This window comes from Ananas comosus, unplaced genomic scaffold, assembly GCF_001540865.1.
Source record: "Ananas comosus cultivar F153 unplaced genomic scaffold, ASM154086v1, whole genome shotgun sequence".
NCBI classification, from domain to species: domain Eukaryota; kingdom Viridiplantae; phylum Streptophyta; class Magnoliopsida; order Poales; family Bromeliaceae; genus Ananas; species Ananas comosus.
Window position 1 is genome coordinate 1 of NW_017893576.1, and position 55,178 is coordinate 55,178.

The following is a 55,178-nucleotide window of genomic DNA, read 5'->3' on the forward strand; positions in this document are numbered from 1 at the left end:
ATAGTCCCGTATCGGATAGGAAAGAGAATATAATTGGATATATATATATAGAATTATACTATTATACTATTGATAGTACCAAGCGATTGATACTATCGCGTTTTCAATGTGGTTAGGATTTAGGGTTTGGATTTAGGGTTGACTGGGTGGTTAGTTGAATAGTATAATATGTGGGTGATCCTTTAGGGTTGAGTGGGTGATTTTTTTTAGGGTTGAGTGGGTGGTTAGTTGAATAGTATAATATATGGGTGGTTCTTTAGGTTTAGGGTTGAATGGGTGGTTAGTTGAATAATATAATATAACGGTCGATAGTACCTCGGTACGATCGATAGTATAGTAGCCGGACTCTCTCTCTCTATACGTGTGTGTGTATATATATATATATATAAAAGAGATCCTAGTAATAATAATTGTGATTAAGCATTTTGAGTCGACGGTGGTGCGTGCCCAACGAGTTAGTAATTATTGAAAATTTTTGATTTTGTTACCTAACTTTTTAATTTATTTGATTTGAGTCAGTTACTGAAGCTTTAGCTTCAAATTTGAATGCGTCTGTAAGTTTATCTTTACAGATTTAATTAGCATATTTTATGCAATTCAAGTAACTGTTAAATTGATTGGAATAAGCAGTTGGCTTAATTTTGTATTGAAAGAGCCACCAAATGGCTATAAATTAAATAATTGGAAAAATTGAATACTACAATTAAAATTTTGAAATGTTGTGCGCGGTCGAATCAAATGATCTATAGTTTAGGTAAGTTATGTGCATTTTTACCTTTTTTTTGATACGCTAAAATACAGAAAAATCCTATAAATATCCGCTTTTGCATTTTTCCTCCTATCTTTTAAAAAGTCTTTATTTTATCCTCTTGAAATTTAAATTATAGCATTTAACTTCGCACCGTTACTATTTTGTTATCGTTTTGTGCATACGTTGTATGGAATAGCCGGGTAACTACTGATATAGCCATTTATTCTTGAATCTCTTTTATAAAGTTATCTAATCTAAGAAAAAAAATAAAATAATGATTTTTATCTATTTTCATCATTTCTAAGAATATAATAAATATTTCAGGAGGTTACTGTTACCACACAATTTATGCACCAAATTGTGACGAAATAATAACGATGCTGTAATAAGTGCTACAATTTTAAATTTAAAGGAGGGAAAATAGAATTTTGAAAAGACGGTTGGATGAAGTACAAAAGTATATATTTGTAAAAAAGTTTTCTGTATTTTAGCCTATATTATTATACTTGTTAATGGTCATGCCTGAGTTGCCTTTTTGTCGTATCCCTGTTTTGAGTGACAACGTGGTATCTGAGTCGGTCCTCTGCTTTGGCGTCGATCTTATTTTTCTAAATGAAAATTTTTTGTTGTTGAATGCGTCGGCAGATGAACTTTTCTACTCTTGTTGCCAAATAAATATCTTACATGTGCAGTAAACACTCCACCATCTTCTATTGTATAGAATTAGTGTTTAAGAAAATAAAAAAAATCGATAATGATATACCAAATTAGGCCTTAAAATAATATTGTCTAGCTTAAACTTTTAGAGACAAATGACTATTTCATATAATATTTGATTTTGGATCCACTAGGTTTCGAGGTAATTAATTTCCTCCTATTCGCTATAAATCCATGTCTGAATCTTATAAAAAATTCTCTAGTACGCAAGTACGGGAAGTGTTTAATGTAATATTAAATCATTCTTCACTTCGTGGATGGAACTAGAACTTTCTTTGAAGGGCTAAATAGTTGTAGTTTATTAAGTTTACCATCTGATCTTTGAATTATGTAGTTTTATAATATAAAAACTAGAATCTAGGGATATAGAGGAACAGTTATTTATATAGTTCGAGATGTAGTAAAATTTTCATTTTTGTAGAAAAAGAAATGTAGCTTGATTTGCATAGCGCTTGTAGAAAAATGCCAAAATTCAGGAGATTACAAGAGCGAAAACGTTTACCAAATTTGTGCTTGAGAAATTTTCAGATATATGTACATGAAATTGGTAAGAATCCTTTTATATTTTGACTCGGAATCAATTAATGAACTTAGTAATAGTATTCTCTGTGGAGACTATAGGACTTTGTTGTTTCATAGTCCAAACCTGAAAAGAGTAAAGCTTAGGGGGTGTTTGGTTTTAACGTAAAACTGTGAAAAATAGTTTGGTTTGTCGAGTTTTACGTTTTGTCGAGTTTGGTTTGTGGGGGGAAAAAAATGGCTTTTTTGTTTGGTTGAAGGGAAAAAAATTCCCATTTGTTTGGTTGGGCAACAAAAAAATGAATGAAAAAGTTTTACGTAGCTTGACTTTTCGTTTTCCGTTAACAATCGGCGGAAAACGAAAACACTCCATTTTCCTCAAATCTATAAAAATAGTTTTCTAAAACAAAAAATTTACGGCTAAACAAACACACAGAAAACTATTTTTCAAGTCGGAAAGTAATCTTCATTACATTTTATGGCCAACCAAACGCACCCTTAATTTGCAAGCAAAAAAGCTCCTAAATAGTTGCGCACAACATGAAGTTTCCGAACATTTGATGTTCTTGTTCTTCACTGCGCGGAGGTTGAATGGTTCTATATTCTGCTTTATCGCAGGGAAACGACGTCGGCACTCAGTATCGGTCGGGGATCTACTACTACACTGAGGAGCAAGCCAAGCTCGCTCGCGAGTCGATGGAAGCGAAGCAGCAGGAGTTCAAAGAGAAGATCATGACGGAGATTCTCCCAGCCAAGGAGTTCTACCGAGCCGAAGAATACCACCAGCAGTACCTCGAGAAGGGCGGCGGAAGAGGAGACAAGCAATCTGCAGAGAAAGGATGCAATGACCCCATCAGATGCTATGGTTGATTCACTATTTTTGCATCAGTAGTGGTTTTAAGTTATGTTGTTTCTCTTATGCATTATATATTATGCATAATATATATGTGGTTGATTTGATACTCCTAAATCTCAGCAAAATAAGCATGTTATTGTTGGTAAAATTGCTAAATATTATACAAAATGGTTGTTTGTGATGTTTGTGGGTATTTTTGTTTCAACATTGCTTCGCATTACTTTTGTTGCAAAAAGATTCATTTGTGTTTGAATTAGTGTGTACACAAGTAGCTTTTTTTTTTCTTTTTTTTTTTTAATCATTCCTGTGGTTTCGCAATTTTTCACTTTAGTGTTCTTTGGTTTAAAGTATATCAATTTAGTATTCTATAGTTTTATTTTTTTCTTTTCGTCAACCCATCCGTTAACTTTTCGCTAAATCATATATAAAAAATTTTAGATATTCTACTTATAGTTTATCGAATATTTATTTTAATAACTTTTAGTTTTAACTTTGTCGTTGATTTAACGAAAAATAATTAGTGGAGGGAATAATAAAAAAAATAAAATAAAATTACAGTGTACGAAAGTGATACGCTTTAAATTACGGGAGGCTAAAGTGAGAAAGTGTGAAACCATAGGGGTGGTATTTGAAGTTTTTTTTTTTATTTTTTTTTGGGAAAACTTCAGAAAACCCCCCTGTGGTTTCGTGGTTTCTCAGTTTGCCCCTCTGTGGTTTAAAGTGTATCAAATTGCCCCCCCTGTGGTTTTATTTTTATCTTTTCGGTAGCTTTTTCATTAATATTTTATTAAATTATATGCAAAAAATTTCAGATACCCATCTAGATTTATCAAATATTCACTTTAGTATCCTTTAATTTTAACTTTATCACTGATTTACGAAAAAAAAATAATGAAATTGATAAGAAAAAGAGAAAAAAGAAACCACAGGAGGGTAAATTGATACATTTTAAACCACAGGGGAGGCAAAATGAGAAACCACGAAACCACAGGGGGGGTTTTTGAAGTTTTCCCTTTTTTTTTTTAATAAGGAATTCTATTTTGGATTATGTCGATTTTGAGGATATATGAATAGTAGTGATTAAAGCCTAAGCATAGGATGGTTCACCACTCACGTGGTGGACCAAATCCAAGCAAACAAATTTCGACATCAAAACATAAGACAAAATTTTAAAATTTTATGGAGCATCGATCTCTCCGTCGGAAGAGGACAAAGCCCACTTGTTTGTCTCTCTATTTTATATACTTTTTCTATAAAAAAAATTAATATTATATTATAATTACATTTTTATTTTACTGTAAAAACTTTCAAAAAATTTCACTTTGTCATCTTTTTTAACTGTAGGTATTTTTACTGAAATAAAAAATAAAAGTTCGAAGCGTTTAAGAATTGTAAATTACAGATTGAAAAAGTAAAAAATATGATAAATATTTGAAAAAACTTCAAATACCATCTTTGTGGTTTCACACTTTCTCACTTTAGTACCCTGTGGTTTAAAGTATATTAATTTAGTGCCCCGTGGTTTCATTTTTATCTTTTTATTATCGATTTCACTAATTATTTTTGTTAAATTAGTGACAAAGTTAAAATTAAAGGGTACTAAAGTGATTATCCGATAAAGTTAGGCAGGGTATCTGGAGTTTTTTTGTATATAATTTAATGAAATATTAACGAAAAAGCTGACGAAAAGATAAAAATAAAACCACAGGACACTAACTTGATACACTTTAAACCACAGAGTACTAAAGCGAGAAAGTGCGAAACCACAGGGGTAGTATTTTACTGTGAAACGGGGGTGCACCAATGGTGCACCAGGTGCATGTAAAATAATTTATTAATTTACAAATTTCACGGTCCAAAATAAGGCCAGGCCCGAGCATCGCGCTGCACCGCATCACAACGAAGCTCCCTCGCACGTGCGAATCTCCACCACTACCCCTCTAAAAAATTATCGCGTGCACCGTGTGTATAAATGCATCTCATACACCACCTCTTGTAAAAGGAAAGCTATAATATATGCCTCAAAAATCAAAATCTAATTCATTAGATATGCAATATAATTTATTTATGACATTAAAAAGGTTTATATTTAAAGGCTAAAATATAGAAAAATATTCTATAAATACTCGTTTTTCACTTTTCTTTTCTGACTTTTAAAAGTTTATATACTTTTTTTCTTAAAGTTTGAAGAATATTTTTAAGGGTTACGTTTGTTAATAAAGCATGCGAAAGAATCAAATTATCCATACTTATAATTTTTTTAAATATTTTTTTAATAATGACGGATCTCTGACGGAGGGAGAGGGAGAGTTACATGCATCAACTTGAAATCTTTAAAGGGTTATGATTTTTAAAAATTTATATTTTTTTCTTAAATTTTTTAGAATATTTTTAAGAGTTACGCAGTTGATGGAAAAAAATAAAATAACCAAATTATCCTTATAAATTTTTAAATATTTTTTTAACAATGGCTGAGCTCTCTAAATGCATCAACTTGAAATCTCTAGAGGGGTAAAGGGTAGGATTTTCAAAGTCAGACAGATTTTCTATTTTTTAGTCTATACATTTAAATTTTATAATTATTTTTGGAGTTGGGCTGGAATACTATTGATAATATCACTATAACAAAATTAGGTTATAGGGACACATGTTTGGGACACTTTTGAGTAAGTGTCCCATTTATGCTAAAACTTAAAAACACATTTACTAATGCCTAAATATAAAGCCCAATCCAACCAAAAATAAAAGATTATTCTATTCAACCCACCACACCCAGTCCATTTGGCTCGATTACAAACAGAAAAGAAAAAAAAAAGAAAAAATCAATTACCATCTTTTCTTCTCTCTTCACTCAATCCACTGAAATTCTAGACGAAGAGCCTTTACTGTCGTCCTCCTCCGCCACCGTAGCCAACGAGATAGAGTTTCGGCGGTTGCTAAATGCTTAAATAAGTGTTGGTAAATTAGCAGCACTCTTTTAGGTTATAGCGACACTCTTTAACTGTCACTATATACCTAGCGATCCCACATATAGCAACACTTTTTAAAAGTATCGGTAATTTTAGCTAGTAGCACTTTTTTGACATGTACCTACATTTAAAAGTGTCGCTATAAACCGTTTTTGTTGTAGTGTATTTGGCTCCTTTTGTTATTAAGTTTTTAGCCATTGGGTGAGGGATTGTAGGATTAGGATGATATTAGTCCCTTAGGGTTGAGTGATTCCTACTGAGTTATAATATTTAATCCATTGGTTAGAAATGGTCAAATAAATTAATCCAAAGGCTAAAAATTTGATAGCAAAAGAGGGCAAACACTTTTATGTTGAAACTTAATATTTAGAACTTAATACATCTTTGGGTAAGGGAGTCCAAAATGGTGGAATTTTTTTCCTTTGGTTAAAGTGGATTGTAATTTTACTCTATTTTTTGGAGTATAGTATAACTATATTTCAAAAATTACGTCATTTTTTTTCTCTCCAAACGCTTCATAGGATTATTTTTCTACTGGTGTAACATAGTTTAACTATGCTACGTTTTTAGGGGTATCAAAACGGGGTCTTAATGATATTCTAATCCAACTTATTATTTCTGTATAAGCTATTTAGATGTTGCATATCATAATCATAGTCGAGGAGGTGTACTTGGTGCATGCAACAATTCATTTCTCCTCTCTCTCTCTCTCTCTCTCTCTATAGATCTCCCCCTCACACATGCATGGTATAGAGAGAAAGATATATAGAGAGAGAGAGAATGGGTGAATGGGGCCAAGCTTAGAGAGAGAAAGAGGAGAGAGAGAGGGGCATAGAGGAGTCCGTCGTTCTCCTATGCGATCTCTCTCTTTCTCCTCCTTAGTACATAATTTCTCTCTCTCTCTCTCTCTCTCTCTCTCTCTCTCTATACATATTCTATATATATACACACATTGCATGTGTAAATGGTTTCAAGCTTCTTCTCGTTGTTCACGTGCATGGCGCCGGCGATGGAGGAGCGCCGCGACGCCATCGAGGAAGCGCCCGTGCCGAGAGCAGAATCCGATCGGGGGGTCAGCGTAGCCGTCGACGGAGGCGGCGGCAGCGATCGCGGGGCGACGTCAGAGCAGAGCTACGGCCGGGTGGCTGTGATCGGCAGCGGCAACTGGGGCAGCGTCGCGGCGAAGCTCATCGCCTCCAACGCCGCCAAGCACCCCATGTTCCATGGTAAAAATTTAAGAGCAAACTTCAAATACCACCTTAGTTTCGCACTTTCTAAAATACCCTGTAGTTTAAATAGTTTAAAGTCTATTATTTTTCTTGTTACGTCAGTTCCTATATTAATATTTCATTAAATTATATACAAAAAGCTTCAGATACCCGATCTAAATTTATCGAATATTCATTTTAGTAATCTTTTGTTTTAATCTCGTCACTCGTCACTGATTTAATAAAAAAAAAATAGTGAAAGAAAAAATAAAAAAAAAATAAAATAAAATTACGGGGCACTAAATTGATACACTTTAAACCATATGGTACCAAAATGAGAAAATGCGAAACAACAGGGATGGTATTTGACGTTTTTTCTATAATTTAATACGGTATCAGAATAAAAAGTTTTGTGTTCGAATTTCGTACCGTATAATTCAGTGAAAGAGAATTTCAGAGAATTTCAGAATCCACCGTCATCGTCAATTGTCATAGGGAGAATTGTTGAATATATAAAATTAAGAAATTGTAGTTCTCTTAAATAGCTCAAGACCTTTTTTGGTATTGTATTTGAATATAAATTTTTTTAAAAAAATCACTTTCTCTCTCTCTCTCTCTCTCTCTCTCTGATAGCTTGAGCAATTAGGAAGTAACAGTATCTAAAAAGTAACTTTCAAATGTTTTTTTGACATTATTGGTCTAATAGTGTTTTAAAATTTGTAATTTTAATGGTCGATATAAAATGTTTTTTTCGTTTAACGGTATAAAGATATTCAAATCAATTGAATTTTAATTATAAAATTCTTTAAACTATTTAGAATAAGATCTATAATCTTGATCTTGACTACAAACAAGACTCGTATTATCACTTTTTTAAAAATCTTTATTTGTAGCTGTTTATTTTGTGTCCACTTGATGAACAAGAGAACAATATTGAAAAAATATGAAATTTAATTTCTACATGTTTCAAGTGGTATAGATCATGTTCAACGATACCGATCGTCGGTTTGGAGGCTCCATCATCGAAAATAAATGGATGGCAATAGAGTTCATTTGTTACTGATAGCATTCCGGCTCAACTCTGTCTCTGTCTCTCTCTCTCTCTCTATACGTATATATTCAAGCTATATCGAGCCGAATGTGAGCGAGATGATCCCAGCTCGGATTCGGCTCGTTAAGATTTCGAGCTGAAAAATAGTTATTAAACAAGCAACACGTTCTCGAGCTCATTTCGAGCCGAACACAAGCTGGCTCGCTAACAGCGAGCTGGATTGCCAGCCCTAAACAACAGTCGGAGAAAACTTACTAAAATTCGGTTAGACGATTATTAATGAACATGACTACATTATTTGCATTGAAAATTTTAAAATCTGATTCGTAGAGTTATTTTGTGAGAAACTTTTAGATGAAGTGAGGATGTGGGTGTATGAAGAAACATTGCCGAATGGCGAGAAGCTCTCTCACACCATCAACCAAACCAATGTAAAATTATCTTTCATTTCCTTGTTCAATTTCTTTGTTACAATGCTTGCACCTTAGGAATTGAATACTTACTGCATGATTAATTATTTTGCGTGACGAACAGGAGAATTGCAAGTATTTACCGGGAATTAAGCTCGGCGTAAATGTAGTAGCAGATCCTGACCTAGAAAATGCAGGTAATTTCACAAAATCATATATATTAATAGTCTCAAATGTCGTCGAATTGTGATGCCATGTTTCTGAATTTGGTTTTCTTTTACTGGCAGTTAAAGAAGCGAATATGTTGGTGTTCGTGACGCCGCATCAGTTTGTGGAGGGCATATGCAAGAGGCTTGTGGGGAAAATAAGGCCGGGGGCCGAGGCCATTTCGCTCATCAAGGGAATGGAGGTCAAAATGGAAGGACCATGCATGATTTCCAAATTGATCTCCGACATGCTCGGCATCAACTGTTGTGTCCTCATGGGGGCTAATATCGCTAACGAGGCAAGAATAGATTGAATCTTCTCTTTCGCTTTCATAATGAAAAAGAGAAGAGAAAATAATAAGCGGAGATATCTGAGTGCAGATTGCTGTCGAGAAGTTCAGCGAAGCGACAGTCGGGTATAGGCAGGATAAGGAAGTGGCGCAAAGATGGGCTAGACTGTTCGGCACATCATATTTCCTAGTATCTGTCGTAAGTGCTGTTCCATTGCTTTCGATAACTTACGTGTGCTGCGCTAATTTATATACAGATCTTTTCAAAGTTACTTATGTCGACTTGATCGAAATCATTCATTGTGTAATAAGAGTTATACAACGTTAACACCGATTCCAAAAGCCCGAGCCCCTAAAAAAAGGGTGACCAATTTCTTTAAAGCGCACAGACATAACGCCCATAGATCTCAACTGTGACTTGATCTAACTTGCTCTCTGCAACGTAAGCAAAATGCTAGCCTACCCGCCAATAATAATAACTCCGTCTTCTACTACGAGTCGAGCATGAATACTTGCGAAAGCATTTGGACCCTAATACATCCTATCGAGAAACGGTCTTAATTAAGGCATATATCTATATGGAAAAAATTTCTTCATAGAATCAACAATTTATTAGTCGATACAAAGAGAGAGTAAAATTATAAGTACACAATATTCCAGGTTAGGGTAATTTTCCCGTAAATGTTTTACTAACCATATATCAAGATCAAGGTGTATTACCATGCCAGGGCCATATTGTAAGTGAACGGATAACCGTAAGGGTGTAAATGATACATTTTTGTGGTCATAATCGCCGACAGGTACAGGACGTCGAGGGAGTAGAGCTGTGCGGAACGCTAAAGAATGTGGTGGCTATTGCGGCAGGTATCGAACACACACCTTCGAACAGACACCCAACTCTTTTAGTGTTTGTTTTGTTCCCTCCCGTCGGAGAGTTAAGATCCAAAATGGTGATTTTGCAGGTCTTGTTGATGGCTTGGACATGGGAAACAATACCAAGGTTTGTAATTCTTTCGTACGAACTATTACCTAAAAGACCGATCGAGTAGGAAATGAGCCCAAAAATATATATTACCACTCTGACTCACGTGCATTGTGAAATTTAAACCTGCTACATGTCAAAAATGGGGATTGAACCCATAACCTCACAGAATGAAGTACCATATTACACAACAGATCGATCAAGTAGGAAATGGGCTTAGGAATATATATTAACATGAACAAATGGAACAAAATTGCGGCAGGTTTATCTTTTTATATTCCCTTTGGATGTTGTAATATTTTAGGCCGCGATAATGAGGATTGGTTTGAGGGAGATGCGCGCTTTCTCCAAATTGCTCTTCTCGTCGGTTAGGGACAGCACATTCTTCGAAAGCTGCGGCGTCGCTGATCTGATCACTACGTGCCGTATGTACTTCGACTCGATTCGATTCTTTCGCCTCGACTCATACTCGATCCATATACATGCATTCAATGTTTTTTACTTTTTTGTGGCACAGTAGGGGGGAGAAACCGAAGAGTTGCCGAGGCATTCGCAAGAAGCGGCGGCAAAAGGTTCTTCTCTATATGCCTTCCGTATTTATCTTATTTGAATTGAACTCTTTTAAAGCACTTTCACGTTTTTATGATCTCGTCGACAGATCATTCGATGAGCTCGAGGCGGAACTACTGCAAGGCCAGAAACTGCAGGTATGTGAATACGAATTTGTAAAACTTCTGCGACGCTGAAAATACACTGCTCATGAATTGAACTCCTGAAGGGCGTGTCGACGGCAAAAGAAGTGTACGAAGTTTTGAGCAACCGAGGATGGCAGGGGCTGTTTCCGCTCTTCACGACAGTGCACGAGATCTGCGTCGGCGAACTGCCTCCGACGGCGATCGTCGAGTACAGCGAGCACTCGCCGAATGTATCCATCATGGAGGGTTTCACTCAACATTACTACTGAACATCATACTATAACATTTTGTTACCAATTATATTGGAATGTTCACAAAATCATGTAACTTGAGAAAACTTATATTTGTAACTGGGCTAGGTTGAAGTATGTTGAATCTTTTATATAGAAAATTATTATGAATCTTCAAGGCATTATAAAAGGAATTATTGATCATAATATAAAGCATATATATAGTTTGCTGTTCCTTTTTGTAGAGAAGTGTGTTTTAAGTTGTTAAATTGAGACCATTTGGTTGTGTACGTAATTAGAAATACAGCGTAATTAATTAAGATGCATGCAGTTAAAAATACAGTGATTATAATGATGCATATTTTATTTGGTTAAATGCAGTCGAAAGCGTTACAGCTATAAATAACTTGTTTGATAATTGTACACGGTTGAGAAGTGTTTTTTATAAAATTTTATCACTTTATATATGAAATGGAGAGACTTTCTCCAATATAGAGAAAAAAATTTATTTTCTGATTAAAACTAATTAGGAATTCAAATATCTTAGTTGGAATTCACGCCAATTTGAGCATTGTTTTAATTGCTGCAGTTAGGCTTCCGCATGAAGTTTCGACAGTAGCAACTGGATTCAAATTCATCAATCAAACACCGGATTTAAATCTACATGTAATTACAACTGCAGTACAGTTGCAACTACATGCAACCAAATAGCTTAAGTTAGCGATTAAATTTATAAAATTTTTAACATAATAAGACTAATAAATTAAAAAATCAAATGATCGAAAGTTACGACGGTATCGATAAAAAATAGTAAAATATTTGGTGGGCCTATTCTGAAGTGGCCTAACCGTATTCAAATCTGACCTGACTTGACCTGATCCGACTGATTTTTGTCACATAATCTCCGTTTGGTCTAGCAAAGAAGGGGTTCGACCTCATCCTCTTATCGAAGAGGTTCGATCTCATCATCTGTTCTAAAAGTACGTGTTCGGATGCAACTTTATGATTCCGCTACGTAATTACTATATCGATCAATTCGCTAGCTCAAATCTTAAAGCGACACAAACGACGGTGATCCTCGTCTTACTCTCATGCCAAGGACACGAGAACTTATCGGGCTAAAGCCCCTTGACCCGAACCCGACCCGAGCAGCTCCACTTGTTAACCCAAATTGGTGGCATTAAACCGGTCGAGTCCGAATCGGGTCGGGTCGGGTCGGATCGAGCCAATGTGTTTGACATTGAGACACAATCGAGTTCACTGGACCATGCACAACCATAATAGGAGTTGAATGTTCCTTTAGTTTGATTGGTACCGTTCATTTTCGAGTGTGTGATCTACCGACATTTTTAATAATAATAATAATAATAAAGAATATATATTAGGCGACAAATATGCTACATTTTACTTATGATCCTCAAAATATAATACACATGATATTTTGGTCCGCAAATTTTAACTTGGTTGTAATTTTTTATTCGAACTTTCTTAATTCTTACAATCAAGTGTTGCAGTACGTATTAATGTGATTAATGATGCGACGACAATTAAGATGTCATATTATTTTTACATTAGCGATACTTTAATATTAAGTTTGCTAAATTGAATTGTGAAATTTAATTACAATACTTTACAAAAATTTAAATTAAAAATTATAATATATTAAAGTTTGAGAATTAAAATGTGGAGCTTTTTATATTTTAAATACCAAAAAAGTGTTTTAATCATGTGTTGCAGTGTTAATATGATTAATGACGTGACGACAATTAAAATGTCATATTACTGTTTCACATGGGCGATATCTCAACATTAAGTCTGTTTACTGAATTGTGAAATTTAATTACAATAGTTTATAAAGATTTAAACCAAAATTTATAGTATATTAAAATTTAAAAATTAAAGTGTGAAGCTTTTTATATTTTAAGTGCCAAAAGTGTGTTTTAAGGTTTAACCCACACTTATCATTTTGACTAAATTACATAGCGTGTTTGGTTCGAAGTCGGAGTCGGAATCGGAATCGGAATCAAAATAAGCTGGAATCGAAATCGGAATGACTCATTACCTAATTCCGTTTGGTTCATCACCTGAATCGGAATCGGAATAAATCATTCCCATTGTTGGTGTTTGGTTCAAGTGGATATAAAAAAAATAATCAAATTAATATACTAACATTATCTTTATAATATATTAATTTAAATTCAAATTAAAAAATTAAATATTAAAAATTTACATCAAAATTTTTAAATAATGTCAAAATTTTAAAACTATTTTTTAAAAATAAATTAATCTTTGAAGTTGAGTGGATAATTCAAAATATGAAACTAAATTTTTATTTATTCAAATTCAAACTTAAAATTACAATTTAAATTTTAATTTGAATCCATAAATTTAATTTAAGTTTAAAATAAAATTTGAATAAACTTTATATAAATTAAAATTTAATTTAAATTCAAATTCATAAATTAGATTCGAAATACTTGATTAAATTTTAATTTTTAATTTAAGTTCAAATTAAAATTTAAAATTATATATTTAATTTTTAAATTTTAACTCATATTTTAATTAAAAAAGTTGAAAAAATAAATTTAATCTGAATAAATATCAATTCCGTCCGGATTCAACTTCCAATCCGGCATCCTAGGCCGGATTGAAAAAAAGGGTGATTGGGGAATTCCCATTCCACTCGGGAATTGGAATCGGAATGGGACTCTCGCGTACCAAACACCCACAAACGGATTCACCCATTCCGATTCCGATTTCATAATAAAAAAGAAGCGAACCAAACACACCCAAAATGTTCACAGGGGAGTGCGGTGTGAACTATGATGATAAAATGATCATTTTACTTCTCATCATTTTCGTCTTCTCCCTCATCTTGCTCATCCGCCGCCTCGATCGGCTGCGGTTCGGGCCTCGATCACCCGCAGTTCCTCTCCATTTTCTTCTCCATCTGCTCCCCTTCTCCTCTGCACCCTCGTCGCCCCTCCATTTCAGCGACAGTAGGAAGAAAATCGAGTTGGGCGTGGATGGAAAAGTGGGCAAGGCTAGGTAACGAGGGTGAAGGCGAGGCGACGGAAGAGGACGATGGGGTGTTTGTATGCGTGGACGGAGATGTGGGCGAGGACGAGGCAGTGGAGGAGGGCGAGGCGGCAAGGCGGAGGAGGGCGAAGCACAGTACATAGGGCGGAGGGTATTTTTGGCATAAAAAATATTTTATAACGGAATCCTAACGGATCACTAACAATAGGAGGTGAAGTGAATATTTTTTATTTTACAAGAAGGTAAAATATAGATTTTTAAATGACAGAAAAAAAAAAGTAAAAATTGACAGAAAGGGTATATGTAATTTAGCCTATAACGTTATTTTAACTTTTGTAATTCCAAGCATATGTACTTTGCTACAGGGCCAAGATAAGAATATTTAATTGCAGCTTTTGAGGACAAATTCCCATCATTCTTTTACCCTTTTTCTTTTTGGATAAATTAAATTTGCGGATGGAATGCATAAAAAGTCCCTTCACTAATGTATATTAGGAATGGATAAAGTATTAAAATATAAACTTTAGTTTAATTAACTAATTTAAGGAAAATGATTGATTTAGATGCTAATTAACTAAACATATTGAAATATATGTTTCTCTGTACGTAAGAAACATTGCATAACTTTTTCTCGCCACTAAAGTTGGGGGATTCAAATTATAACTTTTACTTTTTAATTTCAAAATTATATTTTGACAACTTATTGTTACGTCGAATAATTCGGACTTTTTAAATTATTGAGTCACTATTATGAAATATATATAGAGAGAGAGAGTTAGACTGTTATACTATCGATAACACGAAGGCCTCCATATTATTAGGTTGTTTTCAATAATACGGCTTTCAAATCAAAGATCGGTCCGTTAGACTTGATCTATACTGTTGAAATTATTTAAAAACTAAATTTCATAGTTTTTCAACATTATTTAGCTAGTGATTAAGATGTTTCAAAATTAACACTTTTAATTGTTGATGTTATACGTTTGTAAATTTAACAGTGTAAAACAAAACAAATCTGATAAAATTTTTATAAAAAATTATTTTCACTATTTAGAGTAAAATTAGTAAATCCGTTCTTAAATTTAAATTTTTTATCATCATTTTTATGAGATTTGTATTTTCAGCCGTTTATTTTTAGATTGCTCGTTTGATAGGTAAATGATATCGAAAAACTATTAAATTTAGTTTTCAAATGCTTTCAATAATGTAGATCAAATCTAACGAAACTGATCGTCGATTTGGAAGCTGTATCATTGAAAATAATTTGATAGCACGGAGGTCTATGTGATATCGATAATATACCAGCCGGACTCTTATAATTAATTAAACACCTGGTGATCATCATACATAGGGCCTACTAAAGTGATCATCATAATCACTAATTAGATATTTAGAATCACGAGGCCTCTCTTTAAACTTTAATAATTGTTGCTTTTTGGTGCCATGGAATAGATGTCTCCAAAATCCCAGTAGTTGTCCTGTGAAGTAAGGTATAGCTTAGCTTTTTCATTGTATTTGTTATCCAAAAGATATATTTATGAATATCTTGTTCGGCATATCCATTTTGTTTACCGGAGTGAAATGCAAGGTACTCGATACCCGAGAAAGTATATGTGGCCTCCTAAATTATATTTTAAGATATTTAAGATATTCTGTTGGCTTAAAAGGGTCAACATTCTGTCATATGGCGGTATGCCAGATTGGACCGAGTCATGTTTGAAAATCCAACTGAGTCATGTTTGAAATGGCGTGGGATCGGATTGGATCGAATCATATTCGAAGTGGTAAGAGGCTGGTTGGACGGAGTTACAATCGAGACCCGTAAATACTGTGTTTGTACGCTTTAAGAGGCCGTTTCGTTAGATGTGATATCAAATGCAGTGTAGTTAAAAATATACGCAGTTAAAAATGCAAGAATTACAACTACATACATCCTGTTTGGTTGGATGTAGTAAAAAGTACTGCAACTATAAATAATTTGTTTGATTGCATACAGTTAAGAAATAATTTTTAAAATTTTATCATTTTATATATATGATAGTGAGATTATCTCCAATATAAAAATATATATATTTTTATTTAAAATATAATTAGGGACGTAAACTTATCTGTTGTTTAAAGTTACTCCTTTCAACTACTGCAGTTGGAACCACAGTCAATTTGAGCGTAGTTCCAACTGTTGTAGTTGGGCCTCTTCCTATAGTTTTTCCTACAGCAGTTGAAGTTAAAAATATCATATACCAAATGTTGAATATGTATTTGCATATAGCTGCACCTGCAGTGCAATTGCAACTACATGCAACCAAACGATTGCATCTTTCTAACGGCTTGAGTTTTAGGGATTAATTATTAATAGCTGGCGCCCAATGATCCGACAAAATCATCACCCCGATCCGAATGCGTTATGCTCAGAAGTAATAACTGTCGGTGTACTGTAATGAACAAACTAAAAGCAAAGCGATTCAAAGATAATCTTAAATGGTGTACTTTTTCACTCTATATAAAGCCCATGTAAGAAGCCCCAGATGACAAAGTGCAGAAACCAAGCAGTTCTCTTCTTTCAACTCTAGTTGCATTGCAGTGCTGCAGGTTTAAGCAGTGAGCATGGCATCTTTCGCCGCGGGGATGGCGGCGGCCGCGCAGAAGGCGCAGCCGATAAGGGGCGAGCGGCACCTCTTCTCGGCGTCGGACGACAGCGCGATCATCAAGCAGATCCTGGCGACGCACACCCCCGACGGCCGCGAAGTCGACGCCAGGCCGCTCCTGCAAGTGGTCGAGGACGTTCTGCAGCGCGCCACTCCGACCGTCGTCGTGGTAAGATCAACTGTAAACCAAGATGTCTTAGGTTCGTTTGGACCGGTCGGATCGTAAACTAGTCCTAGCCTAGGCCAAGTCACATTTTTGAATTCGATTTGGTCGAAAACCGCAAAATGTCGGTTAATCATTATTCAACCACTCAACCCAGTTTTGACCTAACGTACAATGATTCATTAAATCTGATCAACCTATATATAATATATATATATTATATAATAATTAATAATAAAGTAAAAAATACAATTTATCTGAACTATGGATCAATTGAGTCTACTATCACCTTTCAAAAATTTAATTCTTAACTATCAAATTCAATTTATTTGATAAATTGACAACCATTCTGACTTTAAAAATTTAAGCTAAAATTTACTTTAATGAATTTACAGTTGCGAGAACTGTGTTGAATCTAAAATATATAAACGCCGCTCTCTGTTAGCTTAAGTTTTTAAGAGTGCAATAGTTATTTCGTATTCTTTAACAAATTGCATGAAATATATTAACATAAATTAAATCTGTAAACATAAATGCCGCATTCAAACTTCAAAGCGAAAGTGCTATTTATCGTCTGGAATCAAATAAATGAAAAGATTGGTTTAAATTGTCGGATTGTCGATTCAAAACGGTTCATACTTCACATAAGTTATGTGTGTAAAATATGTATTAGAATATTGTATTAATTTCCATATATAACTGACCGTCCCTAACTCGGTTGGTAACCGAGATCCCAAGTTCGAATCCTAATTGATTCACATTTCCAGCTAAGTTTATTTCTAAATAAAATAAACGAAGCAGATAGCATATGCTAAGTACCTATCTATCAAAAAAAAAAAAAAAAAATCCCAAATATATGGATTTAACATAAATTTTATCTATATTTTGGATTTATGATTACTAGATGCCACACACTCTTCTTGATCAAGTAGTAGAAGAGAAGGCCCACCAAGTAGAGACCGTTGGAATGCTCGAGGCCTTAGCATACACCATCCATAAAATCTCCTGCGAGGTAATTTTTTTTAAAAAAAAAATTAATGCTTTATATATTCATGTACAAATGTTATAACTTTTAGATATATCCATGTATATAGCACTTTTTTACTAATTCCTTTTTACTACTATAATTACTTCTCTATTCATGAATTGAGCAAAAAATATAAGTGGACGTAGTATTACTCATATTAATATTCCTTCGCCATTCATTTATCTTCATTTCCAACAAAAATAAGACCAGCAAATTCATTGTTTTTAGCGCTTTGAGATTTGCGTGTTTCATGTAAGACATGATAATGGAGTCACATATGTTATTATCTAAAAAATGATTTTGAAAAAATTAAAAAGTAATTGATAGAGAAATAACGATCGCTCATATATAATAATAACTATATATAAGGAGAGAGAGAAGAGAGAGAGAGAGAGAGAGGCTACTATGCTATCGGAAGCACGGAGCCTTCCGTGCTTCCAACTCGTTTTCGATGTTGCGACTTTCGAATCGTTGATCGGCTCCGTTAAACTTGATCTAGAGTATTTGAAGTACCTAGAAAATAAATTTTATAATTTTTCGATATCATTTGCCTAGTGATCAAAGGGGCTCAAAATCAATAATTTTAATGGCCGTGGTGAGCCGTTTGCAAGTTTAACGGTGTAGAAATATCCAAATCATGTAAAATTTTGATAGAAAATTCTTTATACTATATAAAACAAGATCAATATCTTTAATCTAAAATTTTAATGTCATAATATCACGTTTTGTATGATTTTTATTTTCAGTCGTTGATTTTGAGCCCCTTCGTTCACTAGGCAAATAATATCGAAAAATCGCATAATTTATTTTCTAGGTACTTCGAATACTCTAGATCAAGTTTAACGGAGTCGATTGACGATTCGGAAGTCGCAACATCGAAAACAACCTGAAAGTACGGAAGGCTCCGTACTTCCAGAAGCATAATAGGCTCTCTCTCTCTCTCTCTCTCTCTCTCACTCTCTCTCCTCTCTTCTCTCTCTCTATATAGATAAATCAATATATACTAATAAGGCTTCACTATGCTATAATACACCAAGTCATGGCTACCATTTTTTGGCCATTGAATTAAGAAGATAGTTGGTTAGGACTAATTGGCCCCCTACTTTTTAGCTGGATAGTTGGCTTGAATATATGATCTAATGGGTGTAAATGATCACAAAGGATATAAATTAATCTAACGCGGAAAATTTGATAAGCACCAATGTTTCGTGCATATAATATATATAGCCGACTCTATATATATTATTATAATATATATATACTATAACTAATACTATATGTAAATGCATGATTTAAGGAGGAAAAGTATCCTAAGTAAAGTAGCCTTAACGTTATAGAAAAACATCTCATTTTGCGTGGAATGAGTAATTACCATTACGTGCAAGTGTTCGGGTGGCAGCGACGCGCACGCAATAACTCTGACTCTCTTCAACTCGCTCTCGAGCTACTCCTGGGACGCCAAAGTCGTCCTCGCACTCGCGGCGTTCGCGGTGAGCCACGGTGAGTTCTGGCTCACCGCGCAGCTCCACACGGTCAGTCCACTCGCGAAGTCCATCGCGCTGCTGAAGCAGCTCCCCGACATTCTCGAGCATACCGACATTCTCAAGCCGCGATTCGACGCCGTCAACAACCTCATCAGGGCCATGCTGGATGTCACCAAGTGCATCATACAGTTCACAGAGCTTCCTTCTGAATACATCTCCGTCGACTCCCCCGACATGTCGACGGCGATGGCCCACATCCCGACTGCGGTGTACTGGACCGTCAGAAGCATCGTCGCTTGTGCTGCACAGATCATTGGGCTCATAGGCCTTGGTCATGAGTAAGCTTAAACTATTAGAGAACGATGTTTTATATTTTACGTCAGGCTTTTTTATCGACGGATTTTTCTTTTTTCGATTTTTAGGTACATAACCTCTACCACTGAGGCATGGGAACTATCAAGCCTAGCCCACAAAGTTAGCAATATTCATGGCCATCTCACCAAGCAACTCAACCTTTGTCATCGATACATTGGTTTGGAATATTTTATCTTATACTTATCTATACAATTAGAAAGAACGCTCGATCATTACTCACTATTATATAAAATAACTATTTTTCTCAAAAAACTTAAGCTGACAGAGAATAATATTCTTAATATTTATGTTCAACATTTCCTTTTGTGTTTGCGCTTGAGACTATGAAACAAGCAGCCTAGAGCTAACACTCAAACTTAGAATCTTCTGCTCTAATATTATTTCAAATGATGTAAAATAACAACTATCAGAGAACAGTATTTTTAGTATGTTTACATTCAAAATCTATACACGAAAATACATATGCATGCAGATGAGAAGAAGCAAGTTGAATCGTACCAAAATCTAGTGCGACTGTTCGACACGGTGCACATCGACAACATGAAGATCCTTCGGGCATTGGTCTCCTCGAAGGAAGACCATACACTTTTCGACGGCACGACCAAGCGAAGAGTTAGCATCGACGTGTTGCGACGAAAGATCGTGATGCTATACATTTCCGACCTCAACATCAGCAATGAGGAGCTACTCATGTTGGTCCAGATTTACAATGACATCCACCACGGGAGACTGGAGCGGCACTACGAGATTATTTGGTTGCCGATAACTGACAAGCACGACCCATGGGACGAATCCAAGGACGCGACGTTCCACCGCCTGGTGTCGATCATGCCATGGTACTCGGCGCACCATCCTTCATCGGTCGACCCTGTGGTGGCGAAATACGTAAGGGAGATGTGGCACTTCGAGAAGAAGCCCTTGTTGGTAGTGTTGGATCCGCAAGGGAGGGTAGTCTGCCCTAATGCACTCCACATGATATGGATATGGGGAAGCCTGGCTTACCCCTTCACTAGCAATAGGGAGGAGGCTCTTTGGAAGGAGGAGACTTGGCGGCTTGAGTTCCTCATCGACGAGATCGATCCCATTCTGCTGAGCTCGGTATTCAAAATCTTTAACGGTTGAAATTAAGCCAGTAATAGTGACCATATTTAGTGAATCTTCTATTTACCATCTAATGTTAGCGTTTGTTCACGTCTTGAACAGATTAAAGAAGGGAAATACGTGTGCCTATACGGAAGCGAGGACATCGAGTGGATACGGAAGTTCACGAAGCTGATGAGGCATGCGTGCGAAGAAGTTGGGGTTCAGGTGGAGATGGTGTATGTCGGGAAGAGCAATCCCAAGGAAAGGGTGCGGAAGGTGGTGGCAGCCATTGCGGCAGAGAAGCTCAGCAGTTATTGGGAGGACCTTGTCATGATCTGGTTCTTCTGGGTTCGGCTGGAGAGTATGTGGCACTCTAAGATACAACGCGGGAAGAGTGTTGACGATGACCCTATTATGCAGGAGGTGATATGGAATACTCGTTTTTCTCTAAAAGCTAGAAACTACTAAAAACTCTGTAAAAATTATAAATACTAAAAACACTATCCATACGAACTCATCTATTGAAAAAAAAAAAGCCTATAATTTGGAGAAAATCCATCAATTCATGTTAGGAGTATCCACATGCCAATTTGGCTTTTCTCTTACTTTTCTTTTTCCTACTACAACTTAGCATAGAGCTTCTGCTGTAGCGAAAAGTCGATACAGCAATAGTGCTTCTCCTAGTAGAAATACGGAAATATTTATTAAATAGAATTGCACATTGAATAGGTAATGACGATGTTGAGCTTTGACGGGAGCGATGAAGGGTGGGCGGTGATCAGTCGGGGGTCGTTCGAGATGGTGAAGTCGGGAGGGAAGAAGCTCATCGACTGCTTGGTGCAGTTCGATGAGTGGAAGGCCAGCGTTGAGGGGGAGGACGGCTTCGTCCGAGCGCTCACGACGGCGCTGGTGCCACACCAAACTCGCGAGCACTGCACACGCCTCATCCTGCCGGTGGATGCCCGCCGCATACAGGAGCAGCTGGTGGTCTGCGCCGAGTGCAAGCGCCCCATGGAGAAGTACGTGCTCTACCGCTGCTGCAACGACTAGTTACGGCTTAACCAGCATTAATAATCTAGGCTCAGGTGAATGACACACTAACAAATTACTTTAGGAAAGCTCTATGATGACTGTGCATGATGGCATGTAAATGTGATACACACCATTAGCATAGAGCCTTCACGAAATAATTTGTCAGTATGTCGTTCACCTCACCCAAAATAATTTCTAGACCTCGTCTGATTATATCTTTTTTTTATTTTTTTTCAAGTAGAAATTTTATGTGAAAGGATTGGAGTGCATTGTGAATTGTTTGTCGTCTTTTTATGCGAGTGCTTGTGTGGCAATAAAATACAAAAACTTGGAAATAATTTTCTTTTTTTTTCTCTCTTTTTTTTCTAGCGTATCTATTTAGTTCCGTGTAATTGCAACTGCATTATAAATCTGAGTTACATGTGGGTCAACTCCATTATATTACTATTTAGCTTATATATATATATATTTATATATCAATAACACCAAGCTATTGCTGCTATTAGTTTTTAACTCTTGGATTGAGAAACATGCGGTTAGGATGATGTGGGCTCCCTAGGATTGAGTGGGTGATTGGTTGAATAATATAATATAACAGATAAAAATAATCAAAGAGTTAAATCTGACGGTGGAAAACTCGATAGCACCAAGTCTTTGGTGCTATCGATAGTATCCCAGCCGGACTGTATATATATATAGTTTTAATATTTTTTTTCCTAAATTTTCAAAATATTTTTTGATATCGACAATTTTCGCAGGGTTTTTACGTAATTAGAGTTGGACAAGAGGGTTAATCCAATTTTTTAAATTGATTCCCATGTGCATTAGTCAATGACCTAACTCCGTACTTCATTTGGAGCAAAACTATTTAATTAATCCCCATTTTTCACGCACGCGAAGCATTTTAGTCAACTATTTATTTGTATTTGCATGCCACAATGGAATTACTTGAAGCGTACAAGTTAAAATAACCAATAAAAAAAAAGCTCAAACATTAATTCCTTTATAATCCACTTAATTATAAAATACAATGCGTAGAGATAAGTACTAGGTAAAAACATATAGAACTTAACTGAACTATAGATCGTTTTGAGTCAACTATTCAATTTTTTTAAATTTTAATTTTATTTATTAAATATTTCTGGTCGTTTGATTTGAATTGAAAGTACTAGGTAACAATGGACAGAATTTAATTAAGCTATGGATCATATGGATCATTTTGAGTCGACTATTCAATTTCTTAAAATTTTGATTTCATTTACTAAATCTTTCAATTTGTCTAATTTGAATTGAAAGTACTAGGTAAAAACGTACAGAATTCAACTATGGATCATTTCGAGTCTACTATCCAATTTTTTAAAGTTTCGATTTTACTACTAAATCTTTCAATTCATTTGATTTGTTAATTTCAAATTTTAAAATCATTAATTACTTTAATAAATTTATGGCAGCGCGAATTATATAAAAATATACTTAGTTAAATATGTAAAAATAAAGGATAAACTTCAAATAACCCCCATGTGGTTTCACACTTACTCACTTTCTCACTTTAGTACTCTGTGGTTTAAAGTGTATCAAGTTAGCCATTGTGATTTCGCACTTTCTCACTTTAGTACCCCGTGGTTTAAAGTGTATCAAGTTAGTACCCTATGGTGTTGCATTTTTCTCTTTTTATTATTCATTTCACTAATTTTTTTCGTTAAATCAGTGACAAAGTTAAAATTAAAGGATACTAAAGTTAATATTCAATAATTCTAGGTAGGATATCTGAAGTTTTTTTTGTATATAATTTAACGAAATATTAACGAAGGAAAAAAATCAGTGACAACGTTAAATTAAAAGTTATTAAAGTAAATATTCGATAAATCTAGGTAAGGTATCTGAAGTTTTTTATATATAATTTAATGAAATATTAACAAAGAAGCCGACAAAAAGGAAAAAATGAAATCACGGGGTACTAAATTGATGCACTTTAAACCACATGATACTAAAGTGAGAAAGTGCGAAATCTTAGGGTACTAAATTGAGACACTTTAAACCATAGGGTACGAAAGTGAAAAAGTGTGAAACTACAGGTGTGGTATTTGAAGTTTTTCCAAAAATAAATGACGTAATCAAATAATTAAAAATTTTGATGGTACAATTATTAAAATCTTGAAAAATTAGGCAGCCGAATCAAAATAATTCATAGCTCAGATAAGCATTGCACATTGTGGCCTAATTTCTACTGTTCAAATTGTACTCCAATATTCTCTGCGTCTTTACTCGAGAGGTACAGTGTAATCTTTCAATTGGTTTGATTTGAATTGGAAGTACTAGATAAAAACGTACAAAATTCAACTATGGATCATTTCAAGTTCACTATCCAATTTTTTAAAGTTTTGATTTTACTACTAAATCTTTTAATTCATTTGATTTGTGCTCGTCAACAGTATGCTAACTTTAAAATTTATAGCAACACGAATTATATAAAAATATACTAGCTAAATATGTAAAACTAATAAATGACGTAATCAAATAAATGAAAATTTTGATAGTATAATTAAAATTTTGAAAGATTAGGCAGTCGAATCAAAATAATTCATAACCCATATCAGTATTGTACATTGTGGCCTAATTTCTACTCGAGAGATGCCGTGTAATCTTTTAATTGGTTTGATTTGAATTGGAAGTGCTAGGTAAAAACGTACAAAATTCGACTATGGATCATTTCAAGTTTACCATCCAATTTTTTAAAGTTTTTATTTTACTACTAAATCTTTCAATTCATTTGATTCTTGTCAGTCGACGGTATGCCGACTTTAAAATTTATAGCAACACGAATTATATAAAAATATACTAGTTAAATATGTAAAACTAATAAATAACGTAATTAAATAATTAAAAATTTTGATCGTATTAATTAAAATTTTGAAAGATTAGGTAGCTGAATCAAAATAATTCATAGTTCATATAAGTGTTGCACAATGTGGCCTAATTTTTATTGATAAGTGTTGCACAATGTGGCCTAAGTTTTATTGTTCAAATTGTACTCCAATATTCTCTGCGTCTTTACTCAAGAGGTGCCGTGGACTACACGGCACCTTAACCGTTAAATATGTACATAAACTTTCCCAAATTTTTTTCATCTAAGCTTTCGATCACTATTATTACTAATATTATCTTTCCCCAGCTATTCTCTCTAAACAATGGAGCTATTTAATTCCCCTGTAATTCCATTGCTGCTGATCATCATCTCCTCCCATCTTATCCTGCTTCAACACAGTACTGTCACAGCTCTTGATCATTCCTTGCAACCCAAAGAGGAGCACAAACAACTCAAAGGTTTTTAGATCAATTAATTTCTCTCTCTCTATTTTATCTTGGTTTTTGTTTTCTTTTCTCTCTCTCTCTATATTTCTTGTTGTTAATTTGCTATGTTATTAGTATTGAGTTACTGATTGATTTGTTGCGCTTTCTTAGCTAATTTTTTTTTCTTTTTTAAAGCGGAATTAGAAGCTCTAATTCAAAATTTTTGTTTCTTATCATTACAGAAGCACCAAATTGTTTGACAAAAGTTATGCAACAAGAGAATTTCAAACTAAAACTTTTGTATTTGAATAGCAGTGAGAATTTTGCGCACGAACTTGATTAGATTATCAAAGAGTGAAATCGACGCAATATAAATTTGTTTAACTAGAAAATCACAAAACTTGACACGACAGGGCACGACACGACAAAGAAATAAGTCAAATCGGCACAAGTAACACGATTATCAAACACGAATACGTTTTGCGGCTCTGAATTGATTTTTTTGGATATTCATAAATTTATTTCAGCTTTTTGTCATAATAGAAACTTTGGATTTTTTTTTGTGGCTAAAATCCTCTAGTAATGATTGTTGCAGCTTTCTGTTACAGCAGAAACTCTGTACTTTTCTGCGCGTGAAATGCTTTACTAAAAACTGAGGTAGTGAGATTTGGTTGTGCAGGTGAAGATTTCAGTCCTTACCCTTTTCACCGCCATCGCCGCCCCCGACCGCGGGGCAAGATATATCACCCGCTGACCGACCAGTGCGTGCTCCGATCGAATCTCGCCAACCAGCTGAAACTCGGCCCGTGCTCGCAGTCCGACTCGTGGTACTACACGCCGCAGAAATTCCTGACGGTGCAGGGGACGTACTACTGCCTGCAGGCCGTCGGCACGGGCCAGCCCGTGCAGCTGAGCATCATATGCGACCCGTCGGACTCGCAGTGGTCGGTGTTGCGGACGCCGTTCCGGAGAACACACCTCTCGACGGTCATCAGCGACGGGACCGTGGTTTGCTTGGATGTCGATTCGAAGAATGTGATCGTCTCTAATCCGTGCAGAGTAGCTGGGAATCCTCAGGCTGGTACTCAGTGGTTTATGTTGATCAAACAGTACAACGTAGTCGCTTCTACTGTGGGAAGTTAAGCGGGAAAACAATATAGCGGAATAAAAATTTGGTGGGGGACAGTATCCAACATGAGACTGATTCATCAGTTGTGCATTACATAGATGGTACGAATCTCAAAGTTGCATGAACGGCTGATGGAGCGGGCTCATCATGTTGGGGACCGTCCCGATCAAATTTTCTTACAGTTCGGTGTATCGCCAATAATAACGTAATACGAGTTTATATATGTTTGAAAGTAGTAAAAGTGTTTGTGTATCAGGAGCGTTAATCATGTACGTCATACTTGTATGTGTATACGCACGCTTCGCGGTGGAGAGATATCAAATATTACAAAATAATAATATTATTTTTATACTTTAGAAATGGATAACATATAACTAATTTTGCATTGTTTTATAGATAAAAATTATATTTTATTTGTTATATATTCCTGTAAACACTTATTAATTTGCATGTTTCAATGCCTAGAAGTTGCATGTAAAAAAAAAAAAAAAAAAACAAACAAATTCAAGTAGCAATTTTTTTTTTTTTTTTTGTTCTCACTTATTTCTCTATTCGGGTCAAGTCGGAGCTGGAGCAGATTTTTGACTAATTGAAACAGATCAAAAAAAGAAAAAAGTCTCTCTTAATTCGAACTCTATTTCTTTGCAGATCGGGACGATTTTTTTTTTTTTCTTATTTTTGGCTATCACTAACCGTCTCGAATCCCCATTCGAGACATCTCCACCCATCCGAATCCGTTTGCATCATTATTTTAATTACCTTTTTGTAAAATAATAATAATAATAATAATAAATTAGAAGCTTAAGATTGTTGGGTTATTTTTGAAAATAAGAAAAATAGCATTTTGAGAGTTATATTGAAATAGTGAGAATAAGCGTAATAATAGTTTCAAAATAATAATATTTTATCTAATTATGAATTAATTAACCATAAATACTCTAGATAACCATAAATGTTAATTAATAATTAATAATGAGTACTGTAAATTAATAGTTTAGCTAATCACAAGTAGTTTAATAAATTAATAAATCAATTACTTAACTAGTTAAGAAAATAATTAGATTAGTTAAAATATTAATTATATAATCAATATAAATATTAGTTATTGCATAAACACGCTAAATAATTAATTTTTGAGTTAGCTTATTAATTATAAACAATAAAATTAATTCCTCAAATAGTTAATTAAATACTTGTTAGAGTAATAAATCAAGCGGTTAATTATTTACCTAGTTAATTAGTAAATAAAGTGATAAATAATAAATTAATTAATAATATTTTATTATTTAAATTAGGAGAGGTATAAGGAGAGGAATTTATTGTTTTACCAAAAGTGTGGAATAATAATTCACGTTACTTTAGGATAACCCGTTAAGACGAGAACTTTTTTTTCTTCTTCTTCTTTTTGTTCGCGAACAAGAAGTTAGGCTTAGTTTGATATTGAGTCCCATATGACGCTATTAGATAAAATGAAGTTGGGGTAAAAGTATATACAGATATGCTTCTACATTCTCCAGTGGGATCGCAAAAAATATATCGTGATATGTGTAACGCAATATTACGTACGGAAACAAATAGGGTATTTTTCCATCGTACTTTCTCACCGCACATAATTCAATTCTTTCGCAATTCCAAACGAAGCCTAAGACTTATTTTATGAGACACTGTAAACTTAGTAATAAAAGTATTAGAGAGCTTTTCTATTTATAGAAATATTCTAGCTCACGCCCCAAAAATGAAACAACAAATCGGGCTCGGGTCTGGCTCGTAAAAGTCCGGCCCGGCTCAACCGGCTCCGGCCCGGGCCGGAACCGGGCCTCTGTATTTTGAAATCGGGCTCGATCCGCCCCGATCCAAACCTAGCCCAGGGCCGACGGCTCGTAGAACAAGTCTACACTACAACAAAAACGGTCTATAGCGACACTTTTAAATATCGGTATAAGTCAAAAAAAGTGCTGCTGACTAAATTACCGACACTTTTAAAAAGTATTGCTATATGTGGGGTCGCTAGGTATATAGTGACAGTTAAAGAGTGTTGCTATGATCTAAAAGAGTGCTGCTAATTTACCAACACTTATTTAAATATCTAGCAACCACCGGAACTCTACCTCGTTGGCTGCGGTGGCGGAGGAGACGAGAGGAAGGGATCTTCGTCTAGAATTTCAATCGATTGAGTGAGAGGAGAAGGAGAAATGGTAATCGATTTTTCTTTCCTTTTTTTTTTATTTTTCTTTTCTGTTTGTAATCGGGCCGAATGGGCTGGGTGAGGTGGGTTGAGTAGAGTACCATTTTATTTTTGGTTGGATTAGACTTTATATTTAGGCATTAGTAGGTTTTTTTTTAAGTTTTGGCATAAATATGACACTTACATAAAAGTGTCCCAAATATGTGTCCCTATAATCTAATTCTGTTGTAGTGCTATTTTCGCCCTAACTTTATTTTATCCAACAATGTTCGACGGTCCTCGATATCAAATTGTACTTTGACTTATATTACATAGCTTGTAGTGACAAATTTCTAAGTGTTCTTCAATTTGAACGGACTGCTTCGATGTTGGTTATCACTAGACACCTTTGAATTTAAGTTGCTTGATATTTTTGACTTTTGACCATTCATTTTTCTTGTGATGATTCACTAAATTCTTTATCTTTAGAATCAATGAAGATCACTAAAATAATAAATGAATGTGATGGTGCAATAACTCTTTGTCTTCATTCTCAAAGAGAGAGAGAGAGAGAGAGAGAGAGAGAGAATCATTGATGTACACTCGGGGTTTATTTGATTCATCTATTTTAGACTATGGAATCAGAATGAAATTCACTGATTCTGATAGTTGCTTATTTTATATAAATTGAATTTCGATTCTCATTCAATTCTGGAATGAAAATAACCCAATTCTTTTATGGCCCTCGGCTTTAAACTTGGATTGACTTATTGCAGAGAAAATTACTTGAAATTTTTTCTCGCAAACACCTCCAATAATCAAAACTCCTTACTTGAAATTATTTGACCTTTTAGATTAAGCATGAAGATTGGTTTAAGTTCTAAATATCAACCATCTAGTACTCTTCATTTATTTTTTTTATTTAAAACTATTCACATATGTGAATTTTTGATATTTTCTTCTTTCCACATATAAATCAACTAACTCCTCCTTTAATACAATTCTCCATTCTCTAACTCTTGTATGGCATCACTCTTGTCATATTTCTAGTACATATATTTTAAACTTTTCATTATATGTATCTAACTAATGTTTTCTTATTTAAACTTCGAAACTATTTTAATTACAGTATAAATCATTGAGTATTTCATATGTTACTGTATACCTCACGCTCACTTGATTTATGCGCTTACTCTTAATTAAGACTTATTGCATGTTCATGGCTTCTTTTATTTGTCATGCTTATAAAAACCGCAAAATCGATCAGTTGCGCTGTAATGCTTAGAAAACTAGTTTATTATTTTAATTTCATATATAGCTAGGTTTGAACTTTGAACCTAATAGAATATATATATATATATATCAACTTTTTACTCCTCTAATTATTAATGATTCATGTAACAAAAGAAAAATTATCATTTTTTTCCTTCATATATAGAAAAAGTAAACTTTAGGGGACTATTAAATGCTCTTTAGTTGAGGTGATTTACACATATTGTTGCCTATATTTATGTATGTATATTGTTACATATTAATATATTATATTACATAAATATGAAAAATAATAGAAAATCAAGAATTCAAATAAAGGTGAAATTAAATTCCTTTGAAATCTCCTCTCATCTATATAATAATAATAATAATAATAATAATAATAATAATAATAATAATAATAATAATAATAAATATATATATAATCACTTGGATCTAGCTAAAGTACTAATGTGTTATTCTATGGTTGGTTTAGAAAAGTAAAGTCAAAGTTTGTTAATTCCCAAAACGTGAAGCCATTATCATCATTGGAAAAAGTCTAACCCCAAATAACGGAGTCACAGTCAACAAAAACAAAAATAATAAATAAAATAATATATAATGAAGAAAAATCAAAGTCACGAGCAATGCTATCGATACATCTCTAATTTATAGGTATCGGATATACCCAATATAATCTCTCCAAAATTAAAACTATTTTACTTGTCTTTCCAGCTTCCTAAATGTCACGGATACTGACACGGAACACTGGACACGACACGACTCAAGACGCCATGACTCGGCAACTTTCAAAAATTAGGACACGAACACGTCATATGAACACTGCTAATAAAATATAATATTATTAAAATATATAATAATATATTTTTATTATATATAAAATATTAATTTTGGTAACATATTGTTAGTAAATTTTTATTAATAGCTCGTATATTTAGGAAAAAAATTCTCCGCCATTTATTTATATTGTCAAAAAATAAGTATATGTATTCATCGAAAAAACAAAAATATATATTTATCATCTTATATTATATATGCATAGAAAAAATAAAATAAAAATAGATATATATATTTTTAGTTGTATGCGTTATAAATCGGCATCAAACGCACGCCCAAAAAATGTCTAGTACATCATACATGTGTTTGATACGGGCACGTTCGTGCTCGACAAGGATATATATATAAGGCTTATAGAAGTGTCCGTAATATACAATCAGCTTCTTAATTTCTTTCAGAATTTAGTATTAGTTAAATATAATTTTCGCGTCTTAAAATTTTTTTTTCTGTACTAAATATGCCAGTACTTAAGCACAGCAGCAGCTTATAGAGGCAGAATCCGATTAGAATACTTAGACATTTATTTTTTATATTATCTTCATTAAGTGTTGAGTGTCGCATTTGACTTGCATAATGTAAATATCCACGTAAAAGTGTTTTTGCATACTATTCTACAGTTGTGTTGCTCTATAAATAGAGCTTCAGAAACACACTATATTCACATAAAGTGTGATAGCTAGTGATCTTTTGTACCTCTCTGATCCTGCTTGTATCTGAACTTGTGTATCGAAATGGCGAAGTTGCAGCGCGGAGAAGGAGAGGGCGGCGACCTCGAGAAGCTGCGCAAGGGGATAGCTGAGAGCTACGACGAGTCGACGGGGGCGTGGGAGGAGCTATTCGGCGAGTACATCCACCGGGGCTTCTACGACACACCATCGGCGGCCCCCGGTGCCGCCCCGCTCACGGCCCTGGATCACCGCCGCGCGCAGCTCCGCATGATCGACGAGGCCCTCGCCTTCGCCGGCGTTTCTGGTTTGTACATACGCTTAGATATTAAATCAATCTTTTGGATAGTATGATGTTCGAGTGAGTTATGAGCTCTCTCTGTCTTAAGATATTTTGTGTTTGGCTCATATGATATTCAACTGATTCTGAATCTTTTCCTAATAGATTAAGTTTTTGGACTAAATATTTTACTAGCTAATTTTCCACACCTTACATGCATTTTATGGCAAATATTTAATTCGTGATATGATTTATCTAATATTCAACTACTTTCTCGTTCAATTTATCTAATATTCAACTATTTTTTTTTTAAATAGATAAAGAAAAAGTACGGAACCTATCTGAACTATAAACTATCTTAAATCGGTGACCCAAACTATCAAAAATTTGATTTTATCGCCCAATCATTTAATTTGTTTGATTTGAGTTAGTTAACGTATTGTATTTTGACTTTGAAATTTAAGATAATTACTTATTTTAATGAATATATATAGTGCGGCGATTGCATAACTAAATACACTTGTAAAGAGATAAACAACACATTCAAATTTTTGAAGTTGAAGTGTCGCTGACTGTCTCGAATCAAAAGAATTGAAAGGTTGGGCAGTAAAATCAAAATAAGCGATAGTTCATATAAGTTATGTATATTTTTATTGAAAAAAAGAAAATTTCGAGACTGTCACTCCCCGGGGCCAGGTTGAAAAAAATAAATAAATAAAAAATTAAAAAAAATGCTTTTAAAATAGGCCCCAGGGATATGATTGGGTATATAAGAGATTTAGACATTAATAATAATAACTCGGCTTAAGTATTTTGGGCGGATGGTTTGAGCCCAACGAGTTATTGTTGCTAGTGGGCTGGATCGTTGCAGAGACACACCGAACACTTACAGATGATGCGCGTAAATGCAGAAGATCCTGAGAAGAAGCCAAAGAAAATACTGGATGTTGGATGTGGAATTGGGGGTGACACACTATGCCTGGCCAAAAAATATGGTGCTCAGTGCATTGGAATTAACTTGAGCCCTGTACAAGTCAAAAGAGCTCAGGAGCTTGCTCAAGCTGAGGGCCTTGCAGATAAGGTAACTAATTTTGGGGTGTTTTTGTTTATTTACCTCTGATTACTGTCCAAAATTTTTAAATTTGTTCTGAAATTATCTCCTTTCCAAATCTCAATTCCTATTAGTAATCCGAAAAAACTTTAAATACTACTCCTGTGGCTTCACACTTTCTCACTTTAATACCCTATAGTTTAAAGTATATCAATTTAGTGTCATGTGGTTTTCTTCTTTTTTTTTTTTATCGATTCTACTAATTTTTTTCGTTAAATCATTGGCAAAGTTAAAACTAAAAGGTACAAAAGTAAATATTCGATAAATCTAGGTGGGTATCTGAAGCTTTTTGTATATATAATTTAACGAAATATTAACGAAAAAGCTGACGAAAAGATAAAAATAAAATTACATAATACTAACTTGATACACTTTAAACCACAGGGTACTAAAGTGAGAAAGCACGAAACCACAGGAATGATATTTGAAATTTACCCTAGTAATCCTTAGGGAGTTTGAGGAGTTTGGGGATATGTGAATGAATTTTTGAAAATCAATAAGAGAATTTTGGTCAATAAGGAGAATATTAGGTACTTTTGAAGTTTTCGAGGGTATGTTAGATATTATTCTATTAATTTGTGGACTTGTGAAGTTTTCGAGGGTACTTTTGAAGTTTTCAAAGTTACCTTTTAAAATATTCAAAATTTTCAAATTTTCAAATTTTCAAATTTTCAACCTTTTATTAATTTGTGGACTTGTGGGGCTTTTGGGAATATTTGAAGGAATTTTTTGAAAATCAATCGGGACATTTTTTAGAAATAAACGATTATCCTAACCCTACAAATTCCTTATCCAAAGTTGGAAAACTTACAAGCACCAATGATAAAGTGTTTTTAAAAACATAGGAGCTGATCAATTCATATATTTAATCTTATTAATTACAATTCAGTTTTTAGAAATAAACGATTATTCGCAGGTGTCGTTCGAAGAAGCAGATGCATTGAATCAACCTTTTCCTGATGGGCAATTTGACCTGGTTTGGTCCCTGGAAAGTGGTGAGCACATGCCAGATAAGGAAAAGGTACTAAATTACTTTTGTGTAATATTTATTAAAAGTTTGTAATTTTTATATAAAAGTTAAATCAAACAAAAAAAAATATTGCAATATCCATTCTAAAATTGTTATGATGCATTTGATTGATTCATACACATACTACGTACAGAATACAACCCATAATTTCTTATATATATATATTTTGGTTTTTGGCGTCGGTAGATGTATTCGTCAAAGCCGGTTGAAGTTTACTGATTGAATTTGACCAAATTTATATATAAACATACAATTTCAGTTCTTCAGCGAGATGGCACGCGTCGCGGCGCCAGGGGCCACGATTATCCTCGTGACATGGTGTCATAGAGATCTTTCGCCGGACGAGGAATCGCTGCGCCCCGATGAGATGAAACTCTTGAACAAGATAAGCGATGCGCACCTCCTACCTGCTTGGTGCTCCGCTGCGGACTATGCCAGCTTCGCCAAGTCTTTAAAACTCGAGGTAAAGCTACCAAACCACATGTAGCCTGGTGTGGTCAGGAATTTGAGCTTCTGTATTACATGCTTAAATAAGCACTTGAGAGAGTTTCTATCGGGTGCAGGATCTTCAGATTATTAAATTATGTAAAATAATTATTATTATCCAAAAACTTAAGCTATCATCGAAAGGTGCGTTATCTCCCTCATGTCTGGGATTGAGACTTCTTGACTGGCCCAAGACGTGGGACTTGAACTCAGAATCTTTTACTCTGATAACATATTAAATTATATAAAATAACTGTTATTCTCCAAAATCTTAAGCTATTAGAGAACGGTGCTTTAATTAATATGTCCAATCTACAAAAAGCTCCTACTACTGCTTCTGCCTTCAGTTGTAGCAATGGGCATCAACGTTTTGACTTTAGTGGCATAAACAGTCCGTCGTTAGCTAAATTATTTAAATTTTCTGAAACCGAAACTGAAAAACTGTACTATTTAAAGTTTTCAGTTCTCGAGTGTTAAGTTTAAATACTCTAAATTATATTTTACTGTACCGATCATCGGGCGCACCAAATTTAATTTGCCTCTTTTAAGAAACAAGTTTTTTTTTTTTGGGTTATTTTATTCAATTAGGAATTATTTCTTTAAAATACTAAAAATTTATTATGTTTGTGAAAATGTGTGATGGCAGGATATCAGAAGGGCAGACTGGTCGGAGAATGTGGCTCCGTTTTGGTCTGCGGCCGTGCAGTCTGGCATGACTTGGCGAGGCATCATCTCCCTCTTGAAAAGTGGTAAATAAATAAATAAATAATTAATTAATTAATTAATTAATTAATTTTTTTAAGTAATTATGAAATTTAATTATCCGTAAAAAAAAAAAGAGTATGAAAGTATGGAAAACCTCTTCTGCGTGTGCAATGAAAAAAAATATATTATGTTTATTTTCGTAAATAATAATATTTTGTACAGCTCATACTTATTCAATTAAGATATAGTCTCTTAATATATTTTACACCACCCTAATTCTTATTTATTATGAATTTAGTTAAAATTAACATTTTTTATCATCAACTATTAAATTAAGATAATTCATACTTTTAATAATTGAAAAAAAAAGGGGTCAAAGTTGCAAAAATTTGAACACAAAATATTGGGACAATGAGCATTGCTTAGTCTAAATTTGTTTTTCTTTTTCACTCTTCTTTTTAAAATTTGAAATTTTGAAATTTATTTTTTCCCCTTTAATATTTCTCGACTTTATTTTTTTTTTTTGTAATTATCCTGCAGGATGGAAAACTATAAAAACTGCGCTCGCAGTTTCCCTGCTGATCGAGGGCTACAACAAGAAGGTCATCAAATACAACATCATCACATGCCGCAAGCCAAAATAAGCTGATAATAAATAGTTGGTCTCACGGTCGAATTCTGCTACCGATAAGTACGAAAATATGCGTATGTGTGATCTACAGATATATCAAAACTTAATACCACTACTTGTTTGTGTCTTTTTTTTATGATTTTAGTTTTTGGTACATTTTGCGTTTAGTGAAATGTTGTATCCTTTGTACTAGTTTTGTGTACTTAAATAAAAGAGTTTGATCCTTGTAATGGTTGTTTCCCTCTTTAATTATGAAATTATGATTTTGTATCTCCTTTCATGTATCCTAATTGTTAAAAAAGAAAATTAACTTGCTTAATGTGGTTTAGTTTATTTTTACTTTTTCACCATGTCATTCGAAATCATACACTTGGGTAATAAATATTTTTGTAAGAATCTATCATTCAATAAGATAGTAAAATATTATATTTTACCAATCACAAGGCACTAGCATATAATTTTCACTCTACTACTTTGTGATTCATAAATAATATTAATTTATTACTTTATTTAATAAGAGGTTTTAATTTACGAGGAAGAAAAAAGTAAAATCGAAAGATAACACATTAATATATACCTTTTGAACAGCTAATGTGGTAAAGTAAAAATATGCGAGACCACCGAGGGAATGAAAATATCTTTTTTTATGTCACTCATAATATTAATGCCATTTTTTATTCACAAGTAAAGCAAATCAAAAGATTACATTGAACTTAATGAAAACCCAAAAGAAAAATAAAAGGGTTTTTTTATGAAAAATAAAAGTGACACAAATATAAGGATAGGAATTAGGAATTAATAAACACCCTCTTTTATATATCCTTAGTTGGATAAGAAGCCATTTTGTTTATGCCACAAAGCCCCTCATCTTTTCCTGTTTTTCTTTTCATCCTTATGTACCCCTTCTCCCCCCATCTTGGGCCCCATGAGTTCTTCACTGTGATGTAATCCTGGCCCTTCGATGATCCGTATCCGACGGCTGCAACTCCATGATCTAGATCAGTCCCACATGGTCCATCAAAAACACCCTAATGAAATTAAAATGTCATAAGCAAAATGTTTTACTTTTAGGACCGTTGGCTACGTACTGTTAGTTGACCGTTAAATTTTTACTGTCACGGTCGTTATATTATTGTAAAAATATTTCATTTGAGAATTTTTCTTAGAATTATCATTTATGGTTTACGTAGAATAGCACGGAATTTAAAATAAATATACTAAAAATATAATTAAAAAGATATTTATTTAATGATAGAATAAGTATTTTATAAAAGAAGATTCAATTTTAACCATTCAAGTAATGGAAAAAGGATAAATTTGCAAATATACAACTTTTAAGGGATAATATCTAATATACTCTACAAAATTGCAAAACTATTTAATGTACTTCTGATCGACCAAAATGTCCTTATTTTTATTAAGAGATGGTATCTAATATACTATGCAAAACTGCAAAAATATCTTATTTATCCTTGAAAGACCAAAATACCCTTGTTGATTTTAAAAAGTTTTCCTTCAAATATCTCTATTTCTCTTAAGATTTATTAATGGGATAGAATTTTAGAAGGGTATTTTGATAATTTCAGAGTAAATTTGAAAATTTTGAATAGTAGAATGGGGTCAATAAGCAAAAGTCCCCTTTATTAATTTTAAGTTTTTAAAGTTTGGACAACGATCTGTAGTTGCGTTAGTGACTGACCCCGCTGTAGAACTGGAAGTTCCTGCCGGAAGCCTCGATGGCAACACTGATAGGCTGATGCGCGAGAGCCTTGAGGAGGCTTGTTTCGTCGTTCTCCGGCACGTCTTCGTAGCCGGTGATGGTCACCATCTCAAGATCAGCCTAGACAGATAGACAGACAGACAGAGAGATATATACATATATATATCGGTTAATTTATTTTTGAAATATTTGATTTGAGAGTTTTTCTTTTTTTTTTTTTTCTTTGAGAATCAGGAGCTTGACCCGTTACAAAATCCTATCTGGAGTCCTCTCTATTAGCTAGGAATTAATTCAACCTCAAACCCTAAAAGCGAACCGAATCAATTGTAATGAGTCGGCTCGGTTTAGTAATTCATTTATACTTAACCCTAGGAACAAATATTTACTACGAAGGCATGCGAGGCCTGAGCCTTCGCATGCTCTGAGCGAATCTCAAAGCAAGACTGAGTGCTATCTGACAGCTCAGACCTGTTGCTTCACCGGCCCTCAATAGCTAATAGTGATTTTTTATAATTATTTTTTTCATTGAACTGCATATACAAATCACACATACCCTCTGCTGCTCGCAGGTGCCTTCTTCCATCAGGTAAGGGTAGTCGTCTTCGGTGCGGAGTCCGCCATTGCCGACGATGAACGTGAACGCGTAGTCCATCAGCCCGCCGTTGCAGCCGTTGTTGTCTGGCTTGTCGCAGTCGATCAGCTCCTGCTCCGACAGCGACGTCAAATTTCCCGTCACGATCTGGTTTACGCCCTCGACGGCCGCCACCGTCGAAAATGCCCAGCAACTACCTGCATACATTAAATCCAACTCACTTTGAAATAAGTATCACACATTTGGTTATAGCATACTCTTGTAAAGCTAACTTAGTTCAAATTGTAAGTCATTCAACAAGCTCTTAAGGTGATGTATAACTTTTGGGTCATTTACTGTCAAATCGATCTTTTGAGTAATATTGTAAAAACGTCAATTGCTAATATATAGAAAAAAGTTATTGGATAGGGCATATGATATTAACTACACGGAGTTTTTGCTTACCGCAACTGCCTTGGTTCTTTACATGAGTAACTGCTCCCTTCTTTCTCCAGTCTACTGACTTTGGTATGTTTGTGACATTTGCATACCGAAAGGATCCAGAATCGACTATTCCTCTTTTCTGCGCTAAGTCGGTCCTCACTCCGAGATACCTCTCCTTGAACTCGCCGTGGCTCAAGTCTGCAAATTCGTTCAAACCAAGCCAGTAACTGCTCGCCTGCCTGTTCGTCTCGTCGATGTGCTTCAAATTGTCCTTGAAGATCTCGAATCTCCGGATCTTCTCTTTGAAGCTTGCGTAGAACTTGTCGTGCTTCGACATCCACGACTCGAAAAGGTCGATAAGCGTGTCGTGCGAGCTCAAGTCATCTTCCAAGTAACCGATGATGGAGAAGTCTCTGGGGAGGGCCAAACATGATGTCAAGCAAAGCAAGAAGGAGAGAAGAAGGAAATTATTAGGTTTCATGAATGCCATTGAGTGATGTGTGAGAGATTTAGAGAGAGAGAAAGAGAAAGAGTTGGTTCTTTTCATTTGTGCAATAGAGGGCTATATATATAGTTTTGTGTTCCTCATGTTGCTTCCAAGCAAAGTGTACATAAGAAATTGTTATGCTTCACATTCAAGCATGTATACCAATTCTCTAAGCTAAGGTTATTGGATGAGGCTTTGCTTTTAAGCATACATATGTACAAAGGTGTATATATACCATGTTTTATTGCAATAAAGAAGTTGTGTGTGTACATTATTTCAAGTGAGAGTATGATCTTGTATTTTATAATTTCTATCTCAAGGTAGAATTCAATGAAATTTAGGTCAATAGAATTTAATTGAGTTTGAAAAATAAACTTTAGGGCTGGGCCAATGGGAAGCAGCCACGTGGACAGGTAGTAGAGAAAAGCTAAAACTCTTAATGTAATGGTTTTTGAATTTTCTCAAAATTGGTAAGTCTGGAGTTCGAATCCTAGTTGATTTATATTTTCAGTTAAGTTTATTTTTAAATTAAATAAACGAAGCGAATAGTATGCTACATATCTCTCAAAAAAAAATTGGTAAGTATGGATTTTATAAAAGATAAGGTAAACGTTTACAAACTTATAAAATAGAGCAGTGCTGCAATACTCCGTTTTAATATTAGCTGTTTATTTTTAATCAATGAAGGATTAAAATTTATGTATGAAAAAAGATGACCCGCTATTGTACAAGCAGTACCGGTCACCAGATATGTGAAGTTAGGGATTTTTTGGAAAAACAAAAGAGCTAATATTAAAAAGTTAAATAGCTAATATTGAAAAGTTTTGCTTACTATCCTTAAATCATGGAGAAAATGAGTTTTTAATTGGATTACGCATTTTGAAGGCCGATTTTAATAATAATTTGTGATGACATGGAGTCTTAAATTTAGTAATTTATAATTTAAAATTAATTTTGAAACATCAAAACTTTATGTTTAAATAGTTAAAAAAATTTATTTTTTAGTTATAATATAATTAAATCTAAATTTATAATTTAAATTTGATCAATATTTTTGAAATTTAATGATGTTTTTCAATATTGAATTAACGATTTCAACTTACTTTAAAATATAGAAATTTTTTATTTAAATAAATAATAAAAGTTTATAAATACACTATAACTTAAATTACAATTTAAAGAGATTAACATTTTTGAATTTTTATGTTGGTTTAATATTGAATGACAATTTGAATTGAAATGTTTACTCATTCAAACATAAATTTTTCTATCTAAAATTTAAATTTAATTTATACAATTACAAATATAAAGTTTAAACTCAAGTTAAATTTTAAATTTGAATTTATGAAGATTTATCACAATCAAATTAGCCATTATCTAATTTGGTAGGTAACAAAATTAAATTAGAAAATGAAGATTTGTTGGATATTATCAAATTTGGCAATTAGCTAATATATATTTTTAAATATTATCTTTACGATTGATTGATAACCTGTTGAGCAGGTTACCATTGCAAAAGTCAATCTTAGCCTCAAAAATTTGAATGCTCAGATTTAAATTGGCCAGTGTATTGAAGCATTTCTTTATAAAATAAGTCAAAAAAATAGGAATCTTCTCAAAATTATCTTTTTAGGGGAGAACTATTTTATTTTTCAAAAAAAGAAAATTATTTTTTGGATGAAAAATTGGAAAACTTTTTTTTTTTTGAAAAACTAAACTGAAAATACTTTTTCACCCCTACGGGCTTAGTTCTTATTATCTATCCACAAATCCAAAAAAGGAAATATTTTGGGTCTTTCATAGATAATTTTCACATTATTTTCAATGCCCATTTAAATTTCACATGCGTAAATCATTTAAAATTTTCTATATTTATATTCAATTCTATATTATATATATCAGAAAGAGAATATCGAGGATATATATTAGTTGTTTTCCTTGGTTTGTTATCAAAAGAGGTTTAAATTTAAATCGAATCCTAAGATGTAGTAAGAGATAAACATAGATATAGATGTAGATAATCTTATCTCCTAAATAGATGTACACAGTTAGAAACTACATATGAAAACAAAAAAGAAAAAAAAAACAAGAGAAAAGGAATATATATATATATATATATTTAAGCACAAGGTGTTCAATCTCTCATAAACTCTCACTCTCTCTCTCTAACTCAAATGGCTTGTTTGGGTGGTGGTTTCATCATCATACTACTAAATGCTCTTTTAGCCGTCGCCGCGACGGCGACGACGGCGTCGGGGACGTGCGGTTTCCCGGCGGTGTTCAACTTCGGGGACTCGAACTCCGACACTGGGGGCCTGTCGGCGGCATTCGGGCAGGCCCCGCCGCCGAATGGGGAGAGCTTCTGGGGACGGCCGATGGGGCGGTACTACGACGGCCGCGTCGCCGTCGATTTCATAGGTACAGAAGAATCGTGCTATAAGAAATTTTTGTTTATAAGATAATTTAATAATTTTACTGCTCATCAACAGTAAGATGCATTTGTGTTGTTGATAAACGGTTATAAAATAAGTTCTCCGCATAGAAATGTTCGTAAGTACTATTCGGCTTTGCATTTACTTTTATCTTTTTCACTTATTTTGGATCTTTTGGATCAGCGCACAAATTGGGGCTTCCGTATCTACACGCATATCTGGATTCCGTTGGATCCAACTTCTCCCACGGCGCCAACTTTGCGACCGCCGGGTCAACGATCCGGCCGCAGAACACGACGCTGTCCCAGAGCGGCTTTAGCCCCATCTCCCTCGATGTCCAATCGTGGCAGTTCGCCCAGTTCGTCACCCGATCGCAGTTCGCCGCTAAAGTGAATGGTGCGTAAGTGTTATTTACCAGAACCTATCTGAAATATGAAACATTTTAAAACAGTTCAAACCAAATTACTGAACCGAACCGAACCGATCGAAGTCGATTCACCAGTTACAACGGTTAAAAATCAGAAAAGCTGAACAAACCGAAAAATCAAAATTTTAGTAATTCATTATATCTTAATCTTACATTATTAAAAAATATTATGTATTAATTTTAACATACAATTAATTGTGATTATATCTTATTCTTAGTAGTTTATAAGGATTTTAAAGTGAATAAAAATATTTTACTAAAACCAAATAAACTGAACTGAACCGACCGAATTATTTTGATCAAGTTCAATTTTTATTTTCTACCTAACTTTAAAATCTTAGTTAAAAGATTTTTTTACCAAATATTTTATTAAATTACAACATATCTATATCGTAAAAGTGAGTTGTTTCAAAGTTTAGATATTTATTTCAAAATATGCTAAAGTAGAGTTAATGTTATATAATTTTATATGGCAACTCAAAGTTAAAACAAAAAAAGAAAAGGAAAAATAATCATTTATTTAAGAACCTCTGCATATGTACGTACCAAAATATACCTTTTACTTGCATCATTTAAGGGCGTGCTTGGTTCGCTTTCTTTTTAATCCGTTTGTGGATGTTTGGTATGCGGGAGTCCCATTCCGAGAATCAGAATGGAAATCCCCCAATCACCTCTTTTTCCAATCCGGCCTAAGAGGTCGGATTGAAAGTTGAATCCGGATGGAATGGATATTTATTTGAATTAAATTTATTTTTTCAACTTTTTTAATTAAAATATAAATTCAAATTTAATATATAATTTAAAATTTTAATTTGAATGTGAATTAAAAATTAAAATTTAATCAATTATTTTGAACCTAACTTATAAATTTGAATATAAATTAAAATTTTAATTTATATAAAGTTTTATTCAAATTTTATTTAAAACTTTAAATTAAATTTATGGATTCAAATTAAAATTTAAATTGTAATTTTAAGTTTGAATTTGAATAAATCAAATTTTAGTTTTATATTTTGAATTATTCACTCAACCTCAAAGTTTAATTTTAAAAAAAAATATATATTTAAAGTTTTAACATTATTTCAAAATTTTGATATAAATATTTAATATTTAATTTCAATTTGAATTTAAATTAATATATTATAAAGATAAAGTAGCATAGTAATTTGATTATGTTTTTTATATCCACCTGAACCAAACACCGATAATGGAAATGAATTATTCCGATTTCGATTCAGGTAACAAACCAAACAGAATAGGTAATGAGTCATTCCGATTCCAATTCCAGCTTATTTCGATTCCGATTCCGATTCTGATTCCGACTTCAAACCAAACGCACCCTAAAAGTATAATTTGCATTAATTAACCCTTAAATTTTATGTTTATATTTTTATTCTTATATATAACTTATAATTGGTTTCAACATTAAAAGAACCTTCGAGATAACGGTGAGTATTATTCAGTTACAACTGAATTACCGAACTGAACCAATCGAAATCAGTCGGTCCAATTCAGTTTTACATATAATTCGGTTTGGTTCAGTTCTAAAAAGTTAAAAACTAGAAAAAACCGAATTAATTGACGTTTTAGTAATTCAATATACAGTAGTCTTATCATAAAAAAAATATTATGTATTAACTTTAAATAATAATCAAATAATTAGAGATATTAATTATTATTATTATCTTAGATCAATAATTTTTAATATAAAACTAATCATGATTATATCTTATTTTTTAGTGGTTTAAAAAAAGAAAAATATTTTACTAAAACTAAAAAAACCAAACCGAATAGACCGAATTATTTTGGTTCGATTTGGTTCATGCCTATAATTCGGTTCAGTTCGTTTTTTTAGGGCATATTTACAATTATATACTATTCTAAAAACCGTACGTACAAAATGCAAAATTTTTAGGGGATATATAGGCAAATATATCTATTATTGATAGGACTAGTAATCCAACCTATTGTGCACGACGTAGCTCGTGTTATGCTTAAAATGAGCTCACGTTTAATCGTTGTTTAATAAACAAATCGAATACGTGTCAGGATCAGCTCGCTCGTGTTCGGCTCAATATAACTTCAACCATTTAGATTTTATGTCAATCTAAATAAACAAAAACTAATATATTATAAATATTTACTATTTGGATTTTCAGCCGATCTAAATATAAAAAGATCTATATTTTGTGAATTCCAATTATTAGGCTAAGATTCTAAATTTTTAATTTCCGTTCCATTTTTCGTCCAGTGGTAGGACTGAAAATCTAACTTGTTATTCGTAAACTGGCTCGTAAACAAGTCAAAGACGAGTTGGATTTCTCATCTCGATATTTTAATAACCCTAATCATTATAAATAGAAATTTCAATTTTAAAAATGTCTTATCTTTTTTTTTTCTTTTTTTTTCTTTTTTTTGGTGCAGGAGTGTTCAATGGTCTTTTACCAAAGGAAGAGTACTTCTCACAGGCTCTATACACCTTTGACATTGGCCAAAATGACCTCACAGCAGGATACTTTTCCAACATGACCACTGAGGAAGTGAAAGCATCTATCCCTGACATTCTCAATCAGTTCACTGCAGTTATCCAGGTAAAATTAAAATTCATATCCGAATCCAAATTCGTCTAGTTTTTATTTTTCATATCGATATGTGTATGTCCGTTCAGCATCGAATAAATCTATTCTGTTCGTGTTCGGATTCTGATTCGCATAAAATTTCGGATATTCGTATCTACTGACATTCCTATTCTTGTATTGTGTGTAGAGCGTCTACGGACAAGGGGGCCGGTACTTTTGGATCCACAACACCGGGCCTTTTGGGTGCCTCCCATACGTACTTGAACGCGTCCCTCTGAAGGCCCCCGACGTCGACCGCCACGGCTGCGGCACGCCGTTCAACGGCGTGGCGCAGCTTTTCAATGAGAAGCTCAAGGAGACGGTGGCGCAGCTCCGGAGAGACCTCCCCCTCGCCGTCTTCACCTACGTCGACGTCTACTCCGTCAAGTACAACCTCATCGCCCACGCCAGGAAGCACGGTATAGCGCTTCGAACACCTAGTACTACTATGTTTGATATTACTGGCGTAAGAGTTACTTTCACTTCACTATACACAGATCAGATTCATTAGATCTGATCAGATATGATCGATGATTACTGACCAGATTCAACGAATCATTTCGGTTAGTAGCGAGAACAGGTAAGTTAACAAATTCATTGAACCCTTTTCCAAATTTAATTCTGAATTTTTGGTTGATGTGCTCCATGGTTTAGTAAATGATCGTCCAACAACCAGATTCAATGAATTTTTCTCCCAAATAGTAAGTATGGTTATCGTAAAGAAAAAACATGCAGAACTCATCTGAATTATGAACCATTTTGGATTAAGTATCTGACCTTTTTAAAATTTGATTATACTTCCAAATCTTTTAATTTGATTATTTTAAGTCGATCAATGACACTTTGACTTTAAAAATTAAGCTAATTGTTTACTTTAATAGATTTATAATTACAAAAATTGTATGAAATATGCTAATTAAATTTGTAAAAATAAACGATATATTTAAGTTTTGAAGTCAAAATACTACTGACGGCCTCAAATTAAATAAATTGAATAAGTTTGGTAGTAAAATCAAAATTTTGAAAGTTCAGACGGGGAGTTTGTACATTTTAACCTTATCTTAATAAAACCAGTCTATGGTACATTGCACCATCATTCCAACTCTTTTCTAAATTATATTTTAGTCCTCAATCTTTGGTTGATGTACTCTACCACATAAATGAGAGCTTAAATCGAAAATTTGATTTAGTATAAGAACTTAGAACTTTCAATGCCTTTGTTCGTAACACGAATGAACATTACTTTCTAGGGTTTGAGCGTCCCCTCGTGGCGTGCTGCGGCCACGGCGGGAAGTACAACTACAACGCAAAGTACGGGTGCGGGTCGATGAAGACGACGGCGAACGGCACCGCGGTGCTGGTCGGGGGGTCGTGCGAGGACCCGCACAAGAGGATCATCTGGGACGGAGTTCACTACACGCAGGCTGCGAACAAGTATGTGTTCGAGCAGATAGTGGGCGGGGAATTCTCTGACAACGGCGTGCCGTTGAAACTGGCATGCCAGACGAAGCCGTGACGACAATGATGCGTTATCCGAATCGGCAAACATCGTTTAGGAAACTAGGAAGGTTGTTCATCTAGAAACTTTTTGTCTCATTTATTTATTTTTTTTATTTATTTTTAGGCGACGTTATGAGTAGGTTGAAAGTTATTACTTGCACATAGATTTATTGAATTTATTTGGTAACTATTTGTGTTCGTTTATATTTTTATTTAATAAATTTTATCTGTCCCTAACAAAAGCGCCTGCAGGGTTACTAATATTATTATTTTCTATATTCAAGTTACATGAATAAAAAGTATAAGAACATTATTGAGAATATATATGTTTTATGAGATTGATCCAATTTATGCAGTTCCATTAAAAATTTTGAAAAAAACTTGACTCCAAAGTCTAGAAAAAAAAAAATTCTTAAAAATAAAAATGATAAAAAAGGGCATGCGACATTTTGGTTCTCAATGTTTGTAAATTTCTACAATCAGATCATCAGCAGTGTGTTACGGTTCAAAAAATAAAATAAACTATAGGATTTAAAAATTTTAAAATAAAAATTATAATAAATTAAAATTTAAAAACTACACATTACTGACACGCCAAAGATTTATTTAAATAAAAGTTATAGTAGTAAAGCTTCATTTGCATTGCGAGGAGATTGCGTTACGTGTGATTAAAAAGTAATATTGTGTTATGAGTCGGTTACGATATATTTTTTGGAGTCTCACGGGATCGGTTACGATATATTTTCTGCGGTTTTATCGGAGAATGTAGAAGTATATTCTTATATACTTTTATCCTAACTCCATTTTATTTAATAACGTCACATCGGTCTCAATACAAAACTTTTAAACTGCAATTTTTAGGTTTGAAAATGAAATTTAAAAGTATTTCTCGACTAATCCATTTTTTTTATTGTTTGAAAAAAAAGACTTTTCTATCAGGAAAACATATCCATGTGGTTTCACACTTTCTCACTTTAGTATCCTGTGGTTTAAAGTATATCAATTTAGTATCCTATGGTTTTATTTTTATTTTTTCATTATTGATTCCACTAATTTTTTTCGTTAAATCAGTAACAAAAATAAAACTAAAGGGTACTAAAGTAAATATTCGATAAACGTAGATGGAATATCTGAAATTTTTTGTATACAATTTAACAAAATATTATCAGAGAACTATCGAAAAGATAAAAATAAATTCACACGGCACAAACTTGATACACTTTAAGCCACAGGATACTAAAGTGAGAAAGTGCGAAACTATATGGGTGATATTTGAAGTTTACCCTCTTCTATTATTATTATTATTATTATTATTATTATTATTATTACTATAATTTGTTAGTTTTAAATGCATTCTAAATGGTACGGTATATGAGAATTTACTTTTAAAAAAATAGAAATTAAATAATTTTTTTGATTTTTTTATTACTAAATAAAAATTCTATTTTTTAAAAAAAATGAAAAATTAAATGCGATACATAAGCGATTCCTAATTAACCCAAAAAGAAATTAATTAATTAAAAAAAAAAAAAACCTAAACTCCTTCGTGTTTTCTCCCAACGCGATCGATCGCGATCGCGATCTCGATCTCGATCTCGATCTCCGACGCGTTTTACTCCATTTCATCCATTCTCTTCCCGTTTGATTGATCCGAAGCTTGGAACGCGCAATTCGGGATCGGAATCGTTAGGGTTCCGCTAGGGCGACGAGGAATCGGAGCTTTCCCTCCGCACGGGATCGGAAATGGCCGCGGATCCGCCGCCGCCGCCGCAGCGGGAGGCGGTGCTCCGGCGGGATGAGGCCGACGCCGAGCTCTTCGTCGAGGTCGATCCCACCGGGCGCTACGGCCGAGTCGGTTCCGATCCCTTCTCCTCATCCTCCTCCTCCCATTTATTTCCCTCTTTGATCCATTTCCTAGGAAGACATTTGAATCGATGCGTTCATTCTGTGTTTGATTGTGAAATTAGGATCTTTACGTGGTTTGCCATGTGTTTGGTCGTGAAATTAGGATTTTTGCATGAACTTTGCATGAATTTGTAATTGACGTTCGATCACAGCAAGTAATCTGAAATCTGCGCGCTCGCCGATGTTGTTTGATCGTCAAATTTTCAGAATTTTTGTGGAATTGTGCGTGAATTCTGATGAATTTTGTGTTTTCAATGGCCTAATTTTGCAGTATCGCGAGGTGTTAGGGAAGGGTGCGTTCAAAACAGTGTATCCTTTTTTTATCGCGTTCTTGTTATCAAATTGGTAAAAATGTGTGGAGAACTCTCATCAGTATCCCATTTTGATGTAGGTTCCTTAACTTTATTTCTTTCAATTGACACCCCTTTCAACATTTGATTCTTTTGTAGTTAATTTACTTTCATAGATGAAATTAGGGAATGTAGCGATGATTTTGTTAAATTTAACCGAACACTTTTTCAACTGATGAAACGGCGGTGATAGCTAAAGGAGCTGTTAGTTTCAATGAATCTCCAATTCAATATTAGGAAAAAAAGAAAATTTTGAACGATTTATTTCAAAGTTGTCAATAGCAGAGGGGATCTCCATACATTTTTAGCTATCAAATATAGTTATTTTTTAAAATTAAATGATTGAATGTTGATTGATTTCACATTAGTTGCTGGGGTCCTTAATGGTTGTGTTGATAACATAGCTATAAAGCATTTGATGAGTTGGAAGGTATAGAGGTTGCTTGGAATCAGATAAAGATGGCGGATGTGTTGCGGAATGCGGATGACTTGGAACGGCTCAAATCGGAAGTCCACTTGCTCAAAACTCTAAAGCACAAAAATATAATCAAGTTCTACAACTCGTGGGTCGATACCAAGCATGATAACATCAATTTCATCACTGAGGTCTTCACCTCCGGAACCTTGCGCCAGTCTGTCCTCTCACTCCTCGGTCTCTTGTTGGTTTGTTAATATTAGTTGGATTTCATATTGAAGGTTTCGTTCCTTCTGATTTAGGTATCGTAACAAGCATAAGCATGTCGATCTAAGAGCTTTAAAGAAATGGTCGAGACAAATATTAAGCGGCCTTCTCTACCTCCACAGTCACGACCCACCGGTTATTCATAGAGATTTGAAATGTGACAACATCTTCGTGAATGGAAACCAGGGTGAGGTGAAGATTGGCGACCTCGGGTTGGCGGCCATTCTTTGCCATGCCCATTCGGCTCGTAGTGTCATAGGTGAATGCTTCTTTCTGTGCCTTAAACTATAATTTCTTGTGAGAGGTTAGATTCATGGGATTGGATTCGTATTTGATGTTATGCAATCACAGGAACACCTGAGTTTATGGCCCCAGAGCTTTATGAAGAAGAGTATAATGAGCTCGTCGACATTTATGCATTTGGAATGTGCCTACTGGAGCTGGTCACATTTGAGTACCCTTATTCGGAATGTACAAATGCAGCTCAAATATTCAAGAAGGTGACAACGGTGAGGCTACGACTCCATTACATTATGTTTTAACTTCGTTCATTTTCATTACCTAAACTGACATCATGTTTTTCTCATCTTATGTTCTTCTAAATTCCATTTCTAATGAATTCCTTTATTCATGTTGATAATAGCACATGTTTTATGCTTTATATGCGTTCAGCATCTCGTCGTTGGTTTGTTTGTGCCACTTGCAGTCACAAGATATCTAAATCTGTATGTTAAGTTATTAACATGTTATGCCTCGATCCAAGCTAGAAATTTGAAAGCTGATATTGTTGGATATGACTGTCATATTTGCTTTCAATCTGATAAACTTCAAGACATGTAATGCCTCCATAAACATGCACTAAGTATTTATCTTTTGTTAATTTGCCCATAAAATTCAATTAAAGAGGACTAGCTACAAATATAGGCACTGCTGGCCTCAAAATCTGATATTATTGTGACTGCGAATTACCATGAGTTGACCAACTTTTTAGAATATAAGGTTATCACCTACATATACCAGTTTCTACTCTCCTGCATCTGTAGAACCTATGGAAATTGGAAACTAGCATAAAATTTTCAACATGTATAGTTCATGATCATCATCCTTTCAGCAACTGGGTTGATTGCTTCAAATTTTCTACTGTTTGTTGGTACACAGCAATCTCAAAACATTATACACAATCTATTTTGCTAGCTTTCAAGTCTCTCTTGGTAGTTGGGTTCTGGTTTAGTAGTACTTGTCGTGCCATGATCTGCTTTCAGCAAAATCAGCGATCTGATCTTTTTGGTCCGTAATGAATCTACTAATTTACTCTCTGGTGAAAATTGCATTAGACTAGTTAGTTTTTGGGACCATGAATGGGATGATGTTTTGTATGCTTGACTTGACCTAGGCCTAGTTTGGAGACCTTGTCTAAATGCACCTACTTTGATGTGTCAAAAAACCAATAATTTTGGAAGCACTTCAGAGCTTCTCCCCTTAGTGCTTTAAATTTGTGGTGGGAACTGCCGTAGGATAAACATTTACTGATTCTTCAGTGGCAGCTCCCATCACCAATTTAGAGCATTGGAGGAAGGAAGTTTTAGAGCACTTTCAGAATTTTTTGAACCCTCCAAAGCATCAAAGCAGGTGGGTTTGCACAACAAACTAGGCCTTAATCAACTACTAAACACCACTGGACTTTTTATTTTATTTTTTTTCACATTACAGGGTACAAAGCCTGCTTCATTGGCTAAGGTCCAGAATCCTGAAGTGAGAATATTTATAGAGAAATGCATTGCCAATGTTTCTGAGAGATTGTCCGCAAGAGAGCTATTAATGGATCCATTTCTCCAATTGGATGTCGAGAATGAACAAATAGGCCATTCTTTGCGGTCAAATATCAACCATTCAGGTAAATTTGCGGATGAGATATCTACATGAGTGCCTCTGCATATTATTGATTACATGTATATCCCGACAAAATCAGAATTTGCATCTGTACACTTCGAAAACCTAATTTCTTACTTAAGTATCTTTGATGGCCTATGCTAAGGCAAAAACAACTTACCTCAATGAGTTTGATGACTTCCAAAGTTTATTAAAGGTTGTTCCATAAAAACTTCATTTTGAAGGGTTTTATGTTTATATTCGGGTTTTATAGTATATATGTAAATAGATCGTTTTGCAGATATATACATGGAAGATGTAATTAGATTTTAATACCTTAAATGTAGGGAATGAATGTGCATCGTTATTTGTAATTAGAGATCCGAGCTCCAGTTTTTATTTACTGTTCCAATTTTACAATAGGAAATGCAGATAATGCTGCGCACTCAAATGCAAGCACCAGTTACACGTCCGACAAAGTAGAACCAACTACAGCAAGCCGAGATTTCACTGTGGAAGGACAACGCAAAGATATGAATACGATATTTTTAAAGCTGAGAATCGCTGATTCAACAGGTTCTTTACATTTCAAATTTTTAGGTCGTTTTGCAAAATGAATACCAGCTGTTTTTCCGTTTTGCAGTTTCAACATACTTTTTCTTTTCACAACTCAAGATTTATATTTCTTGTGGATCAAAGTGGCCCAGGCTGAAATATTTATGCATGTAGTCATCAAAAGGAAGACCAAAATAACTTCGTAAACGAAGATTTTCATCTGAAATTGCAAAAAATTTAAAGTTTTCTGATCAAAGTTGCAAACTGGGGGCAAAAAGAAGTAACAATGGATTTTCTTTTTCGGAAAACCCCTCCCTTAGCTTTCTCCTGCAGTTTCTATGTGGTTTAATTACTGGTTCCAATACTCAGGTCAAATCCGAAACATCCACTTTCCATTTGACATCGAAGCCGATACTTCATTCAATGTTGCCACTGAGATGGTCTCAGAATTAGACCTCACCGACCAAGATGTCACAACCATTGCCGCAATGATTGATGCAGAAATACAAGCCTACGTTCCGGAATGGCTTCCGGGGGAAGCACTCGACGACAATGGCAATGAGGACGACAATGGCAATGAGGAAACAATATCTGAAAGCCACAACTCTGAAGCTGATGACATAGTTTCTGCTTTGCCCAATGAGCCAGAAGCACTTCCCTCTAGTGGTGGGCTTGTCCTGGAACGGCTTCCTTCTGGTCGGAGGTACTGGTCCAACTCTCCCAGAGGGACTAGTGAAGGCTCTCCCTCAGCAATCACCCAATCAAATGTATCTTCTGATTCAAACTCGCACACCAACGACGACTCCCCTTTTGTGGTAGATTATGAGAACCAAATAGCACACAAAAATGTGCATTCTCCTGAAGATAATTTCGAAATGACGTCCTCCGCCGGCTATTTGGTCTTCCGAAATCCATCTTCCAGTGATGCTGTTGATATCAGTGGTGAGGATTTGTTAGAAAACGAGTCCAAAGAGGTGAGATATGTTGCAGAGAAACTGGTGTATTTGCTCCTCGAACAGCAAAGGGAACTGAATGAGTTAAGACAGAAACATGAAAAGGCCATACTTGATATATTAAAGGAACTACCTCCCGAGCTTCACAAGAAGACTTTGAACCGGTGCCGCTTGAAACTTCATCATAATAAGGTGTGAGTTAAAACTTCATCATAAGAAGCTCGGAAATTCACAATGGATGTATTGCAGTACCATACATCAAACTCTCCTGTGAAGAGTGTTCTGTGAGTATCAGAACAGTCCACCGTTTCTAAGAGGGCGACTTTTACGGCGGTGGTTTCAACATTTTCTATAACTTCATCGCATTTTTGGGGAAAATTTGAGGGGGGGTTAGTCGAAAACCTGCTATATCTCTGAAATTCAAGTCATTTATGCTGCAGGAAAAGTATAAAAGTTTTGAGGCAAGTCAAAAGTGTTGATGGCTTACTGTTTTCGACTAGTGCGACAGGGTCGGATTACCCTAACTATGCTGCTGAGTGTTTTTTCTTGTCAGTAGCCTGTTAGTCAGCTTAAATTTCTCAAGTTAAATTCTAGCTTATACAACCCAGGATTCAATGGGATTAACATAGTGTACATTCCTCAAATCTTGAGATACTAAAGTATGTTGCTTCATGTAGTTTTCTTTTCATGCAAATGATGATGTCTTGTCACATATTACATATTAACATTATATATTCTTTAATCTGTTCATTATTAAAATCCCATTGGATGCTTCCATTGATTGGTAATTTCTCTTGTGCAAATATTATTCGATGTATTGGTTTGTTGCCATCGAAGCTCAAATTCTTTGCTGCTCATTTAACTTAAAAGAGAATCGATTGATACTTTGGTCTTCGAACTGTAATTTGTTGTAATTTTTATCTCAAAACTTTTGAAATGTTGTGATCACTAACTGACGCAACACTGCATTGCTGACATGAGAATCTAGTTGCTGCCATATCACTGTCACGTCAGCGTCACGTTGTTAAATTACTTTGTACCTAGAAAAGGTGTATATTCCAAAGGGTAAAAGATACCACTCTTGTATCAGTTGTTCATGGATACCACTTTAAATGAGAATATATATCTTTGTTACATTCAATCAACATGGAATAATGAGGCCCACTCACTTCCAAAAGGAAGGAATAATAACAATGTAAATTAGGTCTAATAGGGGATCCAAATCAATGCATCATTAATTGGCGTGAAAAAAATGATTCACTCAAATAAGGATAGTAAAACTTCAGTGGGGAACTGACCGTCCCTAGAGTAAGTGGCAAAGGGTTTGGTGATTGGTTCCCGAGACTCAAGTTCGAATCCTAGTTGATTCATATTTCCAGCTAAGTTTATTTCTAAATAAAATAAACGAAGCAGGTAGGCGGGTAGCGTGCTACCTATCTCTTAAAAAAACTTCAGTGGAGAGCTTCTCAACAATGCCTCATTAGAGAGGCTCCGATCTGCTGCCACATATTAATTCAATAGTAAGCAAATCTACTAACAAATATTAAAAAACTATTTTATTAATAGTATAGAAAAATATTTTCGGTCCCTCACAATACTGCTCATTTATATTATTGATATGTTGACTTTTATAAAATAAAATTTTATATTGGTTCCTGCACGCATTGTGTCACATAAATTTGCCAGCAATCTAGCAATATTATATATAAAAAAAATATATAGTAGTACTCGATAGTGAAAATGTCCAAGCTAATACGACTTCTGAACCGAAATACTATAATTAACCTTTAAATAGGCTCCTTGACTTTTATTATATAAAATTTTATAGTGGTTCCAGCACGTATTGTGTCACATAAATTTGCAAGCAATCTAGCAATGTTATATATTTAAAAATAGGTATAGTAGTACTCGATACTGAAAATGTCAAATAATACGGACTCGCGGACACGAGAATTCTTATTAGCTTCATGGATAATACCATAGACCTCTTTTTAGCCTCATAAGATGGGAAGGGTCCAATTCAAGATCTATAAACGTATATTTATAAGTATATATATATTATATATATATTATTACAATTAGGCAAAAAATAGTTAGAATTTTCTATTCTTACATTTGTATTCATTTATTTATTTCTTTATTTAAATTGACCATGTATAATGAGCCCATATTACGTTGAAGTAAAATTTAGCAGGACAAAAGAGCCTTTTCATTGGAGAAAACTATGGTATGCATTGTAGATATTCTTCTAGTTAACTTATTCTTGGACCTGGCCTACCATGTCATCTGTGCACCATACCATTCAACAAATATATCTACATAATATCCTATAATAATACTTTTAAAGCTCCAAAAATTTAAGGAGTGATAAAATAGAATTAATTATATTCTCTTAAATAGGTGAAAAAAAAAGGGAAAACTTCAAAAACCCCCCTTGTGGTTTCGTAGTTTCTCACTTTGCCCCCATGTGGTTTAAAATGTATCAAATTTCCTCCCAGTGGTTTCGTTTTTATCTTTTCGGTAGCTTTTTCGTTAATATTTCATTAAATTATATACAAAAAAACTTCAGATATCCATCTAGATTTATCAAATATTCACTTCAGTACCCTTTAATTTTTAACTTTATCACTGATTTAAGAAAAAAATAATGAAATTGATAAGAAAAAGAGAAAAAAGAAACTACAGGGGGGCAAATTGATACATTTTAAACCACAGGAGGGCAAAGTAAGAAACTACGAAACCACAGGGGAATTTTTGAAGTTTTCCCAAAAAAAATGTATAGAGACCCTCTCAAGCATATTCTCTCTCTCTCAAAAAGGAAAAGAAAAGAAAAGAAACCTAGGCAATTTTGAAATGGTCACTCAACTTCAAGTTTCTTTTTATTCTCACTTTTGTTTGACTTTTAATTTTCTTTATTTTACTGATTCATTCACTTATATTAAAAATTTCAGTAAATTCAATAGTATTTTCCTAAAATGCAATTTACTTAGTTTTTAGTTAAAAAAATAAAACACCAGCCACTAATAGCTAGATAAACACTAATGTATCCCTTTATTAGATCCTTCCAAATTTTTAATACCATGCAAAAATATTTTTGAAGGTTGTTGAGAGTTCCAAACTTTAGATCCTTCCAAATTTCTAATAGAGAGGACGAAATGACCAAATTACCCTTACTTATTTGTAGAAAAAAATAAATATATTTTTGTCATTTTTAAGGGTATTTTCTAATAAATTATAAAAAAATGAATAGAATAATGATGACAATCTAATAGACGGTAAAAATTACAGTTTTTTGAAAGTCAGGAAAGAAAAGCTAACAAACGGATATTTAC

General features: G+C 34.0%; 7 protein-coding genes across 9 annotated transcripts; 6 read left to right on the forward strand and 1 right to left on the reverse strand.

The window, feature by feature from the left end:
• The first annotated feature begins 6,562 nt into the window (after positions 1 to 6,562).
• Positions 6,563 to 11,022, forward strand: LOC109706368 (glycerol-3-phosphate dehydrogenase [NAD(+)]-like). Its single transcript, XM_020227162.1, has 11 exons — positions 6,563 to 7,038; positions 8,426 to 8,502; positions 8,606 to 8,678; positions 8,769 to 8,986; positions 9,069 to 9,176; positions 9,778 to 9,841; positions 9,940 to 9,977; positions 10,264 to 10,384; positions 10,477 to 10,531; positions 10,618 to 10,666; positions 10,738 to 11,022. Exons 1-11 carry the CDS (start codon positions 6,777 to 6,779, stop codon positions 10,921 to 10,923), a joined length of 1,251 nt encoding a protein of 416 aa, XP_020082751.1. The 5' UTR covers positions 6,563 to 6,776; the 3' UTR covers positions 10,924 to 11,022.
• A 5,447-nt stretch (positions 11,023 to 16,469) lies between these two features.
• Positions 16,470 to 22,070, forward strand: LOC109706367 (protein SIEVE ELEMENT OCCLUSION B-like). The gene is made up of 7 exons (XM_020227161.1): positions 16,470 to 16,737; positions 17,636 to 17,743; positions 19,132 to 19,580; positions 19,665 to 19,774; positions 20,090 to 20,715; positions 20,821 to 21,123; positions 21,430 to 22,070. Exons 1-7 carry the CDS (start codon positions 16,528 to 16,530, stop codon positions 21,748 to 21,750), a joined length of 2,127 nt encoding a protein of 708 aa, XP_020082750.1. The 5' UTR covers positions 16,470 to 16,527; the 3' UTR covers positions 21,751 to 22,070.
• Positions 22,071 to 24,771: 2,701 nt separating this feature from the next.
• On the forward strand, positions 24,772 to 26,516 carry LOC109706361. Its single transcript, XM_020227153.1, has 2 exons — positions 24,772 to 25,056; positions 25,703 to 26,516. Exons 1-2 carry the CDS (start codon positions 24,921 to 24,923, stop codon positions 26,164 to 26,166), a joined length of 600 nt encoding a protein of 199 aa, XP_020082742.1. The 5' UTR covers positions 24,772 to 24,920; the 3' UTR covers positions 26,167 to 26,516.
• Positions 26,517 to 31,084: 4,568 nt separating this feature from the next.
• On the forward strand, positions 31,085 to 35,563 carry LOC109706363 (probable tocopherol O-methyltransferase, chloroplastic). Of its 2 annotated transcripts, none has more exons than XM_020227155.1 (6): positions 31,085 to 31,397; positions 32,282 to 32,451; positions 33,398 to 33,502; positions 33,771 to 33,974; positions 34,644 to 34,746; positions 35,243 to 35,563. In XM_020227155.1, exons 1-6 carry the CDS (start codon positions 31,157 to 31,159, stop codon positions 35,344 to 35,346), a joined length of 927 nt encoding a protein of 308 aa, XP_020082744.1. In that variant the 5' UTR covers positions 31,085 to 31,156; the 3' UTR covers positions 35,347 to 35,563. The 2 variants fall into 2 exon arrangements, with proteins under 2 accessions (XP_020082744.1, XP_020082745.1); XM_020227156.1 differs by having other exon boundaries at positions 32,285 to 32,451.
• Positions 35,564 to 35,989: 426 nt separating this feature from the next.
• On the reverse strand, positions 35,990 to 38,601 carry LOC109706362 (cysteine protease XCP2-like). The gene is made up of 4 exons (XM_020227154.1): positions 38,090 to 38,601; positions 37,607 to 37,842; positions 37,033 to 37,173; positions 35,990 to 36,361 (listed from the first exon to the last, which is right to left on the reverse strand). Exons 1-4 carry the CDS (start codon positions 38,556 to 38,558, stop codon positions 36,146 to 36,148), a joined length of 1,062 nt encoding a protein of 353 aa, XP_020082743.1. The 5' UTR covers positions 38,559 to 38,601; the 3' UTR covers positions 35,990 to 36,145.
• Positions 38,602 to 40,729: 2,128 nt separating this feature from the next.
• On the forward strand, positions 40,730 to 45,548 carry LOC109706365 (alpha-L-fucosidase 3-like). The gene is made up of 5 exons (XM_020227157.1): positions 40,730 to 40,973; positions 41,171 to 41,383; positions 43,839 to 44,005; positions 44,181 to 44,451; positions 45,283 to 45,548. The coding sequence occupies exons 1-5, from the start codon at positions 40,730 to 40,732 to the stop codon at positions 45,546 to 45,548; spliced, it is 1,161 nt and encodes a 386-aa protein (XP_020082746.1).
• A 1,499-nt stretch (positions 45,549 to 47,047) lies between these two features.
• On the forward strand, positions 47,048 to 52,621 carry LOC109706366 (probable serine/threonine-protein kinase WNK2). Of its 2 annotated transcripts, none has more exons than XM_020227158.1 (8): positions 47,048 to 47,383; positions 47,709 to 47,746; positions 48,192 to 48,419; positions 48,505 to 48,728; positions 48,821 to 48,978; positions 50,180 to 50,363; positions 50,762 to 50,914; positions 51,263 to 52,621. In XM_020227158.1, exons 1-8 carry the CDS (start codon positions 47,276 to 47,278, stop codon positions 52,042 to 52,044), a joined length of 1,875 nt encoding a protein of 624 aa, XP_020082747.1. In that variant the 5' UTR covers positions 47,048 to 47,275; the 3' UTR covers positions 52,045 to 52,621. The 2 variants fall into 2 exon arrangements, with proteins under 2 accessions (XP_020082747.1, XP_020082748.1); XM_020227159.1 differs by having other exon boundaries at positions 50,771 to 50,914.
• The last annotated feature ends 2,557 nt before the right edge of the window (positions 52,622 to 55,178 follow it).

Excerpts from the sequence above, each read along its gene's own strand:
- LOC109706368 (XM_020227162.1), top strand. The coding sequence starts at position 6,777 with ATGGTTTCAAGCTTCTTCTCGTTGTTCACGTGCATGGCGCCGGCGATG. Across the intron at positions 9,177-9,777 it reads CATATTTCCTAGTATCTGTC|GTACAGGACGTCGAGGGAGT; the intron begins GTAAGTGCTGTT and ends AATCGCCGACAG. Across the intron at positions 10,532-10,617 it reads GCAAGAAGCGGCGGCAAAAG|ATCATTCGATGAGCTCGAGG; the intron begins GTTCTTCTCTAT and ends TCTCGTCGACAG.
- LOC109706367 (XM_020227161.1), top strand. The coding sequence starts at position 16,528 with ATGGCATCTTTCGCCGCGGGGATGGCGGCGGCCGCGCAGAAGGCGCAG. Across the intron at positions 16,738-17,635 it reads CCACTCCGACCGTCGTCGTG|ATGCCACACACTCTTCTTGA; the intron begins GTAAGATCAACT and ends TATGATTACTAG. Across the intron at positions 21,124-21,429 it reads ATGACCCTATTATGCAGGAG|GTAATGACGATGTTGAGCTT; the intron begins GTGATATGGAAT and ends CACATTGAATAG.
- LOC109706361 (XM_020227153.1), top strand. The coding sequence starts at position 24,921 with ATGGAGCTATTTAATTCCCCTGTAATTCCATTGCTGCTGATCATCATC. Across the intron at positions 25,057-25,702 it reads GGAGCACAAACAACTCAAAG|GTGAAGATTTCAGTCCTTAC; the intron begins GTTTTTAGATCA and ends TTGGTTGTGCAG.
- LOC109706363 (XM_020227155.1), top strand. The coding sequence starts at position 31,157 with ATGGCGAAGTTGCAGCGCGGAGAAGGAGAGGGCGGCGACCTCGAGAAG. Across the intron at positions 32,452-33,397 it reads CTGAGGGCCTTGCAGATAAG|GTGTCGTTCGAAGAAGCAGA; the intron begins GTAACTAATTTT and ends GATTATTCGCAG. Across the intron at positions 33,975-34,643 it reads CCAAGTCTTTAAAACTCGAG|GATATCAGAAGGGCAGACTG; the intron begins GTAAAGCTACCA and ends GTGTGATGGCAG.
- LOC109706362 (XM_020227154.1), bottom strand. The coding sequence starts at position 38,558 with ATGGCATTCATGAAACCTAATAATTTCCTTCTTCTCTCCTTCTTGCTT. Across the intron at positions 37,843-38,089 it reads AAAGAACCAAGGCAGTTGCG|GTAGTTGCTGGGCATTTTCG; the intron begins GTAAGCAAAAAC and ends TAATGTATGCAG. Across the intron at positions 37,174-37,606 it reads GCACCTGCGAGCAGCAGAGG|GCTGATCTTGAGATGGTGAC; the intron begins GTATGTGTGATT and ends CTATCTGTCTAG.
- LOC109706365 (XM_020227157.1), top strand. The coding sequence starts at position 40,730 with ATGGCTTGTTTGGGTGGTGGTTTCATCATCATACTACTAAATGCTCTT. Across the intron at positions 40,974-41,170 it reads CGTCGCCGTCGATTTCATAG|CGCACAAATTGGGGCTTCCG; the intron begins GTACAGAAGAAT and ends CTTTTGGATCAG. Across the intron at positions 44,006-44,180 it reads AGTTCACTGCAGTTATCCAG|AGCGTCTACGGACAAGGGGG; the intron begins GTAAAATTAAAA and ends TATTGTGTGTAG.
- LOC109706366 (XM_020227158.1), top strand. The coding sequence starts at position 47,276 with ATGGCCGCGGATCCGCCGCCGCCGCCGCAGCGGGAGGCGGTGCTCCGG. Across the intron at positions 48,420-48,504 it reads ACCTCCGGAACCTTGCGCCA|GTATCGTAACAAGCATAAGC; the intron begins GTCTGTCCTCTC and ends CTTCTGATTTAG. Across the intron at positions 48,729-48,820 it reads TTCGGCTCGTAGTGTCATAG|GAACACCTGAGTTTATGGCC; the intron begins GTGAATGCTTCT and ends ATGCAATCACAG.